Source organism: Hevea brasiliensis, chromosome 5, assembly GCF_030052815.1.
Source record: "Hevea brasiliensis isolate MT/VB/25A 57/8 chromosome 5, ASM3005281v1, whole genome shotgun sequence".
Classification (NCBI taxonomy): domain Eukaryota; kingdom Viridiplantae; phylum Streptophyta; class Magnoliopsida; order Malpighiales; family Euphorbiaceae; genus Hevea; species Hevea brasiliensis.
Genome location: NC_079497.1, coordinates 81,758,715 through 81,830,803, shown reverse-complemented (window position 1 = coordinate 81,830,803; position 72,089 = coordinate 81,758,715).

Here is a 72,089-nt window from a genome sequence, read left to right as displayed (position 1 = left end):
TGCAAGTTGTTTGACTTGCTTATGGTCATTTCTGGGTTTTGGTGTCTTCATAAGACTTGTAGGTATGGGTCTTAACTATTCATGGTTAAAATTTCAGGTCAATTGGACCTGGTTTGAGTGAGTTATGGCCTAAATACTCACTGCTGCCCAATTGGTCATTTTTCAGGTCCTAATTGCACCTAATCCGAATTGGTCAAATTTTTAGGTCACCTTGCAAGCAGAATTTTGGCATGGTTTCTCAATGAAAGTTGGCACATTTTGTGCCTAGTTTCACCCCAAATTGGTCTCATACCAATTGAGGTTACACATTCAAGGTTATAGGCTAAAATATTCACTGCCCTCAATATGCATTTCACACCCCAACTTCAAACACATACTCACCTTGCAAGGTTTACTTCCATACCCTGCCAAACTGTTTTGGCACATTACCAAAAACATTTTCCACATTACATTAGCATTATTTTGGGCAGATTCCAATCACCCTCAACACACCAAATATCATTCATAATTACAATTTCTAAATACCATTACAACCACACCTAAACATTACAAACTTTACATACACTTTACAACATTCATTCCCATCAATTATATGCACAAATACCTCATCATAAACGTGACCCATGGCTGTCCAAAATGAAAATAACAATAACCTTTCAAACTTAAAATTTTCCTTCACCAAACTAATACCCATAACATGCACAAAAACTTTAACAAAGGATTTCTCAAAAATGCAAACTTACCTTTATTTGTAACTTGCTAAACCTTCACCAAACTTCTCAAATTGGGTGTCAATATCTTCCTTGTGATGTGTAGACAAAGTTTAATGAAGGAACTCAAGTGTTTGGAGTTGAAATGGAAGGAGGGATCAAGCTTGCATGAAAATGTCCATGGAGTTTTCTCTCCCTTCATTCACGGCTTGGATGGTAAATGAAGAAGATGAAGTGGCTGCTGGACATAGTGGACTTACATCAGCCCCATAATGTGTTTATTTTATTCTCTTAGTGGTCCACTTACTCTAATTAATTCATATTATAAGTTACTTTCACTTAATCCCACATTAAACCCTTAATTCTCACTATTTACTTTAGGTACCACCAATTTAATTTTTCATTTCATTTTCTAAGTGTAATATTATTTATTTTTAATGGAAATTTAGGTCAAAAGACACTTCGAGATGTCAAATGACCATAATGCCCCTGTTCGGGTGGCATTCCTGATTTTTCGGTATTCTGGGTTTTGTCTGCTTTTTCGATTTCTCACTTTTCTTTGTACTAATTATTTAATTTTTCTTTGATATTTCTAATGATATTTATTCTTCAACAAGGGTCTATTTATGTCCCAAAATGTTTTCAGGGTTTCCATGATCGAGCCGATACCAACGGTCCACGCCGTGACTTCCCAAAGTCACCCATCGTTAGGTTTCCATTGCTTAACTTGATCACATTTCTTTGCAATCATTTTTCCTTTGTTTTTCTTGTACTTTCTTTTCTTTTATTTCATTATTTTATGTCTCCTCACTCTCATTGAAGTGTGGTTCTAGGCATCCTAGCTGTCCGGACAACACTGGTCACTGGAGCAGCAGAACGCACTACCGAACTTAGGGGTGTTACACAAGTAATGCCTCCATATCTTCAGTGCGAAGATAATTGCTGCAAGCTCTAGATCATGAGTAGGGTAGTTCTGTTCATGTGGCCTTAGCTGTCTGGAAGCATAGGCGATCACTTTCCCCTCTTGCATCAATACACACCCTAACCCATTATGTGAGGCATCACTATAGACCACAAAGTCCTTTCCGGACATCTTTGTGTTAACACCTGGTGCCTCTGTCAACATAGCCTTCAACTTCTCAAAACTGGTCCGACACTTGTCATTCCAACAATCGACATTCTTGTGTAACAACTTGGTCATTGGAGCAGCTATTAGGGAAAATCCCTTCACAAATCTTCTGTAATACCCAGCTAGCCCCAAGAAGCTTCTGACCTCAGTTGTGTTTCTGGGAGGCTTCCATTCCATCATTGCTTCTATTTTCTTGGGATCCACCCTAATCCCATCAGCTGACACTATGTGTCCAAGGAATGCAATCACATTCAGCCAAAAGTCACACTTGGACAACTTAGCATACAGTTTCTTTTCCCGCAGGGTTTGCAGAACAATCCTCAAATGCTCATCATGTTCTTCCCTGGTCTTGGAATACACCAAAATATCATCAATAAAGACCACTACGAACCGATCTAAGTATGGATGGAAGATACGGTTCATAAGGTCCATGAATGCTGCTGGTGCATTTGTTAGGCCAAAGGGCATCACTAGGAACTCATAATGCCCATATCGGGTCCTGAATGCGGTCTTGGGCACATCTACATCCTTCACCCTCAACTGATGATACCCTGATCTGAGATCAATCTTAGAAAATACTCCTGCCCCCTTCAACTGATCAAACAGATCATCAATTCTAGGCAATAGATATTTGTTCTTCATAGTCACTTTATTCAACTGCCGGTAGTCAATACAAAGTCTCAAAGTCCCATCCTTCTTTTTCACGAACAGCACTGGAGCTCCCAATGGTGACACACTGGGGCGTATGAACCCCTTATCTAGCAACTCTTGCAACTGAGTTTTCAACTCCCTCAATTCAGTAGGTGCCATCCTATAAGGAGCAATGGAGATGGGTGCTGTACCCGGCAGTGTCTCAATAGCAAATTCGACTTCCCTTTCTGGTGGCAACCAGGCAACTATTCAGGAAATACTTCTGGGAAGTCTCTCACTGTGGGTATGTCACTCAAGTTTGGCTTAGCCTGCCTAGTATCCACCACATGTGCTAGGTAGGCTTCACAGCCTTTTCTCATCATTCTTCTTGCAACAGTGGCTGAGATGACATTGGACAAGAAATCTGTCCTTTCACCCACAACTGTAATTTCATTACCTTCCGGAGTTTGTAGAGATATGCTCTTCTGTTTGCAATCATCTATTGCCTGATGACGTGACATCCAGTGCATTCCCATAATCTCGTCTAACTCATGGAAAGGCAACTCAATCAGGTCTGCCAAGAATTCATACCCCTGAATCCTCAACGGGCAACCTTTGTATATCTTGTTCACTACCACACTGTGGCCCAATGGATTAGTGACTAGAATATCTTGGTCACTCTCCCCTACTAGTATCCCCCTTTCTACGGGTAGGTTGATGCAAATGTAGGAATTGAGTGGATCCTGGATCCACCAATGCATGCACAGGTGTAGTGTAGAGGGAGAACGCACTCGATGACGTCCGGGCATCTTGCTCCTCCCGAGCTCTCAAGGCATAATTTCTAGCAGTGGTGCGTTATCCGCCTCTCTGCTTAGATGCGAGCCTCGAGATGGTCCCACGGCTGATTTACGGACCTTCTACCCCTTGTTGGTGCGGGAGCAGTGCATGCTCGCTTGTGTTGGAGTAGCTGTAGTAGTTCTGCGTGGGATGCTTCTTCAACCGATGCTCTGTTGACCCACACCTCAAGCAAGCACCGATTTCTCCAACATTCCCCCTTGTGCCATTTCAGGCAATGCGGACATGCAGAAGATGTTGGGGCTGGTCCCCTGAACCCCATCCCTGGAGAGCTGCCCACTGATGGTGTGGACTGACCTCTCCTAGGGGTGAACTGTGGCCTGGGCCCCTGAGACTGACCCTGACCATGTGGCTGACCCGAACTCTGTGCAGGAGGACCCTTAAACTTCTTCCCAAATCTAGGAGCGGAACTAGACTGACTGGTCCTCTTCTCGCCTATCCCTTCTGGTCTGTTCACTAATTCTTACTTTTCCACCTTTATTACAGCTTCCACTAACTTGGTAAATTCTGTGATTCTCAAGGCAGTGAGCTGGATCTTGATGTTGTCATTTAGTCCCTCTTCAAATCTCTTACATCTTTCAGCTTCATTTGGGACTATCTCCCTTCCATAGCGGCTCAATCTTACAAATTCCTTCTCATACTCAGCCACTGACAATTGTCTCTGCCTCAGGTTAATAAATTCTCTTCTTCTCTCTTCCAGGTATACAGTACCCACATATTTCTTCTTGAATTCAGAGAGGAAGAAGTCCTAAGTTCTGACTTCCGCTGCACTTCATCGACACGGTGTCCCACCACTCATATGCATCATCTTACAAGAAAGAGATGGCGGCTTCGTGTTTTGCTCGAGTGCGGTGGAGTTGTTTTAGTATCACTGCCTGCATTCAACCAATTCTACCGCAACATGAGTCATCTTCTCTCTTGCCATAGAAGTCCACACTCCAAACTTCCTTAGCCTTTCCAGTGTGATTTACCTGTGGAGCCGGTGGTGGTGGTGGTGGTGCCGGCATTACCCGGCCATTTGTCTAAAGAAGTTGGCCATTTGTTGGAACATGGCTGTGGAGGCCGAGCAGCTCGCTTGAGCCGGGCGAGCAGATTCTCTCATGCCCCAGGGCCTCACCGCTGCAGGTGGAGCATGACTCTCCACTTCCTCCTCAACGGCTCTTTGAGATGAAGGATCCATATCCTATTCAAAATAAGAAGGATAAACAGATCTGCGTTAGTGTCACCTCGACTCTTACAAATGCAATGCATGGTATGGACTCAATCTAGGCCCAGAAACGCCTAAACCGTGCTCTGATACCACTAAATGTGACACCCCTTACCCGTGTACAGTATACCCGAGTAAGTAATGCCACATGGTGTACTGGCACACTCTAATATTCCTCAATCCATTTATATCATGCTTTTGAAGTTAATTTATGAAATATGATTTATTTTAACCATTTATCAAAAGCATTATTCATTTGAGGTTCCGAAGATTTTAAAGAAAATCCGGCGGAGTACCGGCTAAAAATGGAGAAAACAGTTCTTCGGAACCTGTTAAAAACACTTCCAATATTTGTATTCCATCATCTCAAACTCCAATATCCAAAATCTCAACAATATTTCTCAATTTCAATTCTCAATAATCTTTTCGTTTCACAAACATCCATTTCTCATATACAAGCGATAAATACATTCTCAAATTTTTGCATTCATAGTCATAACTTTCATTATTTACATGAACATCAAAATATATTACATGAGTTCAAATACATATGAGAAAGTAAAAATCTGCTACAAAATATCAAAATGAAAAAATGACACCTAGTGCCCTACCAATGCACTGCAGGTAGTGAGGTGACACGGACACTGAGCAGAACTGCTGGATGGACTCACCCAGTCTGTGGTCTACTGGGCTCACGATCGGTATCTCCAGTACCTACGCGTGGCAAAAGCAACGCGCTAAGCAATAATGCTTAGTGGTGCAATAATAAAATAACAAGAAATAACAGATATAAATATGTATTGCATGTACATGTTTTGTTTGTCATGTATTTGTATATCCATTCATTTATTCCTTCTACATTGCTCATTTTCATTCATTTGGTTGCCCAAGTAACCTACACTAGACGACTGGACTGGATAACGGGTAAATTGGCACTGGGTATCTAGTACCTCGGGCCGTCACACCATCGATGGCATATGCATCACCCGGTGTGCAACGTAAGCGACTACCAAGTCAGAATAATCTCAGGCACAAGGCCAAGTCTCAATGCAAAGTCAGAATGGCTAAGAGCCATGAAATCACAGAATGGCATTTTTGCCATGTGCAGTACTGCTAACTGAACCATATTGGCATGCCAAACTATCCAAACCAATCTTGTTAGGTATACTAGGGCATTTGAAACTTTTAAATTCTTCAATTTGTGAATTTCAAATTTTTGGTGTCACTATTCATCATTGGTCAACAAAAATGCTGACTTTTAGAATAAAAATGTGTACATTGACTTTGGCACTCCCAACATACCACATTTGGTGTTTAAAACTTGTTGGCATTAAGTGTTAATACCATTCCAAAGTGTAACTCAACACAAGCAGAATTTTCAGTTTTGGTGAGTCAACTTCACTGTTCCATTGGACACTGTTACTGTAGGAATTTGAAGAAATGTAAAACATGAAAGTTGTTCCTTATTTTGTCTAGTTGAATTTCCTTTTTTGAATCACTCCATTTGGAGTTTTGTAGCTCTAGATATGGTCCAAAGACCCAAGCTGGCCGAATGTGCATTCTGCAGAAAATTACCATATTGACAGTGCATGAACAGTAACTAGAGTCACTTAGTTGGATGGGTTCTGGCCATAATTTGGGGTAGGTTCCTTCATGAAAGTTGTTTGTCTATGTCTTAACATGTTGCTGTAAAAATTTCAGGTCAATTGACTAAATCTACAGTGAGTTATGGCCAAATGAACAGTTACTATTCATTTGGTCAATTCTGCAGAGGCAGTTTCAGGGTATCTGGATTGGGGCCAAGTTTTGGTCCTCTTGCTTTGGTCTTTTGGGCATGGTTTCTTCAGCAAAAATGTGCCATTATAAGCCTAGTTTCATGTCCAATTGGCAAAACTTCAATTGGACTAACACAGCCCAAGTTATGGCAGTGCAAAGGGACTGAATTTTCAGTCCCTATGCTGCTGTCCTAGGGCAGTTTATACCTTGACTTTGCCATACCATTTTTCAGTCCAAATTGTATTCAACATACCTCAAATGGTCACTTATTGACCATTAGATTGTTCTTTAACAGTTTAGTAAGTCAAGTCAATTTTTCATGCCTCAAAACCCTAATATCCAATGCATTTTACCCATAAACCTCAACTAGCACCCTAGTTCAACATCTATATAGGTATATAGCTTAAACATAACCTCCAATTCATGCTAAGTCCATTAAAAACATCCAGGACCATTCCTCTATTAGGGCTGCCGAATTCTTTGGTGGAGATATACATTGAATTTGTTTCATTATCTCATAATTTCTAATTCATTACAAGCCTAAATCATGGAATTAATGAACTTTAATTACATATATGCACTAACCTTGTTTGGGCAGAATTTCCAAAGCCCTAAACTCCAATTTCTTTATCCTTCTTGGCTGCCAAGAGCTTCTCCAAGTGATATGGTCAAGGTTTAATGAAAGGGGTTAGGGTTTAGTGGTGGAAACAAAGGAGAAATGGAGCTTTTGATGGCACATCAATGGAGGGAGAAGAAGAAGAATTTTCGACTGGTGAAAGGGAAGAGGGATGGCTGCTGCATTTTGTGTTATTTTGGTCTTTATTTGCCTTTTTATTTGTTAGTCAATGGATGGTTAAATTTTGATTGGTCAAACTTTTCTTAATGACATCACCATGATGTCATAATTAAGCTTTTTCTTCATTTTCTTTCCTTTCCTCCACTACTCATTTTCAATTTGATTTCTAGTAATGTTTATTTATATTTTATGTCATATTAATTATTTACTCAACTGGACAAGTCGGCCAAAAATCACCTCTGAAGGCGAAATGACCAAAATGCCCTCCGTTTGGCTTAACGGGTCAAAATTGTCTGTACCGATTGAAAAATTTTTCTAGGTATTTTCTTGGCATTCTAATGCCATGGGAACCTCAATTACCCTTCTCTGGAGTCCCAAAAATTATTTTCTAATTTTTTCCCCGGGTCTAGGGCTCCTCGTTGCGAGAACCGCAACTTCCCTCCGGTTACCCATCGCTTGGGCACCGGCTCGTTTGACTTGGTTGTATTTTATTTCTAAATTTTTTACTAAGTGTTTCTTATTAATATTTGAGTTAATTATGGTTTCTGACCTTAGTTTAATTATTTTTCCGGACATTCTAGCTGTCCGGACCGACACCGGTTACAGTATGGGAGAACCTGCTCCGCCAGCTCAAGCAGAGCCTGCTCAGCCTCCACAGGCCATGTTCCAGCAAATGGTCAAATTTTTCAAACAAATGGCTTGGGTAATGCCAGCACCACTACCACCTCCACAACTAAAATCACATCTAGAAAAATTGAGAAAGTTTGGAGCAGTGGACTTCTTTGGCAAGAGAGAAGATGATTCTGTTGCAGCCGAGAATTGGTTGAACAGAACAGGCAGAGTTTTAAAACAACTCCACTGCACTCCAGAGCAAAATTTAGAAGCTGCCATATCTTTGTTGCAAGATGATGCATATGAATGGTGGGACACAGTATCCAGTGAAGTGCAGTCAGAAATAGTAACTTGGGACTTCTTTCTCTCTGAATTTAAGAAGAAATATGTGGGTAGTGTATACCTGGAAGAGAGAAGAAGAGTGTTCATTAATCTGAGGCAGAGACAGTTGTTAGTTGCCGAGTATGAAAAGGAATTTGTTAGATTGAGCCGCTACAGAAGGGAGATAGTCCCTAATGAGGCTGAAAGGTGTAAGAGATTTGAAGAGGGACTAAATGACAACATAAAGATCATGATCACTGCCTTGGGAATTACCGACTTCACTAAGTTAGTGGAAGCTGCAATAAAGGTTGAAAAAGTAAGAATCAGTGAGCAGACTAGAAGGGAAAGACAGCAGAAGAGGGGCCCAGGTCAGTCTAGTTCATCTCCTGCATTTCTGAAGAAGTTCAAAGGTCCACCTGCACAGAGTTCAGGTCAGCCACAAGGTCGTGGAGTCTCGGGGCCTGTGGCCACACTTTACCCCTAGGAGAGTCGGTCCACATCATCGGTGGCGGCTCTCCGAGGATGGGGTTCAGGGACCAGCCCGGCATCTTCTGCATGTCCACATTGCACAAGTGGCACAAGGGGGAGTGTTGAGAGTGACTGATGCACCGCAGGTGTGGGTCAACAGAGCATCGGTTGAGGAACCGCCCATTCAGTAACCACTACAATGCTCCAACGCAAGCGGATAGACTCGCTCCGCACCACAAAGGGTAGAAAATCGGCAAATCGAGGTAGTGGGATCATCTCGGAGGCTGCATCTGAAGCAGAGAGGCTCGATAATGGACCACTGCGAGCTTATGCCATTAGAGCTCGGGAGGAGCAAGATGCCGGACGTCATCGAGTGCGTTCTCCTCTACAATACATCTGTGCATGCATTAGTGGATCCAGGATCCACTCATTCATACATCTGCATCAACCTACCCGTAGAAAGGGGGATACTAGTAGGGGAGAGTGACCAAGACATTCTGGTCACTAATCCATTGGGCTATAGTGTAGTGGTGAACAAAGTATACAAGGGTTGCCCGTTAAGGATTCAGGGGTATGAATTTTTGGCAGACCTGATTGAGTTGCCCTTCCACGAGTTTGACGTGATTTTGGGAATGGACTGGTTGTCACGTCATCAGGTAATAGTTGATTGCAAATTGAAGAGAATTTCTCTGAAAACTTCAGAGGGTAATGAGATCACTGTTGTGGGTGAAAGGACAGATTTCCTGTCCAATGTCATCTCAGCCACAGCTGCAAGAATAATGATGAGAAAAGGCTGTGAAGCCTACCTAGCACATGTGGTGGATACTAGGCAGGCTAAGCCAAACGTGAGTGATATACCCACAGTAAGAGACTTCCCAGATGTATTCCCTGAAGAATTGCCTGGTTTGCCACCAGAAAGGGAAGTCGAGTTTGCTATTGAGACACTGTCGGGTACAGCACCCATTTCCATTGCTCCTTATAGGATGGCACCCACTGAATTGAGGGAGTTGAAAACTCAGTTGCAAGAGTTGCTTGATAAGGGGTTCATACGCCCCAGTGTGTCACCATGGGGAGCTCGGTCTTTGTTGTGAAGAAAAAGGATGGGACTTTGAGGCTATGCATCGATTCTGGCAGATTGAATAAAGTGACGTGAAGAACAAATATCATTGCCTAGAATTGATTATCTGTTTGATCGATTGAAGGGAGCGAGTATTTTCTAAGATTGATCTCGGATCGTGGTATCATCGATTGAGGTGAAGGATGTAGATGTGCCAAAGACTGCATTCAGGACCCGGTATGGGCATTATGAGTTTCTGGTGATGCCCTTTGGCCTAACAAATGCACCAGCAGTATTCATGGACCTTATGAACCGTATCTTCCATCCATACCTAGATCGGTTCGTAGTGGTCTTTATTGATGATATTTTGGTGTATTCCAAGACCAGGGAAGAACATGATGAGCATTTGAGGATTGTTATGCAAACCCTGAGAGAAAAGAAGCTGTATGCTAAGTTGTCCAAGTGTGACTTCTGGTTGAATGAGATTGCATTCCTTGGACACATAGTGTCAGCTGATGGGATTAGGGTGGATCCCAAGAAAATAGAAGCAGTGATGGAATGGAAGCCTCCCAGGAATACAACTGAGGTCAGAAGCTTCTTGGGGCTAGCTGGGTATTACAGGAGATTTGTGAAGGGATTTTCCTTAATAGCTGCTCCAATGACCAAGTTGTTACACAAGAATGTCAGATTTGACTGGAATGACAAGTGTCAGACCAGTTTTGAGAAGTTGAAGGCTATGTTGACAGAGGCACTAGTGTTAACACAGCCAGTGTCAGAAAAGGACTTTGTGGTCTACAGTGATGCCTCTCATAATGGGTTAGGGTGTGTATTGATGCAAGAGGGGAAGGTGGTCGCTTATGCTTCCAGTGACTAAGGCCACATGAGCAATTACCCTACCTATGATCTAGAGCTTGCAGAATTATCTTCGTGATCAAGATATGGAGGCATTACTTGTATGGTGAAAAGTGCTACATTTACACGGACCACAAAGCACGAAATACTTGCCAACCTGGAAGGAGCTCAACCTTAGACAGAGAAGATGGATTGAGTTCTGAAGGACTATGATTGTGTAATTGACTACCATCACGGGAAGGCAAATGTAGTTCTTGATGCTTTGAGCAGAAAATCCATGACTTTGAGATCATTGAATGCCCGTCTATCTTTGGTTCGAGATGGAGCTATTTTGGCTGAGTTACAAGTGAGGCCAAACACATTACAGATTTTAGATGGGCGTAAGCGGATGAAAAATTAATGGCTATTATAAGCAAAATCTCAGGGGGAAAAGCAACTGACTATGAGGTGAGAGCAGATGGGTGTCTGTACTACAAAGGAAGAGTATGTGTACCAGATGATGGGGAATTGAAGGCGATGATTCAAAGAGGCACATACCGGTGTTTATGCTATGCACCGGGAAGTACAAAAATGTATCATGATCTGAAGCTTTAGTATTGGTGGCACAGTATGAAGAAGGACATAGCGACTATGTGACTAAATGCTTGACATGTCGACAAGTTAAGGCGAACATCAAGTTCCATCGGGTTTGCTCTGACCTATACGCATACGAATGGAAATGGGATCGGTCACCATGGATTTTGTAAGTGGTCTACCTCTCACCCGGAAGAAATATGATGCGGTATGGGTGATAGTAGATAGATTGTGAAAGTCAACACACTTTCTGCCGATTAGGACGACTACTCCTTTGGAGAAGTTAGCGAATTGTATATCGGTGAGATAGTTAGATCGCATGGAATTCCACTTTCCATCATATCGATCGAGACCCAAGGTTTACATCGAGATTTTGGAAGAAGTTGCATGAGTCCTTGGGTACACAACTCCACTTCAGCACAGCTTTCCATCCTCAGACGGATGGGCAATCAGAAAGAGTAATCCAGGTCCTTGAGGATATGCCGAGGAGTTGTGTCATTGAGTTTGAGGGAAGTTGGGATAGATACCTCCCACTGGCAGAATTTGCATACAACAATAGCTACCAAGCTAGTATCTAAATGGCCCCGTATGAAGCACTGTATGGGAGGAAATGTAGAACTCGGTGTCTTTGGGCCGGAATTGGGAGAAGACAAGCGGTAGGGCGGACACTGGTGAAACAGACTGAGGAGAAAGTAAAACTAATCAAAGCCAATCTAAAGGTTGCCTCAGACAGACAGAAATCTTATGCCGACTTGAAGAGAAAAGAAATAGAATATGTGGTTGGCGATAAAGTGTTCCTCAAGGTGTCACCGTGGAAGAAGGTATTGAGATTTGGAAGAAAAGGTAAGTTGAGCCCTAGGTTCATTGGCCCATATGAAGTCATTGAACGTGTGGGACCAGTAGCCTACAGGCTAGCTTTACCACCAGAGCTGGATAAGATCCACAATGTGTTCCACGTGTCTATGCTAAGAAGATACCGCTCAGATCCTTCACATGTCATCTCCAGGGAAGAAATTGAAATACAATTGGATTTGACATATGAAGAAGAACCCATACGGATCCTGGCTCGAGAAATGAAAGAGTTGAGGAATAAGCAGATTCCACTGGTGAAAATGCTTTGGAGGCACCACAACACCGAAGAGGCAACTTGGGAAAGTGAAGAGACGATGAGGCAACAGTTTCCTCAACTGTTTGCATCAGGTAAATTTCGAGGACGAAATTTAAATTAGAGGGGAAGATTTGTAACACCCTCCCTGTAGCAATTAGTACATTCTCTTTATTCGTGACGATGTCGGTTCGGACAGCTAGAACGTCCGGAAAAATATTTAAACTAAAGTGAGGAACCATAATTAACTCAAATATTAATAAGAAAAATTTAGTAAAAATTTTAGAAATAAAATACAACTAAGTCAAATGAGCCGGTGCCCAAGCGATGGGTAACCCAATGGGAAGTTGTAGTTCTCGCAACTAGGAGCCCTAGACCCGAGAGAAAATTCATAAAATAATTTTTAGGACTCCAGAGAAGGGTCATTGAGGTTCCTATGGCATTAGAATGCCAAGAAAATATTTAGAAAAATTTTTCAATTGGTACAGACAATTTTGACCCGTTAAGCCAAACGGAGGGCATTTTGGTCATTTCGCCTTCAGAGACAATTTTTGGCCGACTTGTCCATTTGAGTAAATAATTATTATGACATAAAATATGAATAAACATTACTAAAAATTAAATTGAAAATGAGTAGAGATGAAAAGAAAAGAAAAATAAAGAAAATTAGAGATAATGACATCACATGATGTCATTATCTTACTCCCAACCAATCACAAGTTAACAAGCATTCTTAAAACACTTAAAAGAGTCAAAATAGACCAAAAAAAAATTCTGGTCTTCTTCTTCCCCTTTAGCCAGCCGAAACCCTTCTCCCCTCTCCCTCCATTGATTCTCAACCAAAGCTCCCTTTCTCTCTTTGTTTCACTATTAAATCCTAGACGCCTTTCATTAAAACTTGTCCATACCTCTTGGGAAAGTGTTTGGCAGCCTAGAAAAGGAAAGAAAGTGAAGTTTAAGTTTGGAAAATTCTACCCTACAAGAGGTTAGTGCTTATTTATGCATATATTTCTTTTATTCCATGTTAGGGACTTGAAATTAATATGAAATTGTGAAGTAAATGGACTAAAACTCATGTGTATGTATACCATGGAATTCGGCTGCCTAGTGAGGGTTATGACTTTGATGGTTTAGATGGGCTTAGAGTGGATTAGAGAGGGTGTTTAAAGTGTATATATATATATATATATATAAGGAATGAAAGTGTTAACTAAGGTGTGTAGTGTGAATCATAATGGGAAATTAGGGTTTTGGGAGTGAAATTTGGACTTGGCTTATGAAATGATGAGTGAACATTCTAATGGTCAATTAGTGACCATTTGAGGTAAGTTGACCATAATTTGAAGTGAACTAGAGTGTTACAAACCAAATTGGTAGGCTGCCTAGTGACAGCAGCAGGTGAGGCTGTGAGTCCAGCCTGTTTGGACTGCCATATCTTTGGCTGTGTAGGTTCAATTGGTATTTGACCAATTGGACATGAAACTAGACACATAATGGCACAATTTTTCTGAAGAAACCATGCCCAAAAGACCAAATCAAGTGGACCAAAAATTGGCCCCAATCCGGATACCCTGCAACCAGAATCTGCAGAATGACCAAATTAATAGTAATTGTTCATTTGGCCATAACTCATTGTAGAATGGGTCAATTGACCTGAACTTTTTACAAAAACAAGTTAAGATATAGAAAAACAACTTTCATGAAGAAACCTAACCCAAATTATGACCAGAACCTATCCAACAAAGCAGTGGAAATCACTGTTCACTGCACTGTAGATATGGCCAATTCTGCAGTTTTTCAATCCGGCCAGCTGTGGTTTTTGGACCATAACTGGAGCTACAAAACTCCAAATGGAGTGATTCAAAAAAGGAAATTCTACTAGACAAAATAAGGAACAACTTTCATGTTTACCATTTCCTCAAATTCCCACTGTAACAGTCACTAATGGAACAGTAAAGTTAGGGTACAAAAACTGAAAATTCTGCTCCCTTAGTTCTAAGCTTAGAAATGGTATTGGTGATTAATTCCAACAAGTTTTGAATGCAAAATGTGGTACATTGGGGGTGTTAAAACCAATGTACCTATTTTCTATCCAAAATTCAACATTTTTGTTGACCAATGAAGTGAATAGTGACACCAAAACTTGAAATTCAAAAATTGAAGAATTCAAAAGTATCAAATGCCCTAGTATACCTAACAAGATTGGTTTGGATAGTTTGGCATGCCAATAGGGTTCAGCTAGCAGTACTGCACATGGCATTATGCCATTTTGTGATTTCATGGCTTTTGGCCATTCTGACATTGTGTTGATATTTGGCCTTGTGCCTATGGTCATTACAGTTTATTAGCTGTTCTGTTGCACACTGGGAGATGTATACGTGACCGATGGTGTGACGGCCCGAGGTACTAGATACCCAGCGCCAGTATACTCGTTTATCCAGTCCAGTCGTCTAGTATAGGTTACTTGGGCAACCAAAAGAATGAAAGTGGATAAAGTTAACAAAATAAATGATTATAACAAGTACAAAACCCGTAAAACATCGATACATTCAATACATATTTATTTTCTGCTATTCCTTTTATTTTATTATTGCACCACTAAGCATTATTGCTTAGCGCATTGCTTTTGCCACGCGTAGGTTCTGGAGATACTGATCGAGAGCCCAGTAGACCGCAGACTGGGTGAGACCATCCTGCAGCTCTGCATAGTGTCCGTGTCACCTCACCTTCTACAGTGCATTGGTAGGACACTAGGTTTCATTTTGGTATTTTGTAATTAATTTTTATTTTATCATATGTAATTAAACTTATGTAATGTATTTTGATGTTCATGTAAATAATGAGAATTGTATTTGTGAATGGAAAAGTGAATATCTATCTGTGACTTGTACATGATTATCACATGAGATGAATGATTGAGAAATGAAATTGAAAAATATGGAGATTGTGATATTTGAGTTGAGATGATTGAATATGATTATTGGAAGTGCTTTTCACAGGTTCCGAAGAATTGTTTCCTCCATTTTTAGCCGGTATTCTGCCGGATTTTCTTTAAAAATTTTCGAAACCTCAAATAAATTATAATGTCAATAAATGACTTAAATGAATTATATTTCACAAGTTATATTCAAAACTATGATAAAAATTAATTAAGATAAAATAGAGTGTTTCGGTACACCGTGTGACATATCTTACTCGGATATACTGTAGACGGGTAAGGGGTGTCACATCAGGTAACCTTGGGCTCGGGGGGCAACAATCATAGAGGAACCAGTATACCCATGGTACTAGTGCCGCTGTAACACCCCTCTCCCGTCTACAGTGTAGCCAAGTAAGACGTGCTACATTCGGTGCCGGAGCACCCTATCCTATCTTATCATTTACAATATTAATTTAATGTCCATTTAATTTTATTATCTCACTTGTAGAAATTTTTTTTTTATCTCATTTCATTTTTTTGGAGACCCAGACAGAGTCCCCTCTATTCTATTAGTGCATGGTGGGTTTCATGTTACCTGTTAAAACAATTCATATTCTTTACATCTATTCATTCATCATATTATTCCTCATGCTCATATAAATTTTCAAGAAAATAAAATAATGTATTTCATTCATATAAAGTCAAGTACCATATTTACAATTCATATACAATCCTAGTACAATATTTACAATTCATATATAATCCTAACTTATTTACGTCATTTAATTACATACTATACCAAAATGCAAAATCTAATATGTACATTAGCCCTACCAAAATAACTGATGAGGTGACGACCCACACTATAGCAGATCTGGTCCAAGTCTGATCTAGGCCCTACTGCTGCTGCTACTCTCCTGTACCTACGCATAGCAAGAACCAATGCGCTAAGCATATTCCTTAGTGGTGCATAAATTGAAATAAAAATATCAAAATAATTGAAATAATTATCCTAAGTATAACATTATAAAAGAAATATACAATTATATGAATTTACAGTCTATTACATGTTTATAAAACTTTGGAAGCAATTAATTTAATCGGGATCATTTTATTCATGTATATTATATTCGGTCTTATATACTTCATATTAATGGTTTTCTCATGTACTTGTTTGAGTTTAAACTTTTATTTCTCATAACTGTACCCAAGTAACCTATGATGGACTATAAAGACTGGATACACGAGAGTATACTAGTCAGACATCCGTATGTCTACCCAGTATACAACAGTCATATCAGGCACAAGGCCAGCGAGCAGGCATAAAGCTAGTAGAATAATCATCTTAGATATATGTTGTCTGTCAATGATTATCCCTATGGGCAATATTGCAATATGTAATCCCTAATTGGTATACAAATCGACCCATACTATATAAGTAAGTCTAGGTACACTTTAGGCAAATTAATATTATTAAGTATTTATTATCATTTTCATGTTACTTATGATGGGAAACATATGTCTCACATTCATATTCATGTCACTTTATGCTTAACAATTCATTTTGATTAACGTCATATCATAAAACAAGTAATTTTTATGAACCTTTCTCAAGGTCTAGATTTGATGTCTCAACTTTACCTAATAATTTAGTCAAGATGTGGCCACTGTTTGGCCATACATCCTTCATGGGAGTTGTTCCTCTATGTGTTATCTTTGTTTTCCTTTTTTAAATCATGTCATTTGAAGTTTTAGAGCTCAAGTTATGGTCAAATAACCATAACTGGTTCACTGTCTCTTTCTGGTTCTAGAATTTGACAGATTCTGGAGTCTGTCTTAGTCTAATTAATTGGACATGTTACAGTCATTTTTAGGACTAATGTTCTTCATAAAAGTTATTATCCTATGTCTTATGGTCACTTAAAAATTTTAATTACAATTTTCCAAATTTTTTAGAATTAGTTATGGCCAAATCACTGGCCTGGACTCAGGTACCCTGTGCCCTCAGGGTCCAGGTTTAGGTCAATATCTTTAATCTTCATTTTAAGGTTCTTATGTTCATAATTTGAGGACCATGTCTAAAACAAAGTTGGAGCCCTGTTTCTTAGGGTTACAGATCAGTATGACTCATCCCAATTAGAGTTTCCTAGTGGGAGATATGACTTAAAGTCTATTCTAGGGTCAAGTGTAGTTTGGTCAAACTCTAGGTTTTGATGTGCTAAATTTTTCTAACCATTTGACCTAGTTCCTTTAGGTTCTAGGTTTTGGTCAAAAGACCAATATTATAGACCTATGTCTTATAAAAATTTTACCATTGGTTTCATTGCATTTAGATTTTTATGGACCAAGTTATGGCCATTTTTCCAAAACTGGTCGGGTGGTCTATATCCAGGAAATTATGGGCAGAACCAATTCTGGTCAGTTTGGTAACCTAATTTGGGTCAGAAATTTCATTTGGTTAGGCGCATTTCTGGACTTGTTGTTCTCAATGAATGTTATAGTCCTATGTCTAATCTTTCTAATGGTATAAAATTCAAGTCATTTGGACTTGTCTAGAGGGAGTTATGGGCTTCATTTGGTCAATTTTCTGGACTTAGGATTTGGTAAGCCGGATTGGGATAGTAATTAGGTCAAGATTTGGACAGAATTTGGGCATAGTTTCTTCATGAAAAATGGGGTATTTTGAGTCTAGTTTCACCTTCAATTGGCCTCATACCAATTGGAGCCACACAACTTCAGTTATAGCTCAAACAATATACTGGACTCATAGGTCCAAATTTCTGCATAAGGGAAGCACTCCCAATATTCATTCCTCCTAACTCCCAAACTATAATTTATCATTCATAGCAATTCAATTGGGCAACAATAGTCTCAACAACATCAATTTCATACTTCATCTAGGGCTATCGAAATTCAAGGATTTCTTTCCTCAAGGTTTTCTTTTTAATTTCATGAAATTTATACTTAGCTAAACATGTTTTTTATGTTTAATAAAGAGAGAGAGATGGATTAGTGCACAAACCTCTTTGGTGACTTGATAAACTTCACTTCTACCTCTTCTTATCACTAACAATAACTTCCTTATGATGTGGTGAGTAATTTTTGTGAAGACAAATTAGGGTTTTAAGGTGAGAAAATGAGAGAAATGACTTAAAGTCTATTCTGTCCAGGAAATTCTGGGCAGAATCGATTCTGGTCAATTTGGTGACCTAATTTGGGTCAGAAATTTCATTTGGTTAGAGGCATTTCTGGGCTTGGTGTTCTCATTGAAAGTTATAGTCCTATGTCTAATCTTTCCAATGGTATAAAATTCAGGTCATTTGGACCTGTTCATTTGGTTAATTTTCTGGACTTAGGATTTGGTAAGCCGGATTGGGATAGTAAATAGGTCAAGATTTGGACAGAATTTGTCACATCTTACCCCTCTGTGTCACACCTTACCTCTCTGTAAGGCATAACATAATCCTTCAGTATACTTAATGACTTATCGAACTTCACCTACCAATAACCCATTAAGTACACTACAAGGGATTTTAAAACCATTTTCTTACTTTTTGAAAGTGGTGAGCATTTTTGGTATGAACTAAAAACATTTAATTGAAGTTGAAAAGCTAATAAAATTTTTGACCAATTTTATTTTTCTGCAAATTCTGGAAAAATTTCGACATAGTACCGACAGTAATTGAGAAAAACAAAAAATTTACCTGTGGAAAAACACTTCCAATAATAGCACTTCATCAAATCTCAACCACCAAATTACTCAATTAACACAAATCCATCCAATCTCCACAATTCAAAATAAGATTGTCATCCCAAATTTTTCCAAAATAAGTTATACACCATGCATTTAAAATATTTGATTACATTCACAATTTAGTTCACAGACATAAAAAGCCAAAAGACAATATGATTACATATGACTGTAAAACTGCTCAGTTATAAAAGTACATATGATTATAAAATTATTTACATCAAGAAATTACAAGGGTATAATCAAATACCTGTACAAAAGTCTCTGGGTAGTCCCCACAATCAGCAGCTCACTCTGCTGCTTTTTCCTTACCTCTATCTGCGAAAGTAAAAGAAGCTATTGCTGAGTATAAAAATACTCAATGGTGCACAATAAAATATAAAATGCATAATATAAAATATTTATCAATAATTCACAATTCAAAAATCTCACAATCACATTTTACAATTTTTCAAAGCTCATTATGGCACAATTTTGGTCAAACAATTTAATAAATGCAGTGTTGCTAATCCGTACACAACTTAAGCCATCACACAAAATTTTCGATTAATGCCATGTCGTACACCACGATAAAGCGATCTACAACCTCACTAATCGAAATCAATGAGGGAGGTGGCTAGCTAGCTAATGAGTACTCATTCGATCTCGACCTCAACTGGTAAGCCAGAGAGGGAGGAAAATAAACGATCTCAACCCCATAAATAGAGGAGGAATAATGTGATACTGTCATGCTAAATGTGAATCCAAAATCAATTTAAAACAATTATTTCCAATAATTTATGAGAGATCCCAAACAATTTCCAGAGTCATTTTTTTGCAGTCACAAAGTGGCAACACAATTTATAAATAACACAGCGATTTCATAAAGCATAGCAATTCAAATTTTCAATTGAAAAACAATTACATAAATTTATTGTGCACAAACCTGACGTGAGTCGTCTCTAGGCCTTGACTTAGTCCTTTGTCCCTTCCGAGCCTTTTTCAGCGGAAACACACAATTGACAGTGTTTCAGTATCTTATCTCACAATAAATCCAATAATTAATTCATATATGCTTAATTCTAGCCCCAATATGCTTAAACTAATGCTCTTGAAAATTTTCATTTTGGGGTTACTATTCATGGTACTATTTAAGTTAAAATGTTAACTTTCTTATGCTTAATAGTTATGGAAAATTCAATTACACCCGCATACCACATTTTGGGTGCCTAATTTGTTAGTTTTGATTGTTTCTTCAAATTTTAGATCTCTTAGGTGTAATTTCAAAATTTTCAGATTTAATATTCTATTTTGTACTATTCTATTGATCATGTTGCTGTAGGAATTTAGCAAAGTATTCTTCATAAAACTTGTTCCTTATTATCCTAACTTTACTTCGCTTTTTGAATCACTCCATTTGGAGTTTTGTAGCCTAAGATATAGCCATTTGAACATGGCTAGCCGGATTGGTCTAACCTAGATTTCTGAGCACCTAATTTGGTTCTGGTAGTTTTGGATCACTAATTTTGGGTGGCAAAATGACTTAGTTATGGGCAGAATTTGGGTTGATATTCTTCATGAAAGTTGTAGTGCTATGTCATACCTTTCCAATGCCATAAAAATCAGACCATTTGGACCTGTATAACCCAAGTTATGGCCAACACTGTTCATTTGGTCATTTTGGTACAGTGGCAGTGCACTACATCCAAGTTTAACCTAATTGTTCACTATGTTATGGTCATTTTCTGGGCATGATTCCTGAATAAAAAATGTGTCATTATGCATTTATTTTCATTCTCAATTGGCTTCACACCAATTGGATTGGTAAATTTTTATGTTTGGTCCCTGAAAGGGACCTAGGTCAAGCTGCCAGAATCTGTACACTAACCAATCTGAATTGCAATTTGGTTCTACCAATTCACACACACCACAAATGGTCCCAATTGATAATTTCTCAACTCAAATAAGGTCAATTGCATCAATTGACTAATTCCCCAATTTTTTTCCCATTTTTCACATGCTCAAAAACCCTAATTACATAAACTTAATATCTAATGAAATCAAAATATATATATTCATTGTTTACACCTCTAATTCACCTAAATTAGCAATTCAATTGCACCAAATTCATTCAATTTAAACCCTCAGATAAGCTGGCTGAATTTCTAATTACTCACCCAACAATTGTTTTGTTTTAAATTTAAGTAAAAATCTAAGTTAAATCAACTTAATACATGTGCATCAAACTAAAATTTCAAATTAAATTGCTTAACTTCACTTTGAACTTCAATTTTTCACTTCACTCTCTTTTTTCTTTTCTTTTCTTCTTCAAATCACCTTCTTAAGTGAAGGTAGCAAGCTTTATGGGGGAAAATTGAGAAATTAGGGTTAAATAAGTGAAGAAGTAAGCTTGTAGCCAAGCTTTCATGGAGGTGTTTCAATGGAGGAGAGGGGTGGAGGTTTCGGCCAAAGCTTAAAGGAGGAGACGAAATGGGTTTTTTTTTAAAAAAAATTTTTTCTATTTTTATGTCTTTAATAATTATTTTTGACTTAGTCAAAATTGGTGGGAAAAACAAAATGAATTTTAACATCATGTGTGATGTCATCCACATGATGTCATAACTCAAAGTTTTATTCTTTTTCTTTTTCTTAAATTTTTTAATAGTTCTTTAATTTAATTCTCGATCCAAAATTTTCGTTTCTTCGATTTTATTGGACAGTTAGGTCAGGAGTCAGCTCTAGGGGTGAATTGACTAAATTGTCCCTCGCTAATTCAATCCCATTTGCAAACTATTCGATATTTCTTTCAGATCCCTGACCTAATTATTTGACCTTCTTAACAATTCTTTTTCTTGATTTTCTCTTTTCCACTGTGTTCGCAATAGTCCTAAGGACCGCAGCGTCACATTTTTCTGTTCAAAATTCGGGTCACGATTGACCTCGCAGTCACTTCCCGGGAAGGTCACCCATCGCTGTGACTCCTAGCTCATTTAACCTTTTATGTTCTATTTTTCTTATTTATACTTACCTATCTGGCAATCACTAATTATTTGCATTCAGGGCTTATCTAGATATCTTATACATGGTTCTACTTCCCTTAATTGTCCGAACTGACACCGGTCATCGGAACAGTAAAATATACCAGGCCATGCAAATAGGGGTGTTACACTCTGTAAGGCATAACATGATCCCATAGTGTACCTAATGAATTACTGAACTTCACCTACCGATAACCCATTAGATACACTACAAGGGATTTTAAAATAATTTTCTTACTTTTTGAAGGTGGTGAATATTTCTAGCAGGTATTAAAAACGTTTAATTGAAGTTTAAAAGTTATGTAAAATTTTTGTCCATTTTTATTTTTTTGCAAATTTTGAAAAATTTCGGTAGAGTGCCGGCTGTATTTAAGAAAATAAAAAATTTTGACCTGTAGAAAATACTTTCAAATATTTCACTTCATCAAAATCAACCACCAATACAACTCAATTTAGCACAAATTTACTCCATCTCCACAATTCAATGTAAATTTCCATAATTCATAATTCTCAACTCAAATATTTTAAAAAATAAAATTGATTTACATTCATCAGTCTAAATTTACATCAAAAAATCTAAAATAATATTATTACAAGTTCTGTACAACTGCTCAATACCAATTTACAATATGTACATACAGTCATATACATCAAAATAAATATGTACAATAAGGGTATAATGTTATACCCGACAAAATCTCAAAGGCAGTACTGTAGTCCTCAGCAGCTCACTCAGTTGCTCTACTAGTCTCTCTAACTGCGATAGCAATAAAAAGCCATCGTTGAGTACAATGACTCAGTGGTGGACAACATACTAAAAATACTAATTTATGTGTTGCAAGGTTTTTTGCAGTCGCCTGGACGAGCTCTCATCGAAGTGGGAAAAGTGAGGAGTCGCCACTTTAATTTTGAGGGTAATTAAAGAAAACCATTTATAAAGGTAAATTAAAAAGAAACCACTTTGAAAACAGAGATTCTAGGTTCGAGGTCTGTATACGGGTGGGGAAGGTGTTAGGCACCCCACCTTGTCCCTTAACGAGGTTAAGCAGATTTAACATTATGCTCTTTGTAAATTAAAATTGATAATTGGGGGGGGGGGGGGGTTGGAGTGACGATGTTAATACTTCATAAGGATAAAAGGAATATTTGATATTTCACTATTCAGGGCTATCCAAGGACATGAGTACATGAGATGACCCTTAGTGAGTAGGTGTCGAGTAGCGGATTTTTGTTTAGGGGCTACTTTATGTATTGAAGTTGTGATATTTTAATTTGGGTTTTAGTTAAGCGAATTCGGGTAAGGACTCTCTCCCAATCTCTTGATGTATTAATTTATGTGGGAGATTTCGAATAAGAACTCTCCTCCGATCTCCACATATTTTATTGAAATTTTTGGCTAAGAATCGGATAAGAACTCTCCCCCGATCTCTTGATGTATTAATTTATGTGGGAGATTTCGGATAATAACTCTCCTCCGATCTCCACATATTTTATTGAAATTTTGGCTAAGAATCGGGTAAGAACTCTCCCCTGATCTCTTAAAGTATTATGTTTAAAATTTAAGTGAAGGATTTCAGAGAAGAACTCTCCTCCGATCTCCACACATTTTATTGAAATTTTAGACGAGAATCAGGTAAGAACTCTCTCCCGATCTCTTAAAGTATTCTGTTCAAAATTTAAGTGAAGGATTTCGGATAAGGACTCTCCTCCGATCTCCACATTTTATTAGGGTTTTGGCCGAGAATACGGATAAGAACTCCCCTCCGATCTCTTTAATATATTGTGTTTAGGAATTAAGCTGAGTTCGGGTAAGAGCTCTCCCCGATTTCTTAATGTATTATATTGCATTTAAGAATTAAGCTGAGCTCAGGTAAGAACTCTCCCTCGATCTCTTAATGAGTTGCGTTAAAAATTAGATTCAGTTCAGGTAAGAACTCTCCCCCGAACTCTGAATGTGTTTATCAGAATGGCGTTTTGTAAGAACCTGGGACTAAGGATTCATGTAAAGGGTCCTTCTAGACCCCTCTTTTTTTGGGAATGGAGTACCGAAGACACAGGAAATCCGTGTAAAGCTTTTCCTAGCCTACGGGACCTTATAACTAGATAGTAGGCAAAAAACCGAACTCTTTGCCTACCTTCCGTGTGATCACTTTATCTAAACTCTTTGGTCCGATCAGTTTAAATTGCTTGCTCGGGATCCGAGCTTATCTTGATCCCGATCTATTATATCATCCCCTGGGCTTGTCCCGTGGCCTAACCTCATGACTTATCTATTCAACATAATTTTGTTCCCCATCCAATTTAACCCTTTTACTATACCACTCTTTATTCAGTCCCAAATATTCTTGTTAAGAGACTCTTACCTATACCCCTTAGAGTACTTACGAGCTGCTGAGGACTCGAACATCTACTCTTGAAAAGAATGAAAACTAAATGACGATAAGTGGAATGAATGAAATAAAAAAAGATACTGGGAATAGCTATTAACCTAAGTAATCTATTTTGAGATGTAGTGTGATTGGATATCAAAGAAATTTTAAAGGAAAAACTAAAAAAAAAAAATAAACAAGGATATTCGACAAAATAACAATTTAGACGCTTACCTGTGGGAAGTTGAGGAGACGAATAGAATGACTTCGGAATCCATAAATCTTGCAGAGGTGAATGCTGACGGTCGAAGGACTAGTACTTACTCGAAGTAACGGGAACTAGGTCGGAATGAAGTTGAGCTTGGAGAGTAATGTACTGATATTAGGGTCGTGAGGATGAAACTGAACAAAAATGGTCTTACAGAGTAATGAACAGGCACTGAAAATGAAAATTTCAGGGTTCAGAACTCCTTTCTTGAAGATACTTAAGAAAACTGGTTTCTAAAGTTTCTCAAAAGCTCAGAATGGCAAAGTAGCAAGAGTGAATCAAATTTCAGAGTCTTTTCACTACAATCACCACCACCTTTTTTTTCGTCTGTGCCTTATACAGTATTGCATGCAGGTTTTTATAGGGAACGGGTGCTCATAATGGAGGGTCAGGATCTCAAGAGGGGAAATGGAGGGTTTAGATTCAAAAGGACATAATCTAATGTCTGAGAATTAAAAAGAATCAAAATGGAGGGTTGGGATTCCATTCAGAATATCCGTCCTTTCTTCTTTTAATCCAACGGCTCAGGGTCTTGCCTTTCAAGATGAATCCGAAGGCTAGGAATAAAAAATGCCGAACCTATCATCTGCTTTTTGATCCAAGGGCTCCGGGTCCATCCTTACAATTGTGACCATCGGTGGAGATCGAAATGTACAAGACTGCCATAACTGTTTTGGTGTCTGTCAGCTAGGCAGGCATTTCTACAAATGAGGTGTGTGGTAAAGATTTGATCACGCTTGCAACGCTTTAACTAACTCGGCTCTGATTATGAAGAGAGTTGATTGAAAGTTATTCAATCTCTCTGTGCTTTCTGATCTCTATTTCTTCCGATCTCCTTATTATGACCCTCTCCTTTCCGATCTCTCTAGTATCGGGTCTCCTCTCATTTCCTGATCTCACCCATTTAAGATTTTTCCTCTTTATCTGACTTGCCTTGGTCAAAGTAATTAATTCTTCAGTTACTGATGCGTTCGCTTCGGTTTCTGTATGCAATAAATGCCCAGCCCCTATATATATATGCACCAACGGGGAAATCCCCTTCACACTTCACTTTTCTCCTTAAGTTTTTTTTTTTTAATTTTTTGCTCTATTTTCCAATTCAAGCTTTTCCAGTAGAAATTCTGATTATGACTGCTTTTGATCTTTTCCCGACTATTTTCTTTGTCCTTCGCCTGAAAGTCTATGACCCCAGCGATCGGAGAACCATAAGGACATTATCTGATGACAGTGATGGAACCGGACTAATTTACCGATCAAGATCGAAAGTGATGAATGTGCCAAACTCGAACTGGTCTACCAGTGTAATTGGTGGACCGATCTCGGGCAAGAGGACTGCTAATTTCAATCTTAATGTCGGTGACCACCTCTTGAAGTTCATTTGGCCCCTCACCACATCGGACGTCCCGACTGCAGCTCAGTTCTGGTTGATGACATCGGCGATGACTCCGCTCAATATCATGAGAGTCATAGTCACCCTATCTGAGCTGCACATCTATCCAACACTTGTGGTTGGCTTTCTGATCAAGCACATCTTTTGATTCAGCCACAAGACTAGGCTTTGACATAGGCCATTATTAGGTAAGATGCAGTGCTGACCTTTAGAGATCGCCTAAATGATGTAATCCTGTAACACCCTAGGCAAATCCCACATCGACAAAACACGGGAGAGATGCTGGGTTTATAAGTTGGTGGTTCGTAACCCCTAGTGACGCATTTTAAAAACAGTGAGGGCTTCGGCACAGAGCGGACAATATCACTAGTGGGCCAGATCATTACATTTGTGGTATCAGAGCCACTCCGCATGCAACCTTGAATGATGGTGGGGCAAACCTCAGCGAGGACGCTAAGTCCCATAAGGGGGGTGGATTGTAACACCCTAGACAAATCCCACATCGACAAAACACGGGAGAGATGCTGGGTTTATAAGTTGGTGGTTCATAACCCCTAGTGACGCATTTTAAAAACCGTGAGGGCTTCGGCCCAGAGCGGAAAATATCACTAGTGGGCTAGATCATTACATTTGTCAAATGTAACGGCTCGGCCCACTAGTGATATTGTCCACTCTGGGCCCCTCACGGTTTTAAAACGCGTCACTAGGAGTTACGAACCACCAACTTATAAACCCAATATCTCTCCCATGTTTTGCCGATGTGGGATTTGCCTAAGGTGTTATAATCCACCCCTCTTATGGGACTCAGCGTCCTCGCTGAGGTTTGCCCCACCATCGTTTAAGGTTGCACGCGGAGCGGCTCTGATACCACAAATGTAATGGCCCGGCCATTGTCTGCTTTGGGCCAAAGCCCTCACGGTTTTAAAACGCGTCACTAGGAGTTACGAACCACCAACTTATAAACCCAGCATCTCTTCCGTGTTTTGCCGATGTGGGATTTGCTTAGGGTGTTACAAATTTGATCTTTAAAGATTTCCCCAATGATGTAATCCGATCTCTTGAGATTGCCTAAATGATGTAATCTGATCTTTTGAAAATGAAATGAAATTTTATTTGAAGGTTTTTATTTTATTATTGTATTAGTCATTTTTTCGATCTCTGATATGCATGTCCGATCTGATCCCTAAACAAATCGCCATTAGCCGATCCATGATTTCGGAAGTTTATTCAATCCGAAGACCTCGGCTAACCGATCTCATTTATTCGATTTTTATTATATTTCTAGAACCTTTTTGCGACGTGTCAAGGAAGTGGCCGGTTCCGCTAACTGATGCGTCGCTTGGGACTTTGTGAGCATTTAATGCTCATACGGATATAAATAGGGGAGAGGTGTGTTAGTCATTTCCTTATGTCATTTTCAGAACCTCTCTAACAATCTCAGCGTTTTCTCTCATTTTCTCAAGTTTTTCTGGCACCGATCACATTCTGGTAAGGATTTTGATTCTTTTCTCGATTAATTTTTTTTTGTTTTCCTGAAAATAAGTGGCGCTGAGGGTCAGAGAGCTGCGAGCCCACCTTCCATCCATTTTTCGTGGACCTCAGAAGAGGGTGATGTGATTAGATCAGGCGATTGAACCAGCACGGCCATCATTCCGGTTACTGGACCAGCTACTAAACCTAGGTGAGAGGCGTCTTTGAGGAGAGAAAACTTGCCCATTGATGAGTTGCCTTCAGTCTTGAGAGAAACTGATCTCTAATCTATAAGTTAGGAGTACAATCTGCGGATCGACTCCTTTGAACAGATCAAATGCCATGGCGACCATTAGGCCGATCACTTCTTCGATGAAAGCGATCTCATCATGGTGTATGAAGAGCAGCTGAAGGCCGGGCTCCGTTTCCCTTTAGACAAATTTTACAAGGCCGTCCTAAAGTTCCACCATGTCTCTATAGCTCAAGTGCATCCAAACTCTTGGCGAACTTTGGTAGCCTTCCAGGGCCTCTGCCGAGCTAAGAGACTGGAGCCCATGGCTAAAGTCTTTGCCGAGCTACATAGGCTTGCCCTAAAGAAGGACGATGAATTTTGGTTCTTTCATGCAAAGACGAACTGTGTGCTCTTCATCGATCTCCCTTCTTCGTTGAAGAACTAAAAGAACCGGTTCTTTATTTTGAGGAGCAAGATTCGGAATGGATTTGAGGGGATCCCATAGAGTTGGCAACACCTGGTCACTTCGATCCCAAAGAAGATCACCTTAAATAAGGATGAAGAGGCCCTGGTGAAAGAGTTAAAGTCTCAGGCGTCCACCCAAAAATTCTCTTGCTTAGACGCAGTGATGGCCGAACTGAAGTATTGGATGATGCGACTGATCATTGACGAAGACTACGAGCTTCAAAACTTTGACCTCGGCCCTCGTACTATCCATATCTCTAGCCTCTGAATTTTAGCGAATTAACTGACTTCTTTTCTGTGCAGGTATGGTGGGCGGTGACACTTCCAAGGAGAGCTGTAAGCGAAAGAGGGAGGTCTCCCGAAAAGTGCAGGCGATGAAGGGGACCACTGTTGTTGATGCTCAAACCCATCGATGTGAATTGGTAGAGGTACCGAGCTCTCCTCCCCGACCTCAGGAGCAACCGATCCCAGAGGTTGAGGTCATCGCTCCTGCTTCTCAGTAAATTGAACTTCTGCCTCCCCCCCTTCCTCCGATCTATTCCAATGTGGAAGGGGAGTCCTCGGGTCCTACAGTTAGGACTTTTTCCCGGGGTGATCAACTCCTGATCCAATCGCTGAAACGAAATCGCTCTACAAGAGGGAATCTCGGCCTGCCCAAAGTCATGGGAGCTTCCATTTGCTTCCAAGAAGATCAAAATAGGGTAGCAGAGGAGAGCATCAATGATATCTTAACTCAGACAATGAGCCTGGGCTTGGAGGCCATCGCAAATCAATACGTAATCAGAGAGAAAGCCCACGCCTTAAGGAGTGAGATCCTTAAGGCGGTCCAAGACGCCTTAGCTGCACAAGCTCAACTCTCCTCTGCTAATGACTACATCGTCGGAATGGAAGATTGGATGAAGCATTATGAGGAGAGGATATCAGAGGTGGAGCGGGAACTTGAAGACTCTCAGGTTAGTCGATCTGCAGATCTTGCTCATTTTGCTGAAGACCTTCAGGCGAAGGAAGAGGAGCTCCGAGCCAAGGAGGAGGAGATCCGAGCCAAGGATGAGAATATCCGAGCCAAGGATGAGGAGAGCACTACAAAAGAGGCTGGGGCTTATGTGAACGCCCATAATGACCTTCTGGCCAAGCTGAGGAAGCGGTATCCTGAAGAAGACTTCTCCTGGATGAATGAGCTCACCCCAAAGGCCGAAGAGGAGAGCGACGAGGAGCTGGAGAGAGAGAGAGGGGGAGAGAATCAGAGAGTGGAGGATGAACTTGGGGAGCAGGCTGAGGGTAACCCACTTGCTGAGTGACTTGTATATTATTTTTCTCTGAAATGAATGGAAATCTTTTTGTTTAATTTTTTGATGAGATCGGCAAGCGTCCAAATTGTATGAGTTAGTTAGTTGTTTGAACGTATTAGAATATTAAACTTGAAAGAAACCATTAATCCCAGTATAAGAGATCGGAAAAACATTACACGTAAGCATGAGATCGGGCTAAGTCATGACTAAACACCTAGTAAAACGTTAGAACCTTATAATTGGAAAGATTTGACATTGATTTGGATTTTTAAGATCGGGATCATCATTAGACCGGATAGAACCTTAGCTTCATTTTAGGGAATATCTAGGGCATTCAAGTGAGAAGCCCAATCATAACATTAGTGAAATGAAGTTCCATAATATTTGTAAAGAAAGATCGGAGGTAAGACAGGATGGTCCGGAGACCCAACATTAATTTGAACCCATCTGATAAGAGATCGGAAAACAATTAGCTAAGTATGGGATCGGTTTATTCCATGGTCGAGCAATTGGTGAGTTTGGAAAAGTCATTTATGATTGAAGGACATCGGCTGAGAGCGGATGATAGAGTCGATTTTGAAATCCCTTGACTTTGGAGATCGGCCAAAATATAGTGTTGACAGCTGCCCCTCTTTACACAATTTCTATTGAAGAGAATAAAATTCTCTTGTATAGGAATTAAGTAAAGATTCAAACCTATATTTTGGTCGCTCGGAGTATGGAAGATTAGAATCAAAATCAACTTGGATCTAGGGACCAGAAGTTGATAGCTGGAAATTAAATGCTGAAAAATTAAAATCAACTTAGATCAAAGAACCAGAGGTTGATAACTGGAATTTTAAAATCAACTTGGATCAAGAAACCAGAGGTTGATAACTGGAAATTAAAATACTGAAAATTAAAATCAACTTGGATCAAGGAAATAGAGGTTGATAACTGGAAATTAAAATCAACTTGGATTAAGGAATCAAAGGTTGATGGCTGGAAATTAAAATGTTGGAAATTAAAATCAACTTGGATCAAGGAACCAGAGGTTGATAACTGGAAATTAAAATGCTGGAAATTAAAATCAACTTGGATCAAGGAACCAGAGGTTGATAACTGGAAATAAAATGCTGGAAATTAAAATCAACTTGGATCAAGGAACCAGAGGTTGATAGCTGGAAATTAAAATGCTGGAAATTAAAATCAATTTGGATCAAGGAAACAGAGGTTGATAGCTGGAAATTAAATGCTGAAAAATTAAAATCAACTTGGATCAAGGAACCAGAGGTTGATAACTAGAAAAAAAAAAGCTGAAAATTAAAATCAACTTGGATCAAGGAACCAGAGGTTGATAACTAGAAATTAAAATACTGGAAATTAAAATCAACTTGGATCAAGGAAACAGAGGTTGATATCTAGAAATTAAAATGCTGACAAAGCAAGGCAAACCTAACACAAGATGCTCCTCCAGTCAAAGTGTACTTAACAAGGTTCCAAAAATAGATGATTAATGGAGGACGAGCCCCAAGACATGGGCTACAATTTCCTTCTCTTACTTACCTCTCAGGATGCCCTTTCTGGTTTCTACTCCTTTTTTATTTGCAAAAAGTGCCTTTGCGGGTTTTCACTTTCTCACATTTTCCCAGGAGCGCCCTTTTGGGTTTTCACTCCTATGTGTTTTTTTTTTTTTTTTTTTTTTTTTTTTTTTTCCGGGCATTGTCCATTTCTTGCAAATCTCATAGCAAAGTACATGAGGTTATTAATATCCAAATCCTGATCTTATGATAAAGTTTTAACAGATTAATAGTGCATAAATGAAGGTATATAAGAAAGATAAATTAGAGTGAAAGAATGACTTTATTATGGCTTGAAAACAAAGGTACAGTTTCAAAGGAAAATGGTACAAGGATAAGTCTCACAAATTCCTTGTAGCTGATTTTGAACTCACTTAACTGCCATTATTTCAAGTAATCCTTCGACAAACATTCTGGCCGTGGTGACTTACTTCTTTTCCTGGTCCCGTGTTCCCTTCCTTATTTCTTTGTTTTCTAGTTCTAGTGGCACCCTTTCAGGTTTTTACCCCTAGATTTTTTTTTCGCTCGCTTTTTCAGGATGCCTTTTCGGATTTTCACCCTTCACTCATTTTGCAGAAAGCGCCCTTGTGGGTTTTCGTCCTCTTTCACACATTTTGCTAGGAACGCCCTTTCGGGTTTTCACTCCTACATTTTTTTTTTTTTTTTTTTTTTTTTTTTTTTTTTTTTAGGGATAATACCTCTTGATAACATCTGCATTCATGGGTCTTGGGAATTCTTTGCCGTCCATGTGAGTTAAGATCAGTGCACCACCAGAAAATGCCCTTTTAACTACATAGGGCCCCTCATAAGTTGGCAACCATTTGCCCCGGGCATCATTTTGATTAGGAAGAATCTTTTTCAAAACTAGATCTCCCGGTTGGAATTCACGAGAGCGAACACCTTTGTTAAATGCCCTAGCCATTCTTCTTTGATACAATTGCCCATGACACGCTGCTGCTAGTCTTTTCTCATCCAGCAAATTCAGTTGGTCCAACTTTGATTGAATCCATTCTGACTCATCGATTCTTGATTCTTTCAGTACTCTTAGGGAAGGAATTTCCACTTCGATAGGCAAAACAACCTCCATTCTGTAAACTAATGAGTATGGAGTTGCCCTAGTTGATGTTCTTGCGGAGGTCCAATAAGCATGAAGGGCAAAGGGAAGTATATCATGCCAATTTTTATAAGTGATAGTCATCTTCTTGATTATTCTCTTGAGGTTCTTATTAGCGGCCTCTACTGCTCCGTTCATTTGGGGATGGTATAGCGAAGAATTGAGATGCCGAATTTTGTACTGGTCACATAAACTCTGGATCTTTGGACCATTCAAATTCTTGGCATTGTCAGTGACGATTTCATTGGGGAGGCTGTGTTGGCAGATGACATTATTCTTGAAGAATTTGAGGAATGTATTATGTGTGATATGAGCATATGATGTCTCCTCAAACCATTTGGAAAAGTAATCAATGGCCACCAAGATGAACCTGTGCCCATTGGATGCCTTAGGGTTAATGGGACTAATTACGTCGATGCCCCACATTGCGAAAGGCCAAGGGGAGACAAGATTAAACAATTGATGAGGCGGGACGTTTATTGGATCTGCATAGATTTGACATTTATGACACCTCCAAAAGTACTCGATGCAGTCTTTTTCCATAGTAGTCCAGAAGTATCCCCCTCTTATGATTTGCTTGGCCATCATATGCCCATTAGCATGAGTTGCACAATTCCCCTCATGAGTCTCAAAAAGGATCCTCCTGACTTCTTTTGCATCTACGCATCTCAACAATTTGCCATTGGAGCTCCTTTTGTACAGAATTTCACCACTGGGGAAGTATCCCAAAGCTAATCTCCTTATCATCCTCCTTTCATTTCTGATTGCCCTTGGAGGGTATTCTCTGGTTCTGATGTAGACCTGGATGTCATGATACCAGGGTTTACCATCGGTTTCTTTTTTGACCATGAAGCAATAAGCGGGCTCACGCCTTGCTTTGATTTGCAACACCTGTGTTTTCTGTCCCTCTTCCATCTAAGCCATGATAGCCAGAGTGGCTAAGGCATCGGCAAATTGGTTCTTGTCATGATTGAGTTGAGTGAAGGAAACCTCTTTAAATTTCTTAATTAATTCCAGGAGGTACTTTTGGTATGGAATCAGTTTCGAATCTTTAGTCTGCCATTCCCCTTTGACCTGGTAGATGATCAAGGCTGAATCTCTGTACACCTCTAAATTTCTGACCTTCATTTCAATGGCAGCCTATAAACCCATTACACAGGCTTCATATTCTGCAATATTATTGGTGCAGTCAAACTTTAGCTTGATAGCTATTAGGAAGTGCTTTCCGTCAGGGGATATCAAAACTGCTCCTATCCCATTACCGGACAAGTTAATAGCTTTGTCAAAATTTATTTTCCATACATCAGTTGATTCTTTATCCTCATTGCTGACCTCATTAATATGCTCATCGGGGAATTTGAAATCCAAGGCTTCATAATCTTGGATTGGGTTTTCTGCCAGGAGATCAGCAATCACGCTTCCTTTTACTGCCTTCCTAGTCATATAGATGATGTCATATTGGGAGAGTATGACCTACCATTTTGCTATCCTTCCTGACACGAATGAGCTTTCAAATACATATTTAATGGGATCCATTTGGGAGATGAGCCACCTTTTATGATTCAACATGTAGTGTTTGAGTCGATTTGCCGTCCAGGCCAATGCGTAGCAAGCTTTCTCCAGGAATGAATACCTCGACTAGCAATCGTTGAATTTCTTACTCAAATAGTAAATGGCTTTTTCCTTTCGCCCCATGTCATCGTGCTGCCCCAGAACACAACCCATCAAATTCAGCTGAACTGCCATGTATAGAATCAACGGTCTTCTCGCCACTGGAGGAACCAATATTAGCGGATTTGATAGGTATTGCTTAATCTTTTCAAAAGCCTCTTGATAAACTTGATCCCATCGAGCGGTGTTATTCTTCCTGAGTAGCTTAAAGATGGGCTCAGCTTTAGTAGTGAGGTTGGAGATGAATCTCGAGATATAGTTCAGCTTTCCCAGAAAACTACGCACCTCCCTTTCTGTCTTTGGGGATGGCATTTCTTGAATGGTCAAACTTTGTCCGAATCCACTTCTATTCCCTTCTCGCTTACTATGAACCCCAATTGCTTGCCAGATCTGGCCCTAAACACACAATTAGCCGGATTCAGCTTCAGTTGATACTTCCTAAGCCTTTCAAACACCTTTCTCAACACCTGTACATGACTTTTTGCCCCTCTGGATTTGATGATCATATCATCCACATACACTTCTACTTCCCTGTGCATCATATTATAGAATAATGTGACCATGGCGCGTTGATAGGTTGCTCTGGCATTCTTTAACCCAAAAGGCATGACCCGATAACAAAATACCCCCCACTGGGTGATGAAAGCAGTTTTGTCTTTGTCTTCTTCATCCATGGGGATTTGGTTATACCCGGATGCCCCGTCGATCCATGAACATCTTTCCAGTCCTGCAGCATTGTCTACCAGTACATCTATGTGTGGGAGAGGGAAGTCATCCTTCAAGCTCGCCTTGTTGAGATCCCTATAATCAACACACACCCTGACTCTTCCGTCCTTCTTCATTACTAGGACAACGTTGGCTATCCATTGAAGGTACTTGACCACTTCTAGGAATCTAGCATTATACTGCTTTCTGATTTCATCCCTAACTTTGAGCAGTGTGTCGGGGTTCATTCTTCTTAACTTCTGTTTAACTGGAATCGTCCCTGGAATCAGAGGGATCTTGTGTGTAACTATTTGAGGGTCCAATCCAGGCATATCATCATAGCTCCATGAGAAAACATCGATGAATTCCTTGAGCAAGTTAACCATACTTTTAAATTCCCCATTATTTACGACTTTAAGCTCCCTCTTTATTTCTTCAGTGCCTAGATTTATGGTGTGCGTTTCATCCCCACAAGGCACCAGGGAAGGTTCGTCTTTTTCACCCCGTTCTTCTACAGGTTCTTCTTCAGAATCACTTGAAGTAATGGCAGTTATGGGAGTTTCAAAATTAACATAAGGAACTTCTGAGTCAATTGAATTATTAAGTGTGAGTCGGTCAATGGTCCTGAAGAAATGAGAGTGGAGTATATTAAAAGAATGGATTTTAAGGAAAAGAGAATTGGATGCAAAATGCGCTATTAATTCATTAATTTATTTATCACAAAAAAGGGTCCATTTACAGCACTACACTTGTCACCAAGGACAAAATGATCAAGTGTTGATAACAAAATGTACTTTACTCGAGATTGAGCACAGGAATGTCTTCTGCTGCCCAATTATCTAGCTCTTGCCCCTTAGTAATCGGTGAGATTAGGGCTTCACATAGGGACTCCAGTTGTATGACATCAACGAATGGTTCTTCAGGAGATTCTTCACTTTCCTCTGAATTTTCAATGATCGGTTTGGTGAAAACATCTGTGATTTTCAGGACAACTTTCATTTTCCTGACTCTCCGATCAAACCTTTGATTCCGGTGCGTGTTCCTCATCCAGAATCGCTTATCCATGAGACCATCTTCCTCATATCCCAGGCCAAAGTGACCGATCTTTTGAATAGCCGGTATGGGTTCAACAATTCCCTGTAATGCGACACCCAATCCCTTACCCTTCTCGTATCCGCTCTTAAGCATCACCTTTGTAACCATAGTCGCAGCCCCTTCCTCCCTCAGGGTAGCTTCTTATAACTCTTGTGCTTGGAAAGAACTTTCCAAGGACTTTTCAGTTGTTTCCACATAAGGAACTGATTGCGGCTTGGTGACCAACATGGCTTCCTCCCTCCTTACTGTGATGATTTTGCCGCTCATGATGTATTTAATTCTCTAGTGCAGGGTCAAAGGCACAACGTTTGGTGAGTGGATCCAGGGTCTCCCTAATAGCATGGTGTAGGTAGGCTCAATATCCATCACTTGGAAAGTGACGTTGAAGGTGTATGCCCTGATTTGTAGTGGTAAATCGATGTCCCCAAGCACTTCTCTCTTGGTACTGTCAAAGGCCCTGACCACCATGGTAGTTTGGCGGATGGCTGACGAGTCAACAGGTAGTCTTGCCAAGGTGGCATTAGGCAAGACATTGAGAGTAGAGCCGTTGTCAATCAGAACATTGGCAACTATGCATCCTTTGCATTTGATTGTCACATGTGGCGCTTTGGTGTGCTTCAAGCTAGCCGGATCTATCTCGTTTTCTGATAAGAGAACAAAACTAGATGCCTGAATTTGTCCCACTATTTTTTCAAATTGCCCCGGAGTGATATCGGGGTTCACAAAGGCTTGATCCAGAATCTTCTGCAAGGCTTGGGGATGCACTTCCGAGCTCAGAATCAGTGACAGTAATGAAATTTGAGCAGGCATCTTTCTCAATTGCTCGATGACGTCATACTCACTTTGCTTCATTATTTGGAGCAACAATTCTTCCTCTTCCTTTGGTTCAGCAGGTTCCCCTTTCTCAATTCTCACAGCCCCATCCTCTATGTTTTTCTGTGGCTCTCCCATTTTTACTTTCCCCTTTTTCTTTTCCCTCTCATCATTTCCATAACATCTCCCACTTTGGGTTATAAATTCTACCTCTTGATCTGGAGGGGAGGAGTTAGTGGTCGAGACAGGTTTTGGGTTTGATTGGGGAGTAGCTTCATTGGAGGGTACAACATAAGTCATTTTAATGTGCTTGTGAGGAGTGAAGCATGCTTTAAGAGGGGTTATAGACTGAGTATGTGTATAATTGAGGGTAGGGGCTGAGTTGCTGCTGGATGCCTCCTAAGTAAAGACTTGAAGATTGTAATTCCAAGGCACTGCATGAGTGTTTGTGATTGGGAGTTGAGATGGGGTTCGGATGATCATTATTGGTGGTATTGGTGTTGGTATGCTAGGAGCAGAAAAGGTTAACCTGGGATTGGGGGTGGAGGCATTCCGGCCAAACCTGGCCGTGTTCACTTCACCCTCCAACCTCGATCTCCGCTGACATCTCAAAGTTTTGAGTGACAGCATCCTCCAGACTTCCTGTTTGAACCCTTCACAGTTGCGCAACTCATGATTAGCTGCTCCTCTATAGTAGGGGCATCCTGTATCACTTTTCGACCCTGGTGTCTGAGGGCAGAGGTAACCTTCCCTTACTGCCATTGCAAAAATTTCCTCGAAGTGAGGAATCAGTTGATGTACCTCCAAAGTTGACCTTTCTTCTTCAGGATCTATCATGTTCACGCCATTTCCCGTACCATGATTGGGCAATGGGTTTGAAGAGACATTGGGGAGAGAACCATTTTTCTCAATTTTTAACCAACCGTTTCTGATCAAGGCCTATAATCTTCCCCTGAGAGCTCCGCAATTATCAGTTGAGTGCCCCGCCATGATATTCACATCGGGCATTTGGGTTATACCACCTGGGATATGGTGGCTGAATCGGGTCAAGGGGGATAGGCACTCTTTGATTTATACCAAGTAAGTACCAGTATATTTCACTGAGTGGAAGAGGGAGAGGTGGATTAGGGTTCCTTTGTGGTCTCGGGTTGGTTTAGGGAGGAGGTGGTCTTGATTGATTCGGTTGGGCGGGCGGTATGAGGTTGTAAGCCGCTTGCAGTGGAAATTGTGGGTGAGGGTGAGGGTAATTTGGAAAAGGGGGTGGAATGTTTGCTATTGTCGGGCCTTGGTACGATCAAAAATTATTCTGAGAGAATAGAGGTTGGGTTTGTCGAGTGATGGAGTGCACATCATCTTCTTTTTTCTTTCCACAACTGGGATTTTTCTTTGCAGAATTCTCAATCAACTCCTGCAACCGTCCTAATCTTAGGTTAGCTTCAATTGTTTCACCAGCTTGGATGATATTTGAAAAGCTTTTGGAGGTGTTTCCAATCATCAGATTGAAGTATGGAGCCTTCAATGTTTCAATGAATAGAGAGCAGAGTTCATTGTCAGTAATCGGAGGATATACCTCCGCTGCTTTCTCTCTCCATCTCTAGGCATACTCCTTAAAACTTTCCCCTTCTCTCTGCACCAGATTTTGGAGGTCTCTCCTTGTGGAGGCGACATCACAGTTGAATTTGTACTGTTTCAGGAAACGATCAGCCAAAGCTTTATAGGAGCGCAGTTTGCTCCTATCTAATTGAATGCACCATCGTAATGCTGCCTCGGAGAGACTTTCGTGGAAGAAGTGGACCAGAAGTTTATCGTCTTCCGTAAAGGCTGACATTTTGACGATGTAAGTAGCCAAGTGAATGTGAGGGTCTAAATTACCGGTATACTTGTCAAAGTCAGGAACTTTGAATTTGGGTGGTACCACCACATTTGGCACCAATTTGAGTGATGACACATCTATAGAACCGTACATATTCAGGCCCTCTATTGCCCTTAATCTTTCTTCCAGAGCAGTAAACTTCTCATTTTCTTTTGCTCTACTTTCTCCTACTGCATGAGGCATTCCCCCAGTTGGGAAATAAGTTGTAGGGTGGATAGGAGGGATAGGTATGGAAGGGTGTAACTCGGCATTTGAGACAGCCGGATGATAAGGGAAAGGTAAGTCATTATTTGTGAAGGTTGGATTGACAGTGATCGTGGGATTGGGGATAGGAGTTTGAAAAGTGAAAGACGTTGAAGCTTGATGGGAATCAACCATTGTATGAAGTGGGGGAGGTAGTGGCAAATTTGGTTCTGATGCAGGTTTATTTTGGGATATCTCCTTCATCAGTTTCATGAGCTTTGAGACTTGGTCTCTCAATTCGAAAACTTGTCCCTGCAGGTTCTGGACTTGTTCCTAGTCTTCGATTATCTTCTTTATTCGAGACCTTGTTAAGTACACTCATCTTGGTTGAACTACTTGTTCGGCCAGGCTTGCTTTGCTTGGAGCAATATTGATTTCCTGTGGGAAAAATTGTTAAATGAATTTTAAATTCTATTAAAGGTCCTAACTTGGACAAAGGATAGGGTGGCGTTTAAAAGCCAAGAATGGAATCTGTAGAAGGATAATTGCGTCAATTTTATCATGGTATCACTCGATAGTCCAACGGTGAATGACTGGATCGAATGCATGTCTATGATACTTGTCCATATGGCATATTCATCTTTTCGTACAACCCTAGCGAGGATAGTTCCTATGGGAGTCATACTATTCATTCACATTTTGCTAAACAATAGTCCAAAGTGATTCATTAATCAAATAGTTCATACATAGCATTCTTTACAAATTGCCTTACCTCAGGGAGACTCTTTAGAATACAATGACATCTTTTGAGGTATTCATAGAGTCTTTCTTCTTGTCTGGTGGGGTTGAATGTCCTCAAGGCATATTCAGATTCTGGCAGGAGTTCTTGTTTCCCTTGTGCTATCATTCTTTCTAGCTGGTCAACATTTTCTCTCATCTCTTAATGAAGGGTTGTTTTCTTTTCTTTCTTTAGCACATTCTTTTAAAATGTCATTGATCAGCTGTGCTTGCTCCTTTAGTTCAAGCTTCTTCTTTTTGCCCTCTTGTTTATACTCTTCCATGAGTATCTCCTGGTATTCCATTTTCTCTTGCAACTTGCCATTCCGAACTCCCGCCTCTCTTATTGCACAATGGAGGGAGGTTTTTTCCTTTTCCCATCATGTTTCTTGTTCCTCAAATTCTGCCTTTTCTGTCGTCATTTCTTTCTTGAGCCTTTTTACCTCCCTTTTGAGGATTTGTTGTCGGTCCTCTAACTGCCTTATCCATTATAGTAATCGCTGGTTCTCAGCATTTGATCTCTGTAGAGAGCTGACCAACTGAGCATTAGCCTCTTCTGAAAGAATTTTCTGATGAGGGGTGCTACCTTCAGTTTCTGTTGGTTCGGCAATTAGGTATCCCTGATTTTTGCTGGCCCTCCATCTGAGGTAATCTTCCGTGGCGCTTGGGCCTTTAGGCGATCGTTCGATCACAGTGACGCTCTCTCAGGATTTGCGGAATACTTTCAATTCTTCCTCACTGCCGAGCTCATGGTAGAAATGAGCTTGATGGAGTTCTTCAGCATTGAGCGCGGGTTGGGTTGAACCGAACTGCCTCATTACCAAAGCTGGGGTGTAACTCGTGTATCTGGTCACTCCGATCAAAGATACTGAATGATTACTCCCTGTACTAAACAAAATAGGCTGACCCAATGTCCACAATTTCCTCCAGCAATAGTTGTGACCGTTGAAGCTCAGAATCTTCTCTTGCCATTGCAGCTCATTCTTTGGACTTATTGTCAATTTAGCTATTTTTTCAATAAGTGGCTGGTCAGGATACCAAGTTAATCCCCTAGTTTCTAGAGGACACACGTGACTGAGGATCCAAAGGTGTAGCAATTGAGAACAGCACTTGATGGATCCCCTGCCTTGTCGTCGACAATAAGGAAGAGTCAATAGGGTCTCTGCAAGGATTGCCAGTATTGGGTTGACCTTTTGCCTTTTTACTGCCCATAACACTTCTGTGACGCTGCAAGTTATAATTCCCAAAGGCCCGGGAAATAAGATCAGGCCGGAAATCCCCAGAGCTAGTGCTATTAAAGCATGTTCCCATTGTTTATTCTAAATGTGCAGATCCAAACACTTTTTGACGTAAGTCCAATACCACCCACTTGTGGTTCCCTTGATAGTTTCCTTTTCCTTTGCTTCCTCAGCAGAGACTCCCAATATATGTGTGAACCGTTTCCAAGTCTGTCTATGCTCGAGGTGTAGGTAGATCCGATTCTGGGCTGCATAAGGGATTTCTAGCAGTGCCTGATATTCTTCCATAGTGGGAGTCGTATCAACATCATTGAAGGAGAACACCCCATACTTGGGATTCCAAGTTGATAACATGGCCTTTAACGCCGGAACTTGTATTCTGACTCGTATCAAGGTTGCAATCCTTCCATACTTTTCCTCCAACTTTGCCTTGATGTGATCGGTAAGTGATTTCCAACTGCTGGATAGGTCCTCAAGACCAGTGATTCTGACTTCAACTTTGTTTGGATCTAACAGAGGTAATAGGCCAAAGTCTGCCCTTATGTCATCAATCTGAGGGGATTCTGAACTATGAAGCAGTTTGGACCATTGTCTAGCATTCCGTTCCTGCCATGGAACTCTTTCCATTGATTGACTCGAAGATGCCATGTTAAAGTTTCTGTTTATCCTTTAACAAACCCCAATTTGTATCGCCAGTGGAGAAAAATTGTTAGCAGAACAAATTCAGGTAATTTTGAATTATACTGTTAGCATGGTAATATCTATACACCAATCAAAGTAGGAAGATGTTTAGATCATCTGAACAGTATGATTCAAAATTACCCTTAAAAAATTTAAAAATACAAATAGAGTAAGGTGAAAGTAAGTATGTCCCTTTTGTCCTAAAATGGGGAGAGTCCTAGTACCGGGTAAGTACTATCTAATTGGATAGTTCTACCTTAGGAGGTAGTTTGCTATGGCTTTCAGTTAATATGATAGTTTAGCTCAAGGTCTAATTTTCTAAAGCCACAGGTTCCCAAATTATCCTTACTGTAAATAGTAGAGCCCCATTCCACCACCACGATACTAACGGGAGAATTCCACGGGTATCACAGTAGATGGAACAAGTTCCAATCTGAGCAGAAGCCTTCACAGATACTAACGGGGTAAAACCCACAGGTATCGCTACATGACTCCCTCTTATTTCCTAAAAGGGTAAAAAAAAGCTCGGGTATAGGGCTGAAGTGTGTGAGGACATTGTGAGTGTGATCAGTGTGTGAAGGGACATATTTACCTCTTCCCTGTACGGGGAAGTTTTAGACGAAAATTACAGTGAGAAATAAGACAATCAAAGTAAACAAAATGGTTAGAAAGAATAATAATTAATATATCAGGATTTTCAAATTTTGTAAGTTAAACCCCTTAAAGAGCATAAAATTAAATATGCTTTTGGACCTTTAAACCAAGGTTAAAAACAAAATCCCCAGTGGAGTCGCCAAGCTATCGCAAGGATTTTTGCGGTCGCCTGGATGAGCTCTCACTGAAGTGGAAAAAGTGAGGAGTTGCCACTTTAATTTTGAGGGTAATTAAAGAAAACCATTTGTAAAGGTAAATTAAAAAGAAACCACTTCGAAAATAGAGATTCTAGGTTCGGGGTCTGTATACGGGTGGGGAAGCTGTTAGGCACCCACCTCGTTCCTCAACGAGGGTAAGCAGATTTAACATTATGCTCTTTATAAATTAAAATTAGTAATTAGGGGGGTTGGAGTGACGATGTTAATCCTTCATCAGGATAAAAGGAATATTTGATATTTCACTATTTGGGACTGCCCAAGGACATAAGTACATGAGATGACCCTTAGTGAGTAGGTATCGGGTAGCAGATTTTTGTTTAGGGGCTACTTTATGTATGGAAGTTGTGATATTTTAATTTGAGTTTTAGTTAAGAGAATTCGAGTAAGGACTCTATCTCGATCTCTTGATGTATTAATTTAAATGGGAGATTTCGGATAAGAACTCTCCTCCGATCTCCACATATTTTATTGAAATTTTGGCTGAATCGGATAAGAACTCTCCCCTGATCTCTTGATGTATTAGTTTAAGTGGGAGATTTCGGATAAGAACTCTCCTCCAATCTCCACATATTTTATTGAAATTTTGGCTGAGAATCGAGTAAGAACTCTCCCCCGATCTCTTAAAGTATTCTGTTTAAAATTTAAGTGAAGGATTTCGAATAAGAACTCTCCTCTGATCTCCACACATTTTATTGAAATTTTGGAAGAGAATTGGGTAAGAACTCTCCCCCGATCTCTTAAAGTATTATGTTCAAAATTCAAGTAAAGGATTTCGGATAAGGACTCTCTTCCGATCTCCACATTTTATTAGGGTTTTGGCTGAGAATACGGATAAGAACTCTCCTCTGATCTTGTAACGATTGGGCTCCAACCACTAGAGGAATTGTCCGCTTTGGCCATAAGCCTAACGGTTTTATCCCATAGGTGGAATGGAGAAATTCCTAGGAGGTCACTCATTCTAGGATTTATCTTAAGCGAGCACGCTTAACCCTGGAGTTCTTCCAACTCTCCAGGCCATTTCACCAAAAGGCACCTCTAGTGATTAGCTCCCCCATTTTATATATCATTACTTTTTGAGCCCAAGACCATCTCCGTGCTTTACTGATGTGGGATTTGCCTAAAGGACCATTACAATTTGCATCAGAGCCGCTCGTGTGTCCTCTTGGGCGATGGTGGGGCAAACCTCAGCAAGGACGCTGAGTCCCGAAAGGGGGGGAGAAAGGTCCCTTAGGCAAATCCCACATCAGCAAAGCACGGAGATGGTGTTTGGCTCAAAAAGTAATGATATATAAAATGGGGAAACTAATCACTAGAGGCGCCTTTTGGTGGAATGGCCTGGAGAGTTAGAAGAACTCCAGGGTTAAGCGTGCTCGCTTGAGAGAAATCCTAGGATGGGTGACCTCCTGGGAATTTCTCCATTCCACCTATGGGATAAAACTGTGAGGCTTATGGCCAAAGTGGACAATTCCTCTAGTGGTTGGAGCCCAATCATTACAGATCTCTTTAATATATTGCGTTTAGGAATTAAGCTGAGTTCGGGTAAGAACTTTCCCCTGATTTTTTAATGTATTATATTGCGTTTAAGAATTAAGCTGAGACCGGGTAAGAACTCTTCCTTGATCTCTTAATGAGTTGTGTTAAAAATTAGATTGAGTTCGAGTAAGAACTCTCCCTCGAACTCTGAATGTGTTTATTAGAATGGCGTTTTGTAAGAACCTGGGATTAAGGATTCATGTAAAGGGTCCTTCTGGACCCTTCTTTTTTAGGAATGGAGTACTGAAGACACAGGAAATCCATGTAAAGCTTTTCCTAGCCTACGGGACCTTATAACTAGATAGTGGGTGAAAGACCGAACTCCTTATCGACCTCTCGTGTGATCGCTTTATCTGAACTCTTTGGTCCAATCAGTTTAAGTTGCTTGCTCAGGATCTGAGCTTATTTTGATTCCCGAACTATTGTATCATCCCTTGGGCTTGTCCCGTGGCCTGACCTCATGACTTATCTGTTCAACATAATTTTGTTCCCCATCTAATTTAACCCTTTTACTATACCACTCTTTATTCAGTCCTAAAAATTCTTGTTAAGATACTCTTACCTATACCCCTTAGAGTACTTATGAGCTGCTGAGGACTCGAACATCTACTCTTGAAGAGAATGAAAACTAAATGACGATAAGTGGAATGAATGAAATAAAAGAAGATACTGGGAATAGCTATTGACCTAAGTAATCTATTTTGAGATGTAGTGCGACTGGATATCAAAGAAATTTTAAAGGAAAAACTGAAAAAAAATAAACAAGGATATTCGACAAAATAACAGTTTAGACGCTTACCTGTGGGAAGTTGAGGAGACGGATGGAATGACTCCGGAATCCACAAATCTTGCAGAGGTGAATGCTGAAGGCCGAAGGACTAGTGCTTACTCGAAGTAACGAGAACTAGGTCGGAATGAAGTTGAGCTTGGAGAGTAATGTACTGATATTAGGGTGGTGAGGATGAAACTGAACAAAAATGGTCTTACAGAGTAATGAACAGGCACTAAAAATGAAAATTTCAGGGTTCAGAACTCCTTCCGTGAAGATACTTAGAAAATTGGTTTCTAAAGTTTCTCAAAAGCTCAGAATGGCAAAGTAGCAAGATTGAATCAAATTTCAGAGTCTTTCCACTATAATCACCACCACCTTTTTTTTCGTCCATCCTTTCTACAGTATTGCATGCAGGTATTTATAGGGAACGGGTGCTCATAATGGAGGGCCAGGATCTCACCATGGGAGACAGAGGGTTTAGATTCAAAAGGACATAATCTGATGTCTGAGAATTAAAGAGAATCAAAATGGAGGGTTGGGATTCCATTCAGAATATCCGTCCTTTCTTCTTTTAATCAAGTGGCTCAGGGTCTTGCCTTACAAGATGAATCCGAAGGCTAGGAATAAAAAGCGCCGAACCTGTCTTCTGCTTTTTGATCCAAGGGCTCCGGGTCCATCCTTACAATTGTGATCATTGGTGGAGATCGAAATGTATAGGAATGCCATAACTATTTTGAAGTCTGTCAGCTAGGCAGGCGTTTCTGCAAATGAGGCATGTGGTAAAGATTTGATCACGCCTGCAATGCTTTAACTAATTCGGCTCTGATTATGAAGAGAGTTGATTGAAAATTATTCAATCTCTCCATGCTTTCCGATCTCTATTTCTTTCGATCTCCTTATTATGACCCTCTCCTTTCCGATCTCTCTAGTATCGGGTCTCCTCTCATTTCCCAATCTCACCCATTCTAGATTTTTCCTCTTTATTTGACTTGCCTTGGTCAAAGCAATTAATTCTTCAGTTACCGATGAGTCCACTTCGGTTTCTGTATGCAATAAATGCCCAGCCCCTATATATATATATGCCCCAATGGGGAAATCCCCTTCACACTTCACTTTTCTCCTTGAGTTTCTTTTTTTTTTTTGCTCTTTTCTCCAATTTAAGCTTTTTCAGTGGAAATTCTGATTATGACTGCTTTTGATCTTTTACCGACTGTTTTCTTTGTCCTTCGCCTGAAAGTCTATGACCCCGGCGATCGGAGAACCATAAGGATGTTATCTGATGACAGTGATGGAACCGGACTAATTTACCAATCAAGATCGAAAGTGACGAACGTGCCGAACTTGAATCGGTTTACCAGTGTAATTGGTGGACCGATCTCGGGCAAGAGGACTGCTAATTTCAATCTTAATGTCAGTGACTGCCTCTTGAAGTTCATTTGGCCCCTCACCACATTGGGTGTCCCGACTGTAGCTCGGTTCTAGTCGATGACATCGGTGATGACTCCGCTCAATATCATGAGAGTCATAGTCACCCTATCTGAGCTGCACATCTATCCAATACTTGTGGCTGGCTTTCTAATCAAACACATCTTTTGATTTAGCCACAAGACTAAGCTTTGACATAGGCCATTATTAGCTAAGATGCAGTGTTGACTTTTAGAAATCGCCCAAATGATGTAATCGAATCTTTAAAGATTTCCCCAATGATGTAATCTGATCTCTTGAGATCGCCCAAATGATATAATCCGATCTTTTAGAAATGAAATGAAATTTAATTTAAAGGTTTTTATTTTATTATTGCATTAGTCATTTTTTCGATCTCTGATATGCATGTCCGATCTGATCCCTAAATGAATCGCCATTAGCCGATCCATGATTTCGAAAGTTTATTCAATCCGAAGATCTCGGCTAACCGATCTCATTTATTTGATTTTTATTATGTTTCTAGAACCTTCTTGTGACGTGTTAAGGAAGCAGCCGGCACTACTAACCGATGTGTCGCTTGGGACTTTGCGAGCATTTAATGCTCATATGGGTATAAATAGGGGAGAGGCGTGTCAGTCATTTCCTTATGTCATTTTCAGAACCTCTGTAACAATCTCAGCATTTTCTCAAGTTTTTCCGGCACTGATCACATTTCGGTAAGAATTTTGATTCTTTTCTTGGTTAATTTCTTTTGTTTTCTTGAAAATGAGCGGCGCCGAGGGTCAGAGAGCTGCGAGCCCACATTTCGTCCATGTTTCGTGGACCTCGAAAGAGGGCGATGTGATTAGATCAGGCGATCGAACCAGCATGGCCATTATTCTGGTTATTGGACCGGCTACTGGACTGAGGCAAGGGGCATCTTTGAGGAGAAAAAACCTGCCCATTGATGAGTTGCCTTCGGTCCTGAGTGAAATCGATCTCCAATCTATAAGTCAGGAGTACAATTTGTGGATCGACTCCTTTGAACTGATCAAATGCCATGGCGACCATCGGGCCGATCACTTCTTCAATGAAAACAATCTCATCATGGTGTATGAAGAGCAGCTGAAGGCCGGGCCCCGTTTCCCTTTAGATGAATTTTACAAGGCCGTCCTAAAGTTCCACCATTTCTCGGTAGCTCAAGTGCATCCGAACTCTTAGCGGACTTTGGTAGCCTTCCGGGACCTCTACTGAGATAAGAGACTGGAGCCCACCGCTAAAGTCTTTGCCGAGCTACATAGGCTTGCCCAAAGGAAGGATGACGAATTTTGGTTCTTTCAAGCAAAGCTGAACTGTGGGCTCTTCACCGATCTCCCTTCTTCATTGAAGAACTGGAAGAACCGGTTCTTTATTTTGAGGAGCAAGATTCGGAACAGCTTTGAGGGTATCCCACAGAGTTGGCAACACTTGGTCGCTCTGATCCCAAAGAAGATCACCTTAAATAAGGACGAAGAGGCCATGGTGAAAGAGTTAAAGTCTCAGGCGTCCACCCAGAAATTCTCTTACTTAGACGCAGTGATGGCCAAACTGAAGTATTGGATGATGCAGCTGATCACTGACGAAGACTAAGAGCTTCAGCTCTCTGACCTCAGCCCTGGTACTATCCATATCTCTGGCTTTTGAATCTTAGTGAACTCACTGACTTCTTTTCTGTGCAGGTATGGCTATGGCGACACTTCCAAGGAGAGCCTTTAGCGAAAGAGGGAGGTCTCCCGAAAAGTGCGAGTGATGTAACACCCCTATTTGTATAGCTTGGTATATGTTATTATTCCGGTGACCGGTATCGGTCCGGACAATTAAAAGGATTAGAACTGTGTTTAAGACACCTAGAAAAGCCTTGATTGAACATAAATAGTGATTACTAGATAGAAAAGTAAAAATAAGAAAAACAGAACAAAAAAGGTTAAATGAGCCGAGAGTCACAGCGATGGGTGACCTTCTCGGGAAGGATTGCGAGGTCAATCGTAACTCAAATTTCGAACCGAAAAATGTGACGCTGCAGTCCTAAGGACTATTACGAACACAGTGGAAAAGAGAAAATCATGAAAAAGAGAAAATCATGAAAAAGAATTGTTAAGCCAGTCAAATAATTAGGTCAGAGAGCCAGAAGAAATATTGAATTATTTGCAAACTGGGTTGAACCGGTGAGGGGCAATTTAGTCAATTGACCCCGAGAGCTGACTCCTGACCTAACTGTCAAATAAAATCGGAGAAAAGAAAATTTCGAGATCAAGAATTCAATTAAAGAACTATTAAAGAATTAAAGAAAAATAAAAATAATAAAAATGAGACTTATTACATCATGATGATGACATCATATATGATGTCAAAATTAATTTTAATTTTTCAACCTTTTTTACCAAGTCAAATAGCTAAATAATTATAAAAAAAAGGAAAAAAAAAGAAAAAAAAAACAAAAACAAAAGGAAAAGAAAATAGGATTATGACATCACCCAAATGACATCATGCATGACATTAAAAATAAATTCAATTTAATTTAATTTTTGACCAAGTCAATTATGTGGCATAAAAACAAAAATTCAAAAAGATTTTTTTTTACTTCTTCTTCTTCTAATTTCCGTAGCTCTCTCCTCTCCCTCTCTTCTTATTTTGTTCCACCATTAAAGCTTAGATTTAAGCTTCTTAAACTTTAGATTTCACCCCCAATCCTTGAGAATAATTATAGAAACCGTTAAATTGACCCTCAAGAAGAAGATTTGGAGCAAGAAATTAAAGGAATTTGAAGATTTGAGGGAGATTGAAAAGGCTTCAATTAAGGTAAGTTCCCTCTTTTAATTTGAATTTGAATTGAATTTTTAGTATGGAATTGTGGTTAAACAAGATTTTAACTGCATAAAAACATGAAAAATTTTCATGTAGAGGGACTCCATGAATTCAGCTAGAATTAAGATTGAGTATAGAATTGATGTCAATTGATTGAAGTAAATAAGTGAGCATGCTTGAATGAAGGTGTGAAGATGAATTATACACTTTGAATCTTTGAAATTAGAGAATTAGAAAATTAGGGTTCTTGAATTAGGGAAAATAGGAGAAAAAATTAGAGATTTTTGAAATTGAACCAAATTGACCAAATTGTGGTTAGAAATGGTCAATTGGGACCAATTGAGGTGTGTTTGAATGGATAGAAGTAAATTCAAATTCGGATTGGTGAAGGGTCAATTCCGGACAGTTTGACCTAGGTCCCTTTTAGGGACCAAAATTGAAAATTTACAAGTCCAATTGGTATGAGACCAATTGAAAATGAAAATAGACACAAAATGGAACATTTTTCATTTGGGAATTATGCCCAAAAAGTGACCAAAACCTAGTGAACAAATTGACCAAATCTGGATTTCTGCAGTCTAACTTGTACAAAAATGACCAAATAAATAGTATTTGTTCATTTGGCCATAACTTGGGCTAGGCAGGTCTAAATGACCTGAAATTTTACCAGTGGAAAGCTGAGATATAGACCTAAAACTTTCATGAAGAACACAAACTCAAATTATGCCCTTAACCAAGTCATTTGGCCACCCGAAATTGGCGACCTAAAACTGCCAAAACCAGAATTTGCCCAGAAATCTGGGTTAAGTCCAATCCGGCAGCCATGATTCAAATGGCTATAACTTAAGCTACAAAACTCCAAATGGAGTGATTCAAAAAGGAGAATAAAGTTAAGACAATAGGCAACATTTTATATGAAGAAGTTTTGCCAAATTCTAACAGAAAAATGACCAATAGAACAGTGCAACTTAAGACACCAAAATTGAAAATTTGCAAATTTGACTAAAAGACTTAGAATTTGTGACACCCCTTATCCGTCTATAGTATATCCGAGTAAGATATGTCACACGGTGTACCGGAACACTCTATTTTATCTTAATCATTTTTATTCTTCCTTAATTAATTTTTTTTTCATAGTTTTGAATATAATTTGTGAAATATAATTCATTTAAGCCATTTATTGAAATTATAATTTATTTGAGGTTCCGAAAATTTTATAGAAAATCCGGCAGAGTACCGGCTAAAAATGGAGAAAACAGTTCTTCGGAACCTATTAAAAACACTTCCAATAATCCCAACTTCATTTCATCAACAAAATCTCAATATGTTTTTCAACAACATTTCCATTTCTCAATCTATCATCTCATATGATAATCATGTAAAAGTCATAAATAAATATTCATTTTTTCATTCACAAACACAATATCTACTATTTACATTAATACCAAAATACATTACATAAGTTTCAATTACATATGAGAAAATAAAGGTTAATTACAAAATATCAAAATAAAACCTAGTGTCCTACCAATGCACTGATGACGGTGAGGTGACACGGACACTATAAAGAGCTGCAGGAGGTCTCACCCAGTCTGTGGTCTACTGGGCTCTCGGTCAGTATCTCCAGAACCTACGCGTGGCAAAAGCAACGCGCTAAGCAATAATGCTTAGTGGTGCCAATAATAAAATAAAAAGAAATAATAGAAAATTAAATATGCAATGAATGTATTGATGTCTTATTGCAATTAAATTTTCAATGAGTATTTGTAGTCTTACTTATTTTGTACTTGTTATATTCATTATTTCGTAAAATTTATCCACTTTCATTTTTGGTTGCCCAAGTAACCTATCTTTGACGATTGGGTGGATAAGCGGGTAACCGCACTTTGGGTATCAAGTACCTCGGGCCGTCACACCATCAGTCACATATGTACAGCTAATAAGCTGTAATGACATCAGGCACAAGGCCAAATCTCAATACAAGGTCAGAATGGCTAAAAGCCATGAAATCACAGAATGGCATAATGCCATATGCAGTACTGCTAACTGAACCCTATTGGCATGCCAAACTATCCAAACCAATCTTGTTAGGTATACTAGGGCATTTGACACTTTTGAATCTTTCAATTTTTGAATTTCAAGTTTTGGTGTTACTATTCCCTTCATTAGTCAACAAAAATATTGACTTTTGCATAGAAAATAGGTACATTGGTTTTAACACTCCCAACATACCACATTTTGCATTCAAAATTTGTTGGTATTGGTTAACAATATCATTTCTAAGCCTAAATTTTATGGATTAAAATTTTCAGTTTTTATACCCAAACTTTACTGTTCCATTAGTTGCTGTTGCAGTGGGAATTTTGGAAAATGATAAACATGAAAGTTGTTCCCTATTTTTTGTAGTTGAATTTCTCTTTTTTGAATCACTCCATTTGGAGTTTCGTAGCTCAAGTTATGGTCTAAAAACCACAACTGCCCGGATTAAAAAATTTCAGAACTGACCATATCTACGGTCACGATGTGATAAATTCCACTCTCTTGTTGAATAGGTTCTGGTCATAATTTGAGGTAGGTTCCTTCATGAAAGTTGTTGGTCTATATCTCAGCTTGTGCTGTAAAAATTTCAGGTCAATTGGGCCATTCTACAATGAGTTATGGCCAAATGAACAATCACTGTTCATTTGGTCATTCTGCAGAAATTGGCTGCAGGACATCCGGATTGGGGCAAGTTTTTGGTACACTTGGTTTGGTCTTATGGGCATGGTTCCTTCACCAAAGTTGTGACATTATGTGTCTAGTTTCATGTACAATTGGCTAAACACCAATTGAACCTACACAGCCAAAGTTATGGCTGTCCAAACAGGCTGGACTCACAGCCACACCTACTACTCTCACTAGGCAGCATACCAAATCAGTTTGTCATGCTATCATTCACTCCAAATTATGGTCAACTTACCTCAAATGGTCACTAATTGACCATTAGAATATTCATTCACCATTACATAAGCAAAGTCCAAGTTTCTCTCCAAAACCCTAATTCCCCATTTCAAATTCACACAACATACCTTAGTTAAACACACTAATTCATTATCCATATATATATATATATATATATACTTTAAATATCATCTCTAGTCCATTCTAAGCCCATCAAAACAATCAACCTTATCCCTTCCTTAGGGCTGCCAAATTCCATGGTGTACATATACATAAGTTCTATTTCATTTAATTTACACTTTCATACTCATTTTAAGTCCCTAACATGGAATAAAAGAGATATATGCATAAATAAGCACTAACCTTTTTGAGCAGAATTTTCCCAAGCTTGAACTTCACTTTCTTTCTTTTTTCTAGGCTGCCAAACACTTTCCCAAGAGGTATAGACAAGTTTTAATGAAAGATGTCTAGGGTTTAGTAGTGAGAATTCATGGGAAATGGAAGTGATGAAAGAAAATTTTTATGGAGGGAGATGGAAGAGAGGGTTACGGCTAGATGAAGAAGAAGAAACCATAAATTGGTTTCTTAATTTGTCATTTTTCCCTTTTTAAAAAATTTTAATTGTGTTGTTGAATGGTGATTAGTGGAGGGCATTTAAATGACATCACAATGATGTCATAATTAGGGATTTAAGTCATTTTCTTTTTCTTTCTTTTCTATTCATTTTTAATTTAATTTTTAGCAATATTTATTCATATTTTAGATCATAATAATTATTTACTTAACTGGACAAGTCGGCCAAAAATCGCCTCTGAAGGCGAAATGACCAAAATGCCCTCCGTTTGGCTTAACGGGTCAAAATTGTCTGTACCGATTAAAAAAGTTTTCTATGTATTTCTTGGCATTCTAATGCCATAGGAACCTCAATGACCCTTCTCTGGAGTCCCAAAAATTATTTTATGATTTTTCCCCTGGGTCTAGGGCTCCTAGTTGCGAGAACCGCAACTTCCCACTAGGTTGCCCATCGCTTGGGCACCGGCTCATTTAACTTAGTTGTATTTTATTTCTAAAATTTTTCCTAAATTTTTCTTATTAATATTTGAGTTAATTATGGTTCCTCACTTTAGTTTAAATATTTTTTTGAACGTTCTAGCTGTCCGGACCGACATCAGTCACCGACAAGAGAATGTCTGAGTTGCTCTGAGGAGGTTGTTACAACACTTCCCCTCTAATTTAAATTTCATCCTCGAAATTTACCTGATGCAAACAGTTGAGGGAACTGTTACCTCATCGTCTCTTCACTTTCCCAAGTTGCCTCCTCGGTGTTGTGGTGCCTCTAAAGCACTTTCACCAATGGAATCTGCTTATTTCTCAACTCTTTCACTTCCCGAGCCATAATCTGTATGGGTTCTTCTTCATATGTCAAATCCGGTTGTACTTCAATTTCTTCCCTGGAGATGACATGTGAAGGATCTGAGCGATATCTTCTTAGCATAGACACGTGGAACACATTATGGATCTTGTCTAGCTCTGGTGGTAAAGCTAGCCTATAGGCCACTGGACCCACACGTTCAATGACTTCATATGGGCCAATGAACCTAGGGCTTAACTTACCTTTTCTTCCAAACCTCAGTACCTTCTTCCACGGTGACACCTTGAGGAACACTTTGTCGCCAACCGCATATTCTGTTTCTTTTCTCTTCAAGTCGACATAGGATTTACATGCATGCGAGGCAACCTTGATTGGCTTTGATTAGTTTTACTTTCTCCTCGATCTGTTTCACAGTGCAGCCCTACCGCTTGTTCGCCCAATTCAGTCCAGCACACTGGAGTTCTACATTTCCTCCCATACAGTGCTTCATATGGGGCCATTTGGATGCTAGCTTGGTAGCTATTATTGTATGTAAATTCTGCCAGTGGAAGATATCTATCCCAACTTTCCTCAAACTCAATGACACAACTCCTTAGCATATCCTCAAGGACCTGGATTACTCTTTCTGATTACCCATCCGTCTGAGGATGGAAAGTTGTGCTAAAGTGAAGTTGTGTACCCAAGGATTCATGCAACTTCTTCCAAAATCTCGATGTAAACCTTAGGTCTTGATCAGATATGATGGAAAGTGGAATTCCATGCAGTCTCACTATCTCACTGATATACAATTCTGCTAACTTCTCCAGTGAGTAGTCAGTCCTAACTGGCTGAAAGTGTGCTGACTTTGTCAATCTATCCACTATCACCCATACTGCATCATGTTTCTTCTGGGTGAGAGGTAGACCACTTACAAAATCCATGGTGACCCGATCCCATTTCCATTCAGGTATGCGTATAGGCTGTAGCAAACCTGATGGAACTTGATGTTCTGCCTTGACTTGCTGACATGTCAAGCATTTAGTCACATAGTCAGCTATGTCCTTCTTCATACCAGGCCACCAATACTGAAGCTTTAGATCATGATACATCTTTGTACTTCCTGGGTGCATAGCATAAACACTGGCATGTGCCTCTTTCAGAATACTGGCTTTCAATTCCCCATTATCTGGTACACATACTCTTCCTTTGTAGTAGAGACACCCATCTGCTTTCACCTTATAGTCAGTTGCTTTTCCCTATGAGATTTTGCTCATAATAGCCATAAATTTTTCATCTGCCTTTTGCCCATCTAAAATCTGCTGTAGCAGGTTTGGCCTCACTTGCAACTCAGGCCAAATAGCTCCATCTCGAACCAAAGATAGACGGGCATTCAATGACCTCAAAGCTGTGATGGACTTTCTGCTCAAAGCATCAGTAACTACATTTTCCTTCCCAGGATGGTAGTCAATTACACAGTCATAGTCCTTCAGAAACTCAATCTATCGTCTTTGTCTAAGGTTGAGCTCCTTCTGGGTTGGCAAGTATTTCAGGCTTTTGTGGTCCGTGTAAATGTAGCACTTTTCACCATATAAGTAATGCCTCCATATCTTCAGTGCGAAGATAATTACTGCAAGCTCTAGATCATGGGTAGGGTAATTCTGTTCATGTGGCCTTAGCTGTCTGGAAGCATAAGCGACCACCTTTCCCTCTTGCATCAATACACACCCTAACCTATTAGGAGAGGCATCACTGTAGACCACAAAGTCCTTTCCTGACACTGGCTGTGTTAACACTGGTGCCTCTGTTAACATAGCCTTCAACTTCTCAAAACTAGTCTGACACTTGTCATTCCAATCAAATCTGACATTTTTGTGTAACAACTTGGTCATTGGAGCAGCTATTAAGGAAAATCCCTTCACAAATCTTCTGTAATACCCAACTAGCCCCAAGAAGCTTCTGACCTCAGTTGTATTTCTGGGAGGCTTCCATTCCATCACTGCTTCTATTTTCTTGGGATCCACTCTAATCCCTTCAGCTGACACTATGTATCCAAGGAATGCAATCTCATTCAACCAGAAGTCACACTTGGACAACTTAGCATACAGCTTCTTTTCTCTCAGGGTTTGCAGAACAATCCTCAAATGCTCATCATGTTCTTCACTGGTCTTGGAATACACCAAAATATCATCAATAAAGACCACTATGAACTGATCTTGGTATGGATGGAAGATACGGTTCATAAGGTTCATAAATGTCGCAGGTGCATTTGTTAGACCAAAGGGCATCACTAGGAACTCATAATGCCCATATCGGGTCCTGAATGTAGTCTTTGGCACATCTACATCCTTCACCCTCAACTGATGATACCCTGATCTGAGATCAATTTTTGAAAATACTCCTGCTCCCTTCAACTGATCAAACAGATCATCAATTCTAGGCAACGGATATTTGTTCTTCATAGTCACTTTATTCAACTACCGGTAATCGATGCATAACCTCAAAGTCCCATCCTTCTTTTTCACAAACAGCACTGGAGCTCCCCATGGTGACACACTGGGGCGTATAAACCCCTTATCTAGCAACTCTTGCAACTGAGTTTTCAACTCCCTCAATTCAGTGGGTGCCATCCTATAAGGAGCAATGGAAATGGGTGCTGTACCCGGCAGTGTCTCAATAGCAAACTCGACATCTCTTTCTGGTGGTAAACCAGGCAACTCTTCAGGAAATACATCTGGGAAGTTCCTTACTGTGGGTATATCACACAGGTTTGGCTTAACTTGCCTAGTATCAACCACGTGTGCTAGGTAGGCTTCACAGCCTTTTCTCATCAGTTTTCTTGCAACTGTGGCTGAGATAACATTGGATAAGAAATCTGTCCTTTCACCCACAACAATGATCTCATTACCCTCAGGAGTTTTCAAAGAAATCCTCTTCAATTTACAATCAACCATTGCCTGATGACGTGACAACCAGTCCATTCCCAAAATCACGTCAAACTCATGGAAAGGCAACTCAATCAGGTCTGCCAAGAATTCATACCCCTGAATCCTTAAAGGGCAACCCTTGTATACTTTGTTCACCACTACACTGTGGCCCAATGGATTAGTGACCAGAATGTCTTGGTCACTCTCCCTTACTAATATCCCCCTTTCTATAGGTAAGTTGATGCAGATGTATGAATGAGTGGATCCTGGATCCACCAATGCATGCACAGATGTATTGTAGAGGGAGAACGTACCCTTGATGACGTCTGGGGCATTTTGCTCATCCTGAGCTCTTATGGCATAGGCTCTGGCAGGTGGTCTGCTCTCAAGCCTCTCTGCTGGCTCAGATGCAGGCCTCTGTGATGGTCCCACTGCCTCAGATTTGCCAGATTTCCTACCCCTTTGTGGTGCAAGAGTAGGTCTGTCTGCTTGTGTTGGAGCAGCTATAGTAGTTCTGCGTGGACAGTTCCTCAACTGATGCTCTGTTGACCCACACCTTAAACAGGCACCAGTCACTCTCCAACACTCCCCCTTATGCCACTTCAGGTAATGTGGACATGCAGAAGTTGCTGGGGCTGGTTCCCTGAACCCCATCCCTGGAGAGCTGCCCACTGATGGTGTGGACTGACCTCTCCTAAGGGTAAACTGTGGCCTGGGCCCCTGAGACTGACCCTGACCTTGTGGTTGACCTGAACTCTGTGCAGGTGGACCCTTGAACTTCTTCCCAAATGCAGGAGATAAACTAGACTGACCTGGGCCCCTCTTCTGCTGTCTCTCTCTTTTGGTCTGCTCACTTATTCTAACCTTTTCAACCTTTATTGCAGCTTCCACTAACTTGGTGAAGTCGGTGATTCCCAAGGCAATGATCATGATCTTTATGTTGTCATTTAATCCCTCTTCAAATCTCTTACACCTTTCAGCCTCATTAGGGACTATCTCCCTTCCATAGCGGCTTAATCTGACAAATTCCTTTTCATACTCTACCATCACATTGTCTCTACCTCGGAGTTAATGAACTCTCTTCTTCTCTTTTCGGTATACACTACCCACATATTTCTTTTAAATTCGGAGAGGAAGAAGTCCCAAGTTATTACTTCGGTCAGTACTTCATCGACACAGATCCCACCATTCATATGCATCATCTTGCAACCGAGATATGGCGACTTCTAGATTTTGTTCGGAGTGCGGTGGAGTTTTTTAAAACTCGCTGCTCTGTTCAACCAATTTTCGGCTGCAACAGAATCATCTTCTCTCTTGCCAAAGAAGTTTACTGCTCCAAATTTTCTCAATTTTTCCAGGTGTGATTTTGGTTGTGGAGGTGGTGGTGGTGGTGGCATTACCCCAGCCATTTATTTGAAGAATTCGGCCATTTGCTGGAACACGGCCTGTGGAGGTTGAGCAGGCTCTGATGGAGCTGGTGGAGTAGGTTCTCCCCTACCCCCAGTCTTAGCTGCTACAGGTGGAGCATGACTCTCCACTTCCTCCTCAACTGCCCTCTGAGATGAAGGGTCCATATCCTATTTAACAAAGACAATAGATCTGCATTAGTGTCACCTCGACTCTTACAAATGCAATGCATGGTATGGACTCAATCTAGGCCTAGAAACGCCTAAACCTGGCTCTGATACCACTAAATGTGACACCCTTTATCCGTCTACAGTATATCCGAGTAAGCTATGTCACACGGTGTACCGGAACACTCTATTTTATCTTAATCATTTTTATTCTTCCTTAATTAATTTTTTTATCATAGTTTTGAATATAACTTGTGAAATATAATTCATTTAAGCCATTTATTGAAATTATAATTTATTTGAGGTTTCGAAAATTTTATAGAAAATCCGGCAGAGTACCGGCTAAAAATGGAGAAAACAGTTCTTCGGAACCTGTTAAAAACACTTCCAATAATCATTTCCAACAATCCCAACTTCATTTCATCAACAAAATCTCAATATGTTTTTCAACAACATTTCCATTTCTCAATCTATCATCTCATATGATAATCATGTAAAAGTCATAAATAAATATTCACTTTTTCATTCACAAACACAATATCTACTATTTACATTAATACCAAAATACATTAAATAAGTTTCAATTACATATGAGAAAATAAAGGTTAATTACAAAATATCAAAATAAAACCTAGTGTCCTACCAATGCACTGATGACGGTGAGGTGACACGGACACTATGCAGAGCTGCAGAAGGTCTAACCCGATCAGGTTTCTCCGGGCTCTCGGTCAAGATCTCGGAACCTACGCGTGGCAAAAGCAACGCGCTAAGCAATAATGCTTAGTGGTGCCAATAATAAAATAAAAAGAAATAATAGAAAATTAAATATGCAATGAATGTATTGATGTCTTATTGCAATTAAATTTTCAATGAGTATTTGTAGTCTTACTTATTTTGTACTTGTTATATTCATTATTTCATAAAATTTATCCACTTTCATTTTTGGTTGCCCAAGTAACCTATACTGCACGACTGGACTGGATAAATGGGTAAACTGGCACTGGGTATCAAATACCTCGGGTCGTCACACCATCGGTCACATATGTATCTCCAGGTGTGCAACAGAACAGCTAATAAGCTGTAATGACATCAGGCACAAGGCCAAATCTCAATACAAGGTCAGAATGGCTAAAAGCCATGAAATCACAGAATGGCATAATGCCATGTGCAGTACTGCTAACTGAACCCTATTAGCATGCCAAACTATCCAAACCAATCTTGTTAGGTATACTAGGGCATTTGACACTTTTGAATCTTTCAATTTTTGAATTTCAAGTTTTGGTGTTATTATTCCCTTCATTAGTCAACAAAAATATTGACTTTTGCATAGAAAATAGGTACATTGGTTTTAACACTCCCAACATACCACATTTTGCATTCAAAATTTGTTGGTATTGGTTAACAATATCATTTCTAAGCTTAAAATTTATGGAGCAAAATTTTCAGTTTTTATACCCAAAATTTCTGTTCCATTAGTTGCTGTTGCAGTGGGAATTTGGGAAAATGATAAACATGAAAGTTGTTCCTTATTTTGTCTAGTTGAATTTCTTTTTTTTGAATCACTCCATTTAGAGTTTTGTAGCTCAAGTTATGGTCCAAAAACCACAACTGGCCGGATTGAAAAATTTCAGAACTGACCATATCTACGGCAACGAAACTTGAACTTCCACTCTCTTGTTGAATAGGTTCTGGTCATAATTTGAGGAGGTTCCTTCATGAAAGTTGTTGGTCTATATCTCAGCTTGTTGCTATAAAACTTTCAGGTCAATTGGGCCATTCTACAATGAGTTATGGCCAAATGAACAATCACTGTTCATTTGGTCATTCTACAGAAATTGGTTGCAGGACACCCGGATTGGGGCAAGTTTTTGGTACACTTGCTTTGGTCTTATGGGCATGGTTTCTTCACCAAAGTTGTGCCATTATGTGTCTAGTTCATGTCCAATTAGCCAAACACCAATTGAACCTACACAGCCAAAGTTATGGCTGTCCAAACAGGCTGGACTCACAGCCACACCTACTGCTCTCACTAGGCAGCATACCAAATTAGTTTGTCATGCTATCATTCACTCCAAATTATGGTCAACTTACCTCAAATGGTCACTAATTGACCATTAGAATATTCATTCACCATTACATAAGCAAAGTCCAAGTTTCACTCCAAAACCCTTATTCCCCATTTCAAATTCACACAACATACCTTAGTTAAACACACTAATTCATTATCCATATATATATATACTTTAAACATCATCTCTAGTCCATTCTAAGCCCATCAAAACAATCAACCTTATCCCTTCCTTAGGGCTGCCGAATTCCATGGTGTACATATACATAAGTTCTATTTCATTTAATTTACACTTTCATACTCATTTTAAGTCCCTAACATGGAATAAGAGAGATATATGCATAAATAAGCACTAACCTTTCTGAGCAGAATTTTCCCAAGCTTGAACTTCACTTTCTTTCTTTTTTCTAGGCTGCCAAACACTTTCCCAAGAGGTATAGACAAGTTTTAATGAAAGATGTCTAGGGTTTAGTAGTGAGAATTCATGGGAAATGGAAGTGATGAAAGAAAATTTTTATGGAGGGAGATGGAAGAGAGGGTCACGGCTAGATGAAGAAGAAGAAACCAGAAATTGGTTTCTTAATTTGTCATTTTTCCCTTTTTAAAGAATTTTAATTGTATTGTTGAATGGTGATTAGTGGAGGGCATTTAAATGACATCACAATGATGTCATAATTAGGGATTTAAGTCATTTTCTTTTTCTTTCTTTTCTATTCATTTTTAATTTAATTTTTAGCAATATTTATTCATATTTTAGATCATAATAATTATTTACTTAACTGGACAAGTCGGCCAAAAATCGCCTCTGAAGGCGAAATGACCAAAATGCCCTCCGTTTGGCTTAACGGGTAAAAAATGTCTGTACCGATTAAAAAAGTTTTCTATGTATTTCTTGGCATTCTAATGCCATAGGAACCTCAATGACCCTTCTCTGGAGTCCCAAAAATTATTTTATGATTTTTCCCCTGGGTCTAGGGCTCCTAGTTGCGAGAACCGCAACTTCCCACTAGGTTGCCCATCGCTTGGGCACCGGCTCATTTAACTTAGTTGTATTTTATTTCTAAAATTTTTCCTAAATTTTTCTTATTAATATTTGAGTTAATTATGGCTCCTCACTTTAGTTTAAATATTTTTCTGAACTTTCTAGCTGTCCGGACCGACACTGGTCACTGGGACAGTAGAATGTACGGAGTTGCTACAGGGAGGGTGTTACAGAATTTGAGTAAACAACCAAAACCAACAAATTTAGTAACCAAAATGTGGTATGTGGGTGAAGTTGGAATTCTCATACCTATTAAGCCTTAGAAAGTCAACAAATTGACTTGAATAGTGTCGTGAATAGTAACCTCAAAATACAAAATTTAAAGAACGACAAGTTTAGCATATTAAAGCTAGGTATAAGTGAATTTGAATTTATTTTTGGATTTACAATAAGTTATGATACTGAAACACTGTGAAACTGTGTGTTTCAGTTGAAAAGAACACTGGGAAAGAATCTGAGGAATTGAGTCAAGGCCAAGAGGCGACTCGCTTAAGGTTTGTGCACAACTAACCATTTTGTTACTTTTCACTTCTAAATTGATTTGAACAAGTTTATTTTATGATTTATAATTTTGTTGTGTTGAGGATTTTAATTTTTTGAATGAAATTGTATAAATTAAATGTAAATTTTTTTATGCATTTAAGGATTTATTGCATGGTTTTGAGAATTGTAAATTTTAAGTTTGATGTGTTACCAACCTTGAGCATGAATTTATGATGATTAAATATATTGATGATTTGTAAACACTTTGTAAATAGAAGTTGTTTTGAATATGATTTGAAACCATAGTTGACATGGCAAAATTTATTGTGAATTCTCATTAGCTTGTCTAGTGAGATATCTCCTCCACTAGATGGGGCGAGTTCCTTCCTCTCTGGCTTGCCAGTTGGGGAAGTGTTTGAATGAGTACTCATATATACTAGCTAATCTTTGTTCCTCCCTTTTAGCCTCGGTTATTGGGAGAGTGTGAAATGTCGTGGTGTACAACGCGGCATTTATTTGAATTTTGGGTCATGGGTTCAATTGTGTGAATTGTTGGCAACGCCCTTTAAATTATGCATAGTTTGATAAATTGTGGTTGAAATAAATAATTTATAGGTGATTCAAAATATTTTTGTATTGTTTCAGGATTTAAAAGAAATATAGATAAATAGTTACTGTTTGATCAAAATATTATTCAAATGAATAATTTGCATGAATAAAAATATTGATTTCTGAATGTTATGAATTTTGAAGAATTTAGAAATTTTAAATTTTTATTTGTAATGAATTGTTAAGCATAACTTGTATTAAGTTTTAAATTATTAGTTTGTGCACCACTGAGTTCACCATTCAGCGATAGCTTTATGTGCTGTCGCAGGTAAAAGAAAATATAAAGCAACTGAGCAAGATTACTAAAAGGCATAGTGAGACTATCTTCGGGTATATCATAGGTATACCCTTGTACTTTAGATTTTGATGTAATTCTGTAATTGTATGTATGAAATTTCCTTTGAGCAGTTGTACCAACTCTTTTATAATATATTTTTGGATTGTAATGAAATACAAATTATTATAAGGTTATCTTGAGATTTTATGTATTTATAAAGTTTGCACTACTAAATTTTTAATACTCCCATGAATGTAAATATTCATTTTATTATCTTAATGAGATATTTCAATGTTTGATTTAATTTAAACTGTGTATTGAGTTGCTTATGTTGATTTGTGAAATGAGATTAAATAATGGAGTTGTGATTGAGAAAAATATTGGGAGTGTTTTTATTTTCAGGTTTTGAAGAACTGTTTTCTCAAAATACAGATAAGACACTCTAGAAATTTTTATAAAATTATGAGATTTTAAATATTTAAAAAATTTGATTTATGTTTGGACTTTAAATAAAGGTTTTTAATATCTGAAAAAAAAATTTTACCCATCAATTTAAAAATAAACGAAAATTATTTTAAAATCCCTTGTAGTATATTTAATGGGTTACCGGTAGGCGAAGTGCGGTAATTCATTAGGTGTACTACGGGAGCATGTTACATCTTACGAGGAGTATGGTGTGACATGTTTTAGTGGTATCAGAACTAGTTTTCAAAGTAAATTTTGAACAGTAAATTTGAAATATTTTTCGATAAGTACAACTGCTCGAATGTTTCATACATATAGTACATTTACATCATAAATATGAACTAACGGGGGGAAATCTCCTTGTGTTGGTTGTACAAGAAATAAAAACAAAAAATCCTGTGAATAAATATGGACAAGGGGTATAAAACGGTAGAGCAGTCTGATACAGCTAACGTACAAGGAGAGGGCCTAGTTTCACAGAGCATTGGAGGTCTAATTGCATCGGTCCCTCCTATACAAATTACTGCACAAACGGCTCAGCAGATGGCCATGTTCTTTTAGCAAATGCCTGATAATCTGTCAAACTAGGCCCAAGTACAAACCCAACCCCCTCAAGAGCAGCATGAAAAAGAGAAAAGTGGGAAACCCATCGGTCAAAGTTCGAGTAGTAATTTGGGAAAGAGAAAGGATTTTGAGGGACCCTGAGCTCCTAAGTATGACAGAGGCGGAGCTTCAGGGTGGAAGCAATCAAGAACCATTCGTCAAAGAACCAGAAGTTCCTACCCTATCCGTATCTGTGACATTTGTGGAAAATTTCATGGGGGTATTTGCCATAGGGTCACTGAAGCCTGTTTTAATTGTGGTGGAATCGAACATTTCGCCCGAGATTGTACTAGCGCACGTCGATTTATGCCACATACTACACCAGAGGAATCAGTTCAAGATTCTGATTTTAGAGGCTCCTTAATAGTTAGTAAGGACAGAGGTAGAAGTAGAGACAACACTTCCGGTAATCCTCGCACAATGGACTAACCCGAGCAAAGGAATACATTAGAAAGAGGGAACGCCATGCATCGAGGGGAAGAAGCAGAGACTTCAGATGTAGTTACCGGTATGTTCTTAACTTTTGAAAGGAGAAATTATGTACTATTTGATTCCGGCTCTACTTGTTTATATGCTAATGCTAAAATTATATGTTCTACTGCTATTCCTTTACATGGAGATAAATTTTAATGCGTTAGTAATTAATCTTTTAGGATAAGAATTGCGATAATAAGCGTGATTGGAATTAATTTTGGAAAAGTTTCTAGTGAGAGACATCTCTTAGACTATGATAAATTATAAAGTTAATTAGTAAGCCTAATTAGGTAAGGCAAGAGGACTAAAAAGTAAGTTATAGCAATATATCTGCCCTAGATGGAAGTAAAGGTATTACTGTTGATAGATGTTAGTAAGTACCATAATCAAAATAAGTTTAAGATATTAGTGGATTTGAAAGAAATAAGACATAGGGAAGTTTGATCTATTGGGATGTATCGTAGTAACTATGCAATATTCTTGATGTTTGTCTTTGTAAGTCATGATTCTGATCTTGACTTGAGATTTATTGTGTAGAGCTACATACTACCCAATAGTACATAATGATAAGAATAGTTATAAATGACTTTCGCTCTGGTACAAATATACTAGAATAGAGTTATATTACTAGAACTGAGTTTGAAAATTCTAATTCAGGATTTAAAACTTAATAATTAGAGTATCAAAAGATCATGGTTACAAGGTAGTGAGAGTTAAAGACTCCGTTACCCTAGCATGAATTACAGAACATCAGGAATTATTATGGGACTAGAGATTTTATGTGACACCCCTTACCCGTCTACAGTGTAGCCAAGCATGTTATGCCACTCAGTGTGCCGGAGCACCAATTTATGTTTCTATTACAATTTATCCCTTTATAATTAATTTATTTTCAATTTTGATAAATCTGAATTTAACCATAAATTTTATAGAAAATCCAGCAGGGTGCCGGCTGTAAATTAGAAAAACAGTTCTTCTAAACCTGTTTAAAAACACTTTCAAAATAATTTCCAAATCCAAACTCCATTATATATATTTAAGTCAATCTCAAAATCTCAATCTCAATCACACAATATTATTTTCAAAACTTTTCTGTTCACTTCATCACTTGAAGCATATTCACAAATAATTCTCAACATTTCATTTATCAACATATATAATGCAGAAAATCTCAATAATATGAAATTTTATATATTTACATTAATACATAATTACAGGAGTTTATAGTTACAATCCAAATTAATACAAAATGCCAAAATATAAAATACTCCCAAAATCCTATGTCCTACCATATGCACTGCAGGTGTGAGGTGACTCGGGACTCCGGATGCAAATCTGAAGGCTCACCCGGTCTGATGTCTGCTGGGCTCACCAGCTAGGTCTCCAAGACTGCGGCGTGGCAAAAGCGACGCGCTAAGCAATTCTGCTTAGTGGTGACAATATAAAATAAAATAAAATGAAATAAAATAAAATAAAACAAAGATGCAGAATGTGTGTTTACAATTTTTGGTAGACTTAACTTTTGATACTATTTGCATTATTATTCAATTAAAATTTTGGTAAGGTTCTTTAACATTGCCCGAGTAACCCATACTAATTGACTGGACTGGATAAACGGGTAAACTGGCACTGGGTACTAAGTACCTCGGACCATCACACCATCGGTCACATTGTGTCTCGGTGTGCATGAGCGACTAATAAGCCGGATGAATAATACTTTAATTGATCGCCCAAGTAACCTATACTAGGCGATCGATGGATAACGGGTTGTTGGCACTTGGACACCGCGTGCCTCGGGCCGTCATACCATGGGACGCAGAACGTCAACCATGTATCACGATCGATGGCTAAAAAGCCATGATATCACATAATCGGGCATAAAAGCCATGAATACGGGCATAAAAGCCATGAATACGGGCATAAAGCCATGAATACAGGCATAAAGCCTTTCGCAGTACTGCTAACAAAATACCCTATTGGCATGCCAAACTATCCAAACCAATCTTGTTAGGTATACTAGGGCATTTGATACTTTTAAAATATTAATATATTGTGCTTTATGACTTCATTATTTCATGATAAATTTCAATCATAATTCATACATTCATTGGATCATTTATATGATCACAATTCACATCAATTATTCTTTTATACCATTGTACTCAAAATACTTCTCCTCTTTACAATATGAGAACTAATGTCTCATTCATACATTAATATGGTTTATTTATCCATTCATTATGTTATTCATATTGATCACAATTCTAAACAATTGTTCACATGTACCATTGTATTCAAAACATTTTTCCTTTCTCATTTATACATTCAAGAATCTACTTATGTAATTACAAATTTTATATTTCAAGTTTTGGGTCACTATTCACCTCATTGGTCAACAAAAATGTTGACTTTTGCATAGACAATAGGTACATTGGTTTTAACACTCCCGATGTACCACATTTTGCATTTAAAACTTGTTGGAATCAATTACCAAATCCATTTCCAAGCTTATTTCAAGTTTTCATGTCACTATTCACTTCATTAGTCAACTAAAATGTTGACTTTTGCATAGAAAATATGTACATTGACTTTGGCACTTCAAACATACTACATTTTTCATTTAAAACTTGTTGGTCTTGGTCACTTTCTCAAAGCTTAGGTCATTTTGGCAAAATTGCCAATTTTCGGTTTTGGTGCTCTAAAGTTGCACTGTTTCGTTGGTCGATTTACTGTTGGAATTTGACAAAACTTCCTTCATAGAAAATGTTCCTTATTTTGTCTAGTTGAATTTCTTTTTCTGAATCACTCCATTTGGAGTTTTGTAACTCAAGTTATGGCCAAAAGAAGTTTCTCGTTCACGCAATCGCTCATGCTTTGCTATCATGGGTTACGCGATTTTGATCCAACTTTGGTCAGTAATTTGATCAAGTTAAGTTCCTAATTTGGTCTAACTTTCTTCATATGAAATGTTCTACTATGCCTTAGGTTTCCATCGGTTCAAGAATCGCCTAAATTCGAGTTTTCTAGAGAGAGTTATAGTCCTCCAAACATTGCTGCTCAAATGAAAATTCGAAATCTCAAGACTGATAAACTTCACTTTGCTCAATGATTTGATTTGGTTCTGGTCATAATTTGGGGTAGGTTTCTTCATGAAAGTTGTTTCTCTATGTCTTAACTTGTTGCTGTAAAATTTCAGGTCAATTGACCAAATCTACAGTGAGTTATGGCCTTACTGTTCATTTGGTCATTTCTGCAGTCTTTGCAGGTGGTGTCGGATTGGGGCCAACTTTTGGTCCTCTTGCTTTGGTCTTTTGGGCATAGTTTCTTCAGCAAAAATGTGCCATTATAAGCCTAGTTTCATGTCCAATTGGCCAAACACCAATTGAACCTACACAGCCAAAGATATGGCAGTCCAAGTGGACTGAAATCTCACCACCTGCTTTGCACTCATTGGGCAGCCTGCCCATTCCACTTTGCCATGCAATAATTCACTCCTAATTATGGTCAACTTACCTCAAATGGTCACTAATTGACCATTAGAATGTTCTTTAACAATTTTATAAGCAAAGTCAAATTTTCACTCCTAAACCCTAGCTCAAAGTCATGGTTTTCACAATTTCTTTAGTTAACTCTTTCATTCTTTGTATATATATATGTATACACTTTAAACATAATCTCCAATTCACTCTAAGTCCATTAATACAATCAAACTCATTCCTTCCTAGGGCTGCCAAAAATTCAAGGGATGCATACACTTAACTTTTATTCATTTAATTTACAATTTCTCACTTATTTCAAGCTTCTAACATGGAATCAAAGAAGTATATATATATATAAGTAGGCACTAACCTCACTTTAACCTCTTGTAGGGTAGATTTCTCCAAGCTAAAACTTCACTTTCCTTCCTTTTCTAGGCTGCCAAACACTTCCCAAGAGGTAGAGACAAGTTTTTAGTGAAGGGACTTAGGGTTTTATAGTGCAAATTCATGGGAAAATGGAAGTAATTAAAGAAAACTTCCATGGAGGGTTATTGAGGAGAGGATCACGTTTTGAAGAAGAAGATGGCTGCTTGTTTTTGGTCTTCCTTGGTCTTTATTTATCTCTTTTATTAATTAGTCAAATGGTTACTTAATTGTGATTGGTTATGGCTTTTAAATGACATCATCAAGATGTCATAAATTGCTTTTTATTTCATTTTCCTTTTCTTTTATCCACTACTCATTTCCAATTTCATTTTTAGTAATATTTATTCATATTTTATGTCATATTAATTATTTACTTAACTGGACAAGTCGGCCAAAAATCACCTCTGAAGGCGAAATGACCAAAATGCCCTCTGTTTGGCTTAACGGGTCAAAATTGTCTGTACCGATTGAAAAATTTTTCTAAATATTTTCTTGGCATTCTAATTCCATAGGAACCTCAATGACCCTTCTCTAGAGTCCCAAAAATTATTTTATGAATTTTTTCCCTGGTCTAGGGCTCCTCGTTGCGAGAACCGCAACTTACCTCTGGTTACCCATCGCTTGGGCACCGGCTCATTTGACTTAGTTGCATTTTATTTCTAAAATTTTTTCTAAATTTTTCTTATTAATATTTGAGTTAATTATGGTTCCTTGCTTTAGTTTAAATATTTTTCCGGATGTTCTAGCTGTCCTGATCGACACCGTCACCTGAATAAAGAGATCAGTGCGGAGTTGCTACGGGGAGGGTGTTACAACTCTTCCCCTCTTATTTAAATTTCGTCCTCGAAATTTACCCAATGTAAATAGCCAAGGAGCTAATACCTCTTTATTTCTTCACCTTTTCGTATTATCCTACTTCACTTTCTCCTTAGTCTCAATCCTATCCTCAAACAGTTATGTACTCATCCTTTTTCATCTTAAATATAGTCTCCTTCTCATCTCCATTCGCTACCTTATTGTCTCTTCACTCTCTTATTCCATACCTTAACCTAAAATAAACAGGAAATACAGATCTGCAATAGTGTCACCTCGACTCTTATGAATGCAATGCATGATATGCAATCTATCTAGGTCCAGAAATGCCTAAACCGTGCTCTGATACCACTAAATGTGACACCCCTTACCCGACTACAGTGTAGCCGAGCAAGTTATGCCACTCAGTGTGCCGAGCACTCTATTTTATCTTAATTCATTTTTATTCTTCCTTTTGAATATAACTTGTGAAATATAATTCATTTATTGAAATTGTAATTTATTTGAGGTTCCGAAAATTTTATAGAAAATCCGGCAAAGTACCGGCTAAAAATGGAGAAAACAGTTCTTCTGAACCTGCCAAAGACAATTTCAATATATACTCAATTTCTCAAACTTAATAGTCTCAAAAATTTCAAACATAATGTATCTCAATACAGTATTCAGATTTCTCAGAAATCTCATTAGATTTTCAATATCTCAATATTCACATACTAAAATACTTACTTTGAATAGCTTCCATAATTCATAGGTTAATTACATGAGTTTATTTTGTACAAGATATACAAATAATTTACAATGTGCTAGGAATGAACAATATACATAACATGTATAAAATGAGCCCTATCTACATGCATTGCTGAGGAGGTGACAATCTTGAACTCTTCTGACACTTCTGCAGATCTGGACTCCAAAAATCTCGATCGATACCATCTGGTTTTACCTTCAGTACCTGCGCGAGGAAGCAATTCCATCGCGCTAAGCATTTCTGCTTAGTGGTGCAATAATATAACCAGAAATAATATATACAAGTAAAGAAAGAAATAAATGATAATTCAGATACTCAGAGTCAATTTAATTTGGTATGGTATTTCTAGTATCAACGATCTTATATACTAGTTTGTTCCTCTTTGGAAGTGCTTAGTTTATAACTTTTCATGTGACACCCCTTACCCGTGTACAGTATACCCGAGTAAGTAATGCCACCTGGTGTACCGGCACACTCTAATATTCCTCAATTAATTTAGACAATGCTTTTGCATATAATTTATGAAATACAATTTATTTAAACCATTCATCAAAAGTATCATTCATTTAAGGTTCCGAAAATTTTAAAGAAAATCCGGCGGAGTACCGGCTAAAAATGGAGAAAACCGTTCTTCGGAACCTGTTAAAAACATTTCCAATAGACAAATTCATTCATTCTCAACTTCAATATCATCACAAAACTCAATATCAAGGTTTCAACAATTTTTTAGTTTCAGGTTTCAACAACCTTTTCATTTCTCAACATCCATTTCTCATATACAAGCAATAAATACATGCTCAAATCTTGCATTCATAGTCATAACTTTCATTATTTACATAAACATCAAAATATATTACATGAGTTCAAATACATATGAGAAAATACAAATCTGCTACAAAATATCAAAATGACAAAATGACACCTAGTGCCCTACCGATGCACTGCAGGTAGTGAGGTGACACAGACACTGAGCAGAACTGTCAGATGGACTCACCCAGTCTGTGGTCTACTGGGCTCACGATCGGGATCTCCAGTACCTACGCGTGGCAAAAGCAACGCGCTAAGCAATAATGCTTAGTGGTGCAATAATATAATAGAAGAAAATAGCAAGAAAATAAATGTGTATGCAAAGTGTATGCTTTCTTTGTTTGATTTTGGTATATTCATTAATTCATTAACTTTGTTCACTTTTATTCATTTGGTTGCCCCAAGTAACCTACACTAGACGACTGGACTGGATAACGGGTAAACTGGCACTGGGTACCTAGTACCTCGGGCCGTCACACCATCGGTCACATATGCATCTCCCGGTGTGCAACAGAACAGCTAACAAGCTGTAAATAATATCAGGCACAAGGCCAAGTCTCAATGCAAAGTCAGAATGGCTAAAAGCCATGAAATCACAGAATGGCATTTTTGCCATGTGCAGTACTGCTAACGGAACCCTATTGGCATGCCAAACTATCCAAACCAATCTTGTTAGGTATACTAGGGCATTTGGAACTTTTAAATTTTTCAATTTGTGAATTTCAACTTTTTCGGTGTCACTATTCATCATTGGTCAACAAAAATGTTGACTTTTGGAATAAAAATGTGTACATTGACTTTGGCACTCCCAACATACCACATTTGGTGTTTAAAACTTGTTGGCATTAAGTGTTAAAACCATTCCAAAGTGAAACTCAAAACCAGCAGAATTTTCAGTTTTGGGAAGTCAAGTTCACTGTCCCATTGGACACTGTTACTGTTGGAATTTGAAAAAATGTAAAACATGAAAGTTGTTCCTTATTTTGTCTAGTTGAATTTCTTTTTTTGAATCACTCCATTTCGAGTTTTGTAGCTCCAGATATGGCTCAAAAACCCAAGCTGCCCGGATATGCAGTCTGCAGAATTTTACCATATCTACAGTGCATGAACAGTGACTTGAGTCACTTGGTTGACTGGGTTCTGGCCATAATTTGGGGTAGGTTCCTTCATGAAAGTTGTTTGTCTATGTCTTAACTTGTTTCTGTAAAAATTTCAGACCAATTGACCAAATATACAGTGACTTATGGCCAACTGTTCATTTGGTCAAATTCTGCAGAGGCAGTTTCAGGGTTCCGGATTGTGGCTGAGTTTTGACCCTTTTTCTTTGGTCTTTTGGGCATGGTTTCTTCAGCAAAAATGTGCCATTGTAAGCCTAGTTTCATGTCCAATTGGCTAAACATCAATTGGACAAGCACAGCCCAAGTTATGGCAGTGCAAAGGGACTGAAATTTCAGTCCCTATGCTGCTGTCCATAGGGCAGATTTCACCTCACTTTGCCATAGCATTTTTCAGTCCCATTTATGGTCAACATATCTAAAATGGTCACTAATTGACCATTAAAATGTGCCCTAACAATTTCCTAAACCAAGTTTACATTTTTCTCACAAAACCCTAATTCAAGTTCATGTTTTACACAACTTACCTTTGTTAACTTTTAATCCATTATTCTTGTGTTTATCAACTTCTAATATAATTCTAGATCACTTCAAGCTCATAAAAACACTCCCTCCTATTCCATAGCTAGGGCAGCCAAAATTCAAGAGCTCATACACTTAGGTTTTTGTTCATTTAAATCACAATTCTCACTAAGTTTCAAGTCCTAAACCATGAAAATAATGAGTTTTTAAGTTATAGTTGCACTAACCTTGTGTGGCAGATTTTTCCAAGCCTCTAAACCTCAATTTCCTTCCTCTTGTTGGCTGCCAAGAGTTTGTTTACGATGTGGGATTAATTTTTAATGAAGGGACTTATGGGTTTTAGTGAGTGGATGAAGAGAAAATCAAGTTCAAAGCTTGATAAAAATGGTGGAGGGAGAGGGAAGAGGGAAACGGCTGAAATGGGGAAGGCATGGCTGCTCACGTTTTTGGTCTTCTTTTGGTCTTTATTTAGTCTTATTTATCTCTTTTATTTGTTGGTTAAATGGGTGCTTAAGTGTGATTGGTTGGAAATTACAAATGACATCACATTGATGTCATAAATTGCATTTTATTGCATTTTTCTTTTCTTTCCTCCACTACTCATTTTCAATTTAATTTCTAGCAATGTTTCTTCATATTTTATGTTATATTAATTATTTACTCAACTGGACAAGTCGGCCAAAAATCACCTCGGAAGGCGAAATGACCAAAATGCCCTCCGTTTGGCTTAACGGGTCAAAATCGTCTGTACCGATTGAAAAATTTTTCTAGGTATTTTCTTGGCATTCTAATGCCATGGGAACCTCAATTACCCTTCTCTGGAGTCCCAAAAATTATTTTATAATTTTTCCCCCGGGTCTAGGGCTCCTCGTTGCGAGAACCGCAACTTCCCTCCGGTGACCCATCGCTTGGGCACCTGCTCGTTTGACTCAGTTGTATTTTATTTCTAAAATTTTTACTAAATTTTTCTTAT